This window comes from Metopolophium dirhodum, chromosome 1 (genome assembly GCF_019925205.1).
Source record: "Metopolophium dirhodum isolate CAU chromosome 1, ASM1992520v1, whole genome shotgun sequence".
Lineage (NCBI taxonomy): Eukaryota > Metazoa > Arthropoda > Insecta > Hemiptera > Aphididae > Metopolophium > Metopolophium dirhodum.
Window position 1 is genome coordinate 32,498,151 of NC_083560.1, and position 72,089 is coordinate 32,570,239.

The window sequence follows — 72,089 nt, forward strand, 5'->3', positions numbered from 1 at the left end:
TGCATTCTATTATTCGATTTTAACACATGTTGTCTGAAACAACTTACGTATACCATGTCTCCCCGGACTAATGAATGTGTGCACTAGTTAATAACACATTTTTTAATTCACTAATAAAATCGATCGCTATTGTAGTGTTAGTGAGTATTCCAAAGATACTGGTTTGTTTTCACCCATGTTTATAAGTTTAAATTTATTGGTTATATATATATTTTATTTTGACATTTCCACTTGTTTATTTTCTGAAACATAATTTATATAGTTTCGTTTACATCGTTATTTATAAATAACGCGTACTTATATTATGCGTTCCCCGTTTTTCTTTAAATTATTTATCTAACGTTATTCTTTATTATATTAGGTACTATAAATTATTTATTTTTTTATCAATTTACTTATGACTATTATCATTTTTTTTGATTAATATTTTATACTAATTACCTGTTTTATTAATATTACCTTTTTTAAAATCAAATTAAATGAAATGAAATTCGTCATTATTCTTATCACTATATATGCTGTTATATTTAAAAATGCTAAAATACCCCTTATCTTTAACCGTCTTATAATTGTTAGATCTATTGTTGCATTCCAGAATATTATTATTAGCAGATATAGACGTACTTTTTAGATAAAATTGTATTAGGGTTAGTCTTGTTTAAATGGAATGAACTTAAATTTATCCTAGTTATAATTTGGACCATGGTTGAATAATAGTGGCCCAAGTTGAACTAAAAAGGTAAAACGTAATTTACAGAAATGCATACAGGATTATAATAATTTATAATATAGAGTACCTTCAAAGGCCAAACTTGGAGCAGTTTATTGTAAATAGTCTATTGTAAACAACTTTAAGATTAATTAGTCCATACATATTATTTTCAATGTAACATTTTTTTTTTTTTAGTTAAGGTTTGATTTATTGATTTCTGTTGCATTTTAACCATACAAATTATTCTTTCTAAGGTTTTTTTTTTTATTTTACAGCTTAATGAATTTCAACAACATGGGGCATTCATGTTTTTCTTATGAACAACTTCTTAATCTATTACTCAAACTAACTTGGGGCACTATGTTAAATTTTTAAAAAAATACCTACTAGACTATTTTCTGTTTTAACAAATATATTTTATACCAGGTGAGTATATAATATTAACATATTATAAAAAAAAATAAAAAAATTCTTGATGACCAATTAAATAAGTATTATGTAGATATCATTAAAAAATAAAAATAACAATTATACATTCTTGTTAGGTATTAAATAATAGGTTCTCTACCTTCAACCATAGAACATTATGAAACTTTAATATTCTAAGCTTTAATACAAGCTTGTCTTATACCTTTATAGAAGGTAGATAATTAATTGTATATATTAAATAATAAGAACTTATACACTAAAAAATTAATATCTGAAAAAAAACTACTAACAATAATATTGAATAAATATCTTAAAATATATACTATCCGTGATCCATCCATCCATTATACATTCATATCGTACAAAATTAAAAACAAAAAAAATTGAATTTAATATTATAATTTATATTTTATAATACTTTTGTCGCACCATTATCAACAAGAATTATGTTGTAAGCTTGGCGGTAAGACACGGAGTTACGAACAATTTCAAGGCCATGAACAATTCTAGACTCATTAACATTGGACGCCCTAGAGTGTCTAGATTCTATAATATTCTATAGTGCCACTTCTATAATATCATAATATTCTGTGGTTATATAGTTCCACTTATCGCTAGTCGGTTGTCTTATGTTTTCGTATTTTTCGGGATAGAATATTATTTTTTTTAATTATTACCGTGTGTCTGGCTAAATAATAAAAAGGTTATTTTCAAACATTAATTTTTAATATTACAAATAATATCTCATCAAATTTGTGACTGTGAAATCAAAAAGTTATGTTTTTCTTGGTTTTGTTCGTGTGCTTTGTACAGTACTCGGCGAGAGTGCAGTAGACATATTATATTATATGTACTATACTTGAAGCATACTATACCTTTGAAAAATACGACACGTGATACCTAACCACTCTACTATTCCATGGGAATTAATTACCACGAGAAAACTTACTCCTCGAAACACAATCATCGGTCTATAGGAGACAGGAATACAGTGTGTCGTATACATTCCAAAACTGAGTGATCGAGGCTACCCACGTCCATTGATCGAATTCTCTTTTCTGAGTTCCAACTGCATACAATACAGATAACTATCTACTGATAAGGCTAACTTCAATATCCAACTTGTCAAATTGGTCTTGGCGGTTGCACTTTTATATTAATTATTTTTAATTTATTTTTGATAATAATATATAACACTCTGCGTTTTAAAAATGCATAAGTGTATAGTGTGCGATAATACACCAAAGTCAATCGTCCAGTAATTCTTTACCATGAATATCAATTGGTACTAGAAATTTACTAGCTCAAAGCTGATTTTTTTATAATATTATTTACATGGTTCATTATCCTGGTGCGGGATATTGTAAAATAATTTTGAACCTGTTTAGCCTAATAATTTCTACTTTGTGTTTATTTTCCTAATCTGACATTAGCAATTTATTGTTTTCATTGATATTATATGTTATAGAGAAAGGCTTAAAGTTTTAGGAATTGATCGTTGTCATGAATGGCAACGTATATGTAGTGATCATTTTTTAAAAGAACACTATAAACCAGGAAAAAGGTGATTTTTATTATATAATGCTATTCCCCAACCTTATGATCGAAATGGATTTCCTTCTGAGTAACACTTCTTGATCACTATAATTTAATTTTTCATTTTCAATATTTTTTTTATTTTTATATAGTTATGCTGCTCAAAGTAATGATGTTGAAACTGGAAATAATGTTATTTTACCAATGGAACAAAATATTATAACGTGAGTTAATGAAAATTGTATTTGACTAGTTTTGTTTTTACATTTATTTAAAAATCTAGAAAATAGGCTTATTATGATGAAAGTGATTACATAGAGTCTGTATTTTACAGAGAGGAACATATTGAAAATGCTTTTGTAAATAATTTTAAATCACCAGGACGGTCTTCTAGACATACTAAAAACAATGAAGATAATATGTCGGTCAGTAAATAAGTATTAATATTTTTAATAAACATGGTCAATACAGTCTGATATCTTTATACTTTTTATGATTTTCCATGCTTTCCTTTTTGAATATGAAGGGCCTTGGTCTTCAACATCCTGGTATATCTTTTTTAGTAATTTAGTGCTTCTAATTAGACATCAGTAATATTCTTGTCCACTTATATTTATAAAATAGTTAGTAGTTTGACCACCAATGTGTGTACTCTTTTTGGAAAACTCTCGGGATATATTATATATTTTTAGCCACTTCTAGTGTATTGTTAGGAAATATCTATTATAAATAATCGGGGATTTGTGTGATTGTAAAATGTAAAATCAAAATGTTCAACTAATAACGCCCAAACAAAGCCATGTGTATATTTACTATAAGGAAATAATCATCTTGTAGACTGTTTTTTGTATCATAATATAAGAATAAATATGTACACACAACTTGTTTTGCATCATATACTGTACAGCCAAAGAGGTACTGAGAATTATTGATTGTAAATATCAATAATTATTCTTAGCTAACACCTGAACAATATTGCAATAGTTGGGAAAGGTTAGCTGGGTTATCAAGAATTCTATAGTAGTGAGTAATATTCTGATTCTATGTTATTCCCAACCAGTACTATGTAGTTTATTGTTTTGGTTACAAAGACATAGAGGGATATATACCCTCTAGTTTCTATAAAAAATAGTCTTTAGACTATCCTAAATATATAGACTCCATACAAACTAGACTATTGAATGTTATATCACTAAAATATGTATTTAGCTCATATTATATTTTAATTTGTACTTTATAATTGGCAACCTACCTATTCCTACTATTAATATATTTTTTTTTAATATGAATAATTTGTTTAAATTTTAAAGGACAATACTTTAGGATCTGTATTACGATGTTCCGTTAAAAACTGCTTTAACAGGCATTCAGAGAATCTTAGTCTCTTTAGCTATCGTATGGATTTCAAGCTAAGAAAAAAGTGGATAGAAAAATGTTGAATAAAAAAAGATCCTACTAAAATAGTAAAACATGGTACAAGAGTTTGTAGTACTCATTTTGAATTAGAATGTTTCACGAATACTGCATTCAAAAACAGATTAAAACCAGGTGCTGTTCTATCATTATTTTTAGATTATGGTAAGAAAAAATTAATTATTTGTTATTTTATTTTGTATCAACTTTTTAATTATTGATTAACATTCTATTATTTTAGTTTAGGTAAATACAAGGTTTTATTCATTTATTTATTTTGCTATATAATGTAATAACAAAATGAAAAAATAAACAATATAATAAACTTCTTAAGATTTAATATAAGAAAGAAGGTTTTATTAATAAAATCGAAGAAGGCAAATTCATGCAGTAAAAACCCTAGTTCATAACTACAATTCCCTTTTCTTTATATTAATATATATTTATTTTGATAATGTTAAACATTTTGATTTTAATTCGTTCCATATTACTTTTCAATAATCTATCCTTAATGACCGCGGAAAATATAAAACTTACTAATTTTGTTGGATAAACATGCTTAAAATAGTTATTTTTCCTCTTAAATCAGATAATCCAAGATAATGATTTGGGAATGTCCTTTTAAATAATCTTTCTCTGATGTCATATATCTTTTTTATAATAAAATTGTATTTGAAATCTATATAATTATTTAAAATTTAAATTCATTTTTTCAAATCATTAGCACCTGATTCTTCGCCAGTATCAATTAATGAAGTGCAGGGTATTGAGTACATGTGATGATCAATTCATAAGTCCAATAGATAATGAAGCTGCTGAACAGTCGTCGTCAGAAAAAAAATAATACAGCTTAAACTTCCATGAGAATTGAAGATTTTACAATGGATATACACGGTTTTATTTTTGAAATGTCCAAGGAAGTTGTACTTCAGAGTTTATATTGGAAGAGTGAACATCTTCATACACAAAATGCAACAGGGTTTTATCAACAAGACACTAATAATGTATCTGTGAAGAAAGTTAATTTTTATAATAATCTTGTGCCAACTTTACAAATATATGGCAAGAAATACGAACATAAAACGTCTATAACAACAAAGAAAGAGTCAGGTGATCTTTTAGAAAAATTCATAGTATTGAAAAATGTTATGTTAAGGGTTGGTTAGGTTAGGTTAGGTTGACAATTAATGTTTATTAATATTGTGCTGTACAATAGTTTAAATTTTATACAGCGGCGGTGGCGGAAAACCGAAACAAGCGGCTGCTACGCTTTCTGGACTGGAATTCGGTTGATACCACGTCGCGTACGTGGCCGTGTTCACGTGGCTTTCCAGGAGGAGCGGCGGTTGCAAAGACGTGATCCCTGGGAAATCCACTTTACGTGACGCGTCCTTCCCGACGGATCTGGCCAGGGCCTCCAAAGTCCTGTTACGTGCTGCCCCTTCAGGGATTCACTATGTTGATGATTTGAAAATAATAGTAGTCAAATTAGATTTATAAATACAATGTTTTATTTGAACAAAATGAAATGTATAGTATCGTCGTGGTAATAGTAGTAGTAGTAGTCGTCATCCTGTATATGGCTAGTGGCGTGAAGTCGCTTCTGCGTTGCTGGTCCAGGTACATCTGTCTTTACTGTGTTCCCAGCCCTCCTATATATGATGTCGGTTCCTTTGATGGATCCTGCGCATGGACAGGGCGTCCTTGAGGTGGATGTAGCTGGTTCAATAAGTTGTTATTCTCGCAACCGCCGCTTCGTAACTTGTTGTTGGCCGCTCCCCTTGATTAGCTTGCCAAAATAGAATGTGATTTCTAACTATGAGGTTACGCCTAATAGACCGTAACAACACAAGGAGAACTGCCTCTCCGAGTAGAATGATACTTATATACTAATACGTGAATTGAGTACGTAAAGCTATTCCTTTACACCTCCCTGCCAAAAAAAAGATTATTAGCCTGTAAGGATAAGAATCTTTAACAATAATATTTAAGTTCAATAGTCAACAGTAGTTGATTTTACAATTTGGTATTCATTTACATTTACAATTTGTTATAATATTTACATTTCATTACAATCTTGTTTATAACAAGTCACAATAATTGATAGATATATATGTTTTACATTACATTTTTGTTATAATAGGTTAAAATTTGTTATACATATTCTTTGACATTTTACAATTATAATGTAATTTACAATATTTATTTAATTACATTTGTGTTTTTTTTTTTTTTACAATAAGATAAAATTTGAATACATAATAATATAAAATTTTGATTACCTGAAATTATAATATTAGAAGTGTTAAAATGTTAGTTTATTACATAATATAAGTTTATATTTCCCCTTTTGAATACAATATTTGTTAGTGATAGAAAATCTTCCACCAATTGATAAGTTATGTGAATAATATAATAAACTGTTACACATATATGTCAACATAATTTGCATTAACTTAGGATATTCGAGTATATAGCTTGGATTTCTTGTTTTTTCTATTAATTTAAGTAATTCCTTATATCTCCATTACAATGGTCATTCATAAAGAGTTCAATATTTCTGGTTATCTTATTTAATTTTTTGAAATCATAACGTTCGTTTAATCTTTTGTTTGCTTTTAATATGTGCCAGTTAAAGCATACCGATTCCATCTTATTTTTCTTAACTTTATAAATATGTACTTCGGTGGTTAATATTTTTTTTAATTCTTCGATAAATCTAAAATAATATAATTGTGTTAAGTCTACGTAATTACCTTCACCGTGAAATTATCCTAAAAATCTCTATATATATTTTTATTTTTTCCTATATTTCCTACCTAGTCTATACAAATATATCGGTCCTATTGATCATAGTGAATTCGAAATCCATTATGAAAAAACGGATTTGAGAGCTAGAATATATATAAAATATTAAATTCATGCATATTATTATGACTATAGTTACATATTACTACTATATTTAATTTTCCTGTGTTTGTTGTTACTATGTTTTACTCTTCGAATAGATGGTCCGTTGATAATATACGTCGTGTTATTAGTTGCTCTAAAAACATTCCGACTTCTACACAGATTGAACTATCCGCCCTAGGGTTACTAATTATTGCGTGTATAAATGCAGTTACTGGTACCATAGCTTGATTTAAAACACGTTGTGTAAACGGCATAGTCATTTTCCTATTAGCCTCTATAACATGTCACTTAAAAGTTAAAACATCCTACACAAATCATATCCCTCCGGACGAACTGGTTGTGCTGCCCGTTTAATAATTCGTTTTTCAGCTCTCGGAAAAAATCTATTGCTTGTAGTGTCAATGGTAGTTCTGCCGACAATGGTATGTTTTCGTTCATGTTTGTGTTGTTAAAATCTTTTATATACTAAATTTTTACGTGTATTTATATTTCGTTTCTTCTTACACTCTGAAATAATTAAAATTTCATTATTTATTACGATAGTTACGTTAATATTACTACTATTCTAATTATTGATGTTAATATTACTTATGAAATATTATTTTTACGTATTATTTTTTTTTATTTGTACGTATTTAAAATTTATATTATTATTTATTTATTTATTTTTTTTTATTTATTCTTATTTATTTATTTATTATTATTATTTTTTATTTATTTTATTTTATTTTTTTATTATTTTTTTTTACAAGGGTCTATCTATAAAAAGAAATCGGTGGTAAAAATACGTCTATTAATTAATTGATTTAATACTGCACCTCTAATTAAACAAATTGATCTATTCGGACGTGTAAGGTTACAAAATGGATGAAGATAAGTGGTCAAAGGAATCATCACTAAATTTAATTCTTCTTCTGATAGTGGTATGGGCATTCTATTGTTTGCTTCTAGTACATGGTGTTCAAAACAGCTTACGTATACTATGTTTCTTCGTACTAATTGAATATGCGCACTAGTTAATAATACTTCCTTTAATTCTTTAATAAAATCGATTGCATGTAGTGTAAATGAATATTCTAAAGGTATTGGTGCATTTCCGCCCATGTTTATAATTTATATTTTATTGGTTAACGTATATTTTATTTTGACCTTCTCTTGTTTATTTTCTGAAAAATAATTTATATTATTTTATTGCATCACTATTATATAATTATTATTAATATTAATTAATTAGCTTATTATTTATTATTTTTTTATTTATATATTTTTTTTCTACTATTATCTTGGTGAGGGTGGTGGAGTGAATGGTGTCTCTGCAAACCCCCTTATGTAGTCACTTCTGTTTGATGGTCTATATTTAACTATCCTTCTGGGTATATCTATTACTTGTTCATCACTAATATATTTGCATTTAATTAATATATATATTGCTATTATGAGTACGAGAGATAGTGCTGCTAATACTATTGTTACATATAGTAGGTTACTGTGTATAAACTGGTGTTTTTGGCTTTGTTCTCTTAAAACTTCTTGGTCTATCATTTGTTGTACTTTATCCAAGGACTTGGATACGCCGTGTAGATCCGTTAATTGTATATTTGGATTGTCTCCCCATTCTTTATTTACTTCGAATCTATGTATGTGTTCAGGTATCTTCTCTAAAATGTTTTTTATGTTAGTTGTAGGTATGAAATCCTTATAATTCGTGTTGGTAATTTCTTCTGTGGCGGTTAGTACTGCATTTTGTGTAAATACTTGACATTTATTGTTCACGATAGTTATTTCTCCAATTTTATTTGTATCTAGCGTAAATGGCTCGACTAAATCTTTACAACTTATGGTCAGTGCTTCACTTCCCACATGTAACCAGGTGTTTTTGTTTCGTAATTTATAGTATATGTTTCTTTGTAGATTAAACTTTTCGATTGCACAGTTCTGTTGATTAGAAGTAGTATCAGGTCCTTTGAATAATTGTAATTCGCATGGTTGACGTTCGCTGTTTTCTTGAATTGGCTGTGGTGTTCTACATATTATTCTATATATTGCAGTCTCTGTACAGTCGTCCAATTGTTTTTCTGTATATGTAGTAAATCGTTTTCTATCTTTAGTTATTGCAATATTGTTATAAGTAACTGTTGGAAGATACCACCCTTCAGTATTATTTTGAACATGGATTATTGGTATAGGTATTAAATGGTATAATGTATGTACATTCTTACGTATAAATGTTGTTCCTTAGTCGAAATGTTTCTATATAATTGTTCGGTTTGATCTAACGTATTTCCTATATTTTTTATTATTGTTTTTACTACTGTTGTTTGAGTCTTTATTATGTGTAGTATATTAGCCCCCGATTCTTCTGTTTGCTTTATAGCTTCCCGTGTTTTCTTAGTGCATTTATCATCGCATACGCCAAATAACGTGTACATAGTGTTATTTTCCGTTGCTTATTATCAAATAGATCCATACCAGTTCCTAATGACAAATACATACGTTCTTTTTGGTATCTGGTATTTCCCGCATAAATCGATATGTTTTTGATCGGTACATATTTTTGTAATATTTTTCATTTTTTCCCCCAATAAATCATATTTTGTATTGTACTCCTTTAACGAAAAATATGTTACAAGTTTATATTCAGCCCCTATAATCCTAATAGGTCCTAAATTTTCGTAATATAATCCCTTGCCATTTCCATAAGGCGTATATTTAAAGTGTTCTGATGTATTTATTTCGTCAGATTTGACTAGACAACCAATCATCATCACCAATCTAAAAGTATAAAATTATATTTATATTAAACTAACTACCTTATTTTTTATTATCTTATATATATATTTTTTTTTAAAACCCCTATCATAATCTATTATACCTATCCCTTGGATCGTATAAAAGTTTCATATAATTTGTTAGTCGTTTACATAATGTATCTACTGACGTCACTGAATTTGGTGACAAATCATACATGATATTAGTAATAATTTCTATTATTTTAGTTATTTCGAGAGTTGTGAAAGGTTCTTCAACGTTATTATTTGCAGTATTGATATGACCTATAAAACAACTCGGTGTGTTTTCCGGCCCTATAGTATATGTTTCATGTAATTCTTGTTGGAGTACGATTTCAAGTTCCAAAATGAATTCCCTTTGTCTGTCCCTAAAATTAAAATTTGTCTATAATTTTTATTATAATATATTTTTTTTTTTTTAGAATATTTAGAAAAAAATGTTTGGTTCTACATTGCTTGTATTACGCTTCCTATTTAGTTTTATTCTTAAAATTAAATTAATAATTTACACGTTAATTAAATATATATTACTATATATATATATTTTTTTTTTTTTTAATCGGATTGTGCATCATTATAATATTTTTTAACATTGTTTCTATAAACAGTGATGCTACGCCACCCACGCTGAATAACTACATTTTCATTTCCCACTATTGTTATGACTTCGTATGGTCCTAACCATAATGGATCGATTTTTGTTCTATGATTATTATCATTTAGGAGTATTAAATCCTTAACATGTATTTCTTGTGGGTTTTCGTTTCTATCGTATCTTTCTTTACTTTTTATTTTATTTTTAACTAATTTTTCCCTAGCTATCTTATGTGACACTTGCATGTTTTCCTTTAGATCAAATAAATAATCGTCGTAATTGTATCGTGGTTCTGGCTCGGTTTTTAATGTAATCGGTACCTCCAATGTGCGTCCGTAAACTAGTGCGTATGGCTGGAAGTTAGTAGATGAATGTAGGTACTGTCGAATTATATACAAAAAATGCAAAGGGTAATAAATGATCCCAATCATTTAAATTCTTGTCTACATAATGTCGTAAGTACTCAGCTAAGGTCCTATGAGCACGTTCAACAGGATTACCCTGTGGCCTAAAAGGACTAGTGTTAACTTTTTCTATCTTTAATAACTTGCAAACTTCAGCAAACGTTTTACTAAGGAAATTGGTGCCCTGATCAGTTAATATCGTTCCCGGTATGCCATGTACACAAACGAAGTGTATAACAAAGGCTTCCGCGACTGTGTTCGCTTTTTGGTCAGGAATTGGAACCCCCAAAGTATAATGCGTTAGATCATCTTCCATAGTTAAAATATAAATATTATTAGATAATGTTGTCGGCAAAGGCCCTACTATATCCATAAATATCTTTTCAAATGGTTTTGAACTTGTAGACGTAATAGCCATTGGTTGTTTGATATGCCGATTTGATACCTTATTCACCTGACACGATGTACAATTCTTTATATATTTCTTAACGTCCCCTTTCATATTTCTCCATATAAACTGTTTTTGAATTCTTTTAATAGTTTTGCTTACGCCTAAATGACCTCCGAGTTATGAGTCATGAAACTGTTTTAAAATATAATCGCTTTTTCTTCCTCAGTATATTCTATACCTGCACATATAATGATTTCTATACCTGTTTTACGAAAAATGTATCGTATCATTGACCTTATTTTTTCCCATTCTAAATCGTCATGTTCACCTAATTTATTCATAGCTAGTTTTTTTAATTCGTTTTCTTCGCAAAGTAGTTTCAAATTTACTAATGATATATACATGTTTTTGTAAGTGGTTTTCTGTCGATCTCTATTTTTTGTTACTAGGAATATTATGAATCTATTTTCCTGTTTGTAATAAGGCGTATCCCCTCCCACACAACACATACACATCTAATATTTATCCATTAGATATAATGGACGGATATCCATGATATCTAATGGATGGTTATGGACGACTCATAGATATTTAAGAGATATCCAAATGATCGTTTTTTTTTTTATATTGGATATCCATGCTAAATATCTTATGGTTATCCATACTAATATATTTAATGGTTATCCATATTATATTTATTTTGATATCTAATTGACATTCTGTAGATATCTTTTAGTCGTTGAAATAGCCGTGGTTTAGTGGCATTTGGTCATACCCCCCCACCCTCCCACCGCACCTATTATCTGTAATGTTTTTACAACTAGGATAAATAACAATTTTAGACTTTTGATAATACTTCTGATTATATATTAAAGTAGGTAACACAATACAAAACATGTTATATAATATATTAAAAAAAAAAACAAAATATTATATTAATAAAAAATAACTTGACTCTTTGTGCTTCAAAAAGCAGTCTTATAAAACAAAATAACATTATATACTTCATATGCTATTTAATACTAATACAATATACATCTTGTTATATGTATACAGTAGGTAGAACAATAAAAAATATGTAATTATAATATATTTAAAAAAAACATGATGATAAAATAATAAAAATAACTTGAAACTTTTTGCTTCAAAAAGCTGTCTTATAAAACAAAATAACATTATATACTTCATATACTACTAAATACTAATACAATATACATTTTATTATATATAGTAGGTAGCACAATAAAAAACAAGTAATTATAATAAAAAGAAAACATGATGTTAAATGAATAAAATAGCTTGAAACATTATGTTTCCAAAAACAGTCAAATAAAATCTTATTATATATAGTAGGTGGCATAATAAAAAAACAAGTAATTATAATAAAAAAAAACATGATGTCAAAATAATAAAAAAGTAGTATAGTACCTGGTAGGAATTTTGTCACTCCTATAAGCTGTAAAAAAAAAAAAAAATGATTGAAATAATATGTTATATAATATTATGTATTTGGAAATTCAGAAAAAAAATACCACTACAGCACAAAAATACATGTAACTAGTAAATTTTAATACAAATTAAAGCACAAATAAACCTAATATATATAATATAATATATTAGGTGTATAATAATAATTATTTTTTTTTAATAAACAATTAACAATAAAATGCATATAATATCTAACTTTAAAATAAAAAATTTATTTATTATAGTCAAAAAGTACAGTGGAACCTCCATAGCTCGAACGTTTTTAATTCAAGTTTTAGATAATTCAAATGAATTTCTTGAACTTATACATACAATTTTCTCTATAACTGACATTTTAATAAGTCAAATTTTTTTTTTTGTCCCTGACCGATTTGAGTTATTGAGGTTTCACTGTAATAAGTATACTAGTAATAAATGTGTGTATATTATACCTATTTTCATGTCTTTTTGTAGCATGTCTCAGCCAGTTCTTAACTGACAAAATAATTTCAGCTTCGGTACACAAAGGAATCAATTTAAGAACAGTTTCTGTAATGAATAAAAAATATTTGTTATGATGACTCGATTAAACTAAAGACATGTACAAAATATCCAAAAACACATTTCATAGATTTAATTTTATTAAGAAATATGCATTTTATTTACCCAGAATTATTTTAGACAGCAATAAGTTGGAAAAAATTAATTTTCCCTTTCCTCCTAACCAACTATATTTCATGGCTAATTTGTTAGAAAATATTCTTCTTAAAATTAATTTAGTGGCCTCGTCTACTTTTGTTCCTCCAATTCTACTTAATGCTCTCATCTGAATGAAAAAAACATAAATTAAATGATTACAAATGTCTTAGTTTAATTATAAGGAACCATAATTCGGCAATATTTGGTAGATAAAGTAACTTACCAGACTGGATCTATACGATTTATCAGCAATACGTTTATTTTCTATAGTTTTTAATTGATCTCCATCAGATAGAGGAAATCCACTGACTATCAATGTATCTGCTTCACAATCGTCACTATTATCAGACCATTTTTGGTTATTTTTTTCTTCTATTTTTTTTATTCGTAATTTAATAATAGACAGATCTCTAATGACTCTTTCCTTTAAATCTGAAATAAAATAATTAAAATATGTAGATTATATATTTTATACATATTGTAACTAATTAAATACCTTTGTCTGACATTTCTGGCAGTTTAGATCTTGTTTAATTATAGCTAGCTGACTTAATAAAAGGAGAATTATTTTCTGATGCATTCAGTAAAGCCATATTATCACAAGTTGGTTAAGAAACTTGTATAAAAGATTGATGGTCATCTAATTTCACAGCATTAGTATCTGCTATGATAAATGAACTACCCCAGTCTATATTATTTGCATTGCCACCAAATTCATTTTCAAAAGAACATTGCAATGAAGATTCATTTAAATATAAACTTTGTGGCAATGATGTACTTGGTTGTGGTTGTGGTTTAGGAAATGGCTTTATTTTAATTTCGGACGTTACTTCAGGTTCAGAATTGTCACCAGAACTAACATTTGTTTTTTTCTTCCGCTTTTTTCGGCTTTTTTTTCTTTTTCCACATCTGTGGTAAGGTCTGTATGGACTTCGGATTTTTTCTGTTTACGTTTGGCTTTTTCAAAATCATCTAAAATGCATTTGATTAAAGTATTAAAACATAAGAAATTAAATATTCTTACCAACAATAATTACAATTGCAAGTATAAATATGATGATTTGAACAAATGTTTATTGAGTTTAGCATAGTATTTTAAATGTTATTTACTTTTAAGCGATTAATAATAGTGCCATGTAATTTATAGCTATACAAGTATTTAACTGAATTGTGTAGTATACAATATAGTTAATATATTGTTTAAAATAAAACAAGTACTTATTACTTATAAGTACCATGAGGAAATCCAATAAATATTTTTATTAGTAATATATTTGTATATAATATTTTAAACGCTTTAAAAATATATTAATATTGCATTGTGTTAAGTGTAAGAATTATCATTTATCAGCTATACTTTCAACTATACTAAATAAAACTAATAATACTATACTATACTATTAATTTAATACTATATTTAATACTGTCATATACAAAATAAAGTATTTATAAAGTTTAAAATTACCATAGGATCCCAATATAGATGCATTATAAACTGGCCAAGTTATTCCAGGGCTTGTGTTATGTTTCACTGCCTTAAGGTATTGTAGATCTGAATTAAAAACTCCTCGTTGAGGCCAATAGCTGGTTCCTGGTAATCCAGTATCTGTCCAACTTTTAGGTACAATTTGTACACCACCATCATCATACTCAATAACACACCAAATAGGTGTATCGGCCATTTATTTTTATACAGTTTAACCTATGGACAATATTATAAAATATTTATAAGAATATTTTTTTTATAATTTTAAATAACAATAAATTAATGTTAATTCAATTGATGTTAAATATTTACATACATTTACTATGCTTATTTAGTTTATACACAGTTTATATAGATACATTTATTAATTAGTCTTAGTGCAATCGCTATGCAATAGTGGGAAGACAGCTAGGCTGTTACTGCTATCATGCTTCCATGGTAAAGCTATACATATGCACATTATATCAGATACTAGCCAACTTTGAATATTTTCGGAAATACTACTAACTAAATAACAATCAAGTAAGCTAGACTGACAAGGAGTGTCATATATTTCTCCTTTAGTTAAGAAAGTTTTACCTAAAACTACCATGCATTTCAGATGTTTGTCATATACAAAGTTATGAACAACAACTATTTCACGGTGTTGAGTAATACAAATATTATTTGGACATTCCGAGGATAAGATAGAATTTTTTATTTTTGCATCCTTAAATTGCTTATTGACATCAGTTGTATTTAAAATTGGTCCATTCCAGTGATTTCTTAAAAAGGCCCCGAGGCTATTATTTTTTATCTTCGGTGTTTGTGAATTCAATAAAGCTTTTTCTTTGTATCTCCTAAGGATTTGTTGAAGGGGCTTGTCGGATTTTCTTAGCTGCATTTTAAAAATCCTAAGGTAATTTTCAAATTGAAATGTACTGAATTCATGAATTGGTCCCAATAATTTAGCATCATTGACAATATGTAGTAAACCATGTACGTTATGTGATACATAAGGTTTACCATATAAAATTATAAATGTATCCACAAAATGTTCCTAACATAAACCTAACAAACACTTCATAACATATAATATGTTCAAACTAAAAAAAATAGTCCCAAAACAAACAATGAGATTAGTTTATTTTGCTCTATACCAATCCAATTTCCAGTACGGTTTATTAGTATGGGGTGGCCTTCGAGACAATATTATAAATCACCTAATAATAAATCAGAATAACATTGTTAGAATCTGCCTAAATAAGCTTTCACTAAAAGGATCAACAATTGAAAATTATAAGGAATTAGGGGTCTTGCCAGTAAGACAATTATATAAAAAACAGCAATTATGTTCATTATTAAACAACTTGATATTGATCAGTTACATAGTGATAATAGTCATATAAGAGAAATTAGGAAATATGATTGTCCAGTTAAATATACCTATAAATCTTTTGGTCAAACATTTGTAGATTATCTAGGCCCAACTTATTACAACTCTATGCCTCAGGACTTTAAAAGAAATATTATTACAAGTAAAAAAATTAATAATAAAGGATTTTTATATAAATATATATTTTTAGAATTGAATAATAATGTGTATTAATTTAATTCTTTATTGTAAATTATTGCTAAATTGTATGTTATTTATATATATAACAGTATATTTTGATTGCTATAATGCTGTATCAACTAAATGTATTACTAATTTATTTATGTTAAACTTTACATCACTTTGTCTTTTCTTCTCTATTATTATATTATATTTTTAAAGTTTTCATATTCATAAGTCAATGTACGTAATATTATAAGAAATTACCTAATTATTTTATTATTTATCTTATTTTATTGGTGAATGTAATAACTCCCTACCTCCATCACAAGCTATTAGCTTACAGGAGGTAGGTAATCAAAACTGTACCTATTTGTTAAAAATGTTTAATTTGTAACCATTTATTTTGATTTCTAATAAAAAAAAAAAAAAATTAATTATGTTTCAGAAAATAAACAAGTGGTTGCAAATTTTTTAATAAATTGTATTTTAGTTTTTTTATTTAAATTTCGTAAGGTATAATACATCTATGAGTAAAAATAAATATTTATACCAAACATTCATGAGCTTATAATTCCATACCCCTATTTTATGTTCCTATAAATATAAAGTAAATAAAATTAATTTTAATTGAAAATTCTAAAAACCTATTTGTAAATATTTGTAAATTATTTGCAAAATAATGGTATTATCTTAAAACCAATAGCTACATATAGGGGGAGCTGCATGAAATGCCCCCACCCCTGTCTTATATTTTTTATACTAGACAGGGAATTTATTTGCAAATATTAGCGAATTTTATTTTTACTGGCGTGAAAAATATTTTGCATATTTTTCAATTAGTTTTGCAAATTGTTGCAATTAATTTGAAAAAAAGATGGCACTAGTTTGGAGACAATATGTCAAAGTCGGAGTACAAAGTGAACTTGGCACCCCGAACTATCTTCATTGTGGGGTTTGTAAAATTATGTTGCAAATTTTTTTTTCAGTGTTGCAAATTGTTGCTATTATTTGCAAAAATATAGTATTAGTTCACGCTCGTGGAATAAAATTAGAGCAGTTGATGAATAATATATAATATCCGCGAAATGTCAAATATCATACAATTTTAAACATATTATTTAAACTATGTCACTGCATGTATTCATTAATGAATTATATTTCGTCCTCTGGATTTATTACAGAACGAGATATATTAATAGATTTATTAGTTTTTATTTTTTTTAAGAACTGAAAAATTAATTTTAGTTTTTCTAGGGACCGAACTGTAAAAATTATCAAGGTTCTAGTCCCTGTATTTAATCCATCTATTTAACCAAGAATAACAGCCAACTTTCCATCAATGTGAAGTGTCACTGACAATAGAACACCTCAAACTCCACTGCCCCGTGTAGGATAAATAACGACACATCCTAAGCTTCCCCCACCAACATGAAGGAAGCACTAAGTGAAGTCAACAAAAATGATATTTTGAATTTCTTTAATTTCACCAATCTCATAAATCTATTGTAAAAAAAAAATGAAAACGATTAAAAAAAAATATATTATATAATAAACCTCTTAAATCTTATAAATAATGTAAAACAATTTGTAAAATAGATGAGATTGTAAAACTTTTAAGCTAATAACCTTTGCAATCAAAGACCTTCAATCACGATAAAAAAGAAGGCATGACAATTACACAAAACAAATATACAACTTTGACTTCACGAAGTCAATACAGTCACAACAGTTTTAAAATAAATACAAAATAATATGGCAGTACAGTACAACCGTATATAATACATATAATATATATTATAAATGTATAATAATGAGTCTTTTTTGTACCTATGCATAAGTATAACAAAGACACAAATTATTAAGCGCGTCATCGCATACACGTCTAGTCTGAAGATAATTTCCTGATTGAATAACTGAAGAATAATCTTGAAAGTGTAGACGTATGTGTTGCTGGAATTGAATAATGGAGGACTATTGTCTTAAAAGTGAATGAACTGATAAATCTACACGTGATGCCAGAATAAAGTCATGTGATGATAATTATTACTAAACCGTATCCGTCATACAGACGAATTCCGGTGGTTTACAAGAAAAAGAAAACCAAACAACATTCGATACATTTTGTAAACCTATAGGTATAATATGAGTAGTTGACATAATAACAACGATTACAGACAAAAAACACAAAAACCGATGGCGACCCTATAATACTAATAAAGAATCAAAACGTGGGTAATAAACGATCTAAGGGTGGTTTTCGAATTCAAACCTCATGAAAAACGACCACTGGGACGCTCCAGAAAGAGATAGATTGACGGAGTGCAGAAAATCTGAACGCAATGGGTATAGAAAATTGGCACGAATTTGTGACTTATACAAACGCTCTCGGTTATTTCATTTATACACAGTCACACACACACACTAATAATCACTAATAATAATAAACAACAATAAGTAAACTCATCGAGAGTATAATCTAAGTCGGAAAGTTGGAAAAATTCATAACAAAATACTCTAAAAATAAACCCTAAATCACCCCTGATTATAATATGTTGTGTTTATATTACAATAGGTATTATACTTTGAATATCATTAGGTATATAATTTACCTATATCATCTTGATTTTTTATCAAACCTTACGTGACTACCTATATATATATATATATGCAATATACGTAATGTTTACGAGTATACCTATTTATATATTGCTAAAAAAATTAATTTCTGATCGTTATTAGATAAACATTAACTTACCCTTAAATTTCACTTAATGTTTGTATTAGCATTTTCTATACACGATAAATTCTTGAAAATAATTTGAGTCTTTTTGAGCTGTCTTTTTGAGCTGACATTGTCAGTTTTCAATTTTTTTAGTTTTTTTTTTTTCTATAAATATTAATAAATTGTATTTCTGGGTAAAAAAGCGTGAAAATTTAATGCAAGGCTTCTGATATATCCTTACAATAGTAGTTGAAAAATATTAAAAATACATTAGCACAGTTTTTTTTTATAAGCATTTAAAGTTCAAATTTCGACAAAATGTATGAAATTTAAAATTTTATAAAATATTTTGTAGTTAATAATTTATAAGATGTTTAACTTTTATAGCTAAGGATTGAAAATTTAAAACAAGGTTCCACGTAAATAGGTTATATATAAATTACATTATTCCCAATTATATCATCAATTATACATGGTAATATCATAGGCTGACTGACCGTTTTCGCTCAGAATCGTTTTTCTTATACAATGATATTATATTATCATTGAATTCAAATTGAACACCATCCATTACAGTGTCCCACTTGTAACCTACCGTAGAGCAGAGCGACATCCACTTATCCACCTTTCTTAAGCTTAAAATTACTCATATTATTTGTATCTATTTAACTAATTATATTGTATTGTAAAGTAAACACGAATTAAAATAATTAAAATAATATTATAATCCGCATATTAATTTTATGAGCGTTCCGGTTCATAAAATTTTCCATTTCGAGCACTGATAGTAATTTAGATTTGGTCGTATCAGAATCAGACAGTACCTACCGATAAATCATCAGGAGAACTTCAAACATCTAAAAGATGATTAGCAGTGTTGAGAATAGATAACGAAAAATTCATCTAGATAAGATACAGATAATTTTATGGAAATTTATCTAGATACAGATAAAGATAACTACATTTTACATTCATCTAGATAAGATGAAGATAATCTAAGTTTTATCTAGATAATATTATAGATAAAAAGAATAATTATTACATTAATATAATTAAATAATAGATGTACCTACTTCCTTTTTACCTACGTGAACATAAACTAACTTATAGTTAGTAGTCACAAGTCAATAGGTGTCTGGTACATAGTTACAATTAATGTTTTTGTAGCTAGTACCTAAGTATTTTTATTTTTACCTTAGTTTATTTGTTTAATTTATTGGAACAAAGTTTTACTTATTTTATATTTTATAGTAGACATTTTATTGAGAATAATTGTTGACTATTATGTTTCTTCAAAAACAATGAATAGAAAAAAAAAACAATATTATCTTTATTAAAATAAAAAAACAAAATAATTATAATTATAATTTATTACATAATATTATGTAGCTAACCAAATATATTATTCTAAAGGTTACATCTACAACAGAGCAGCTTTTCAAATGTAGTATCTTTTAGCCGATTTCGCCGTGGTGTTAAGACTTGTATAGCTCCGCTGAACAATCTTTCTACGGGAGCAGATGATGGCAATGATGTGTTATATTTTAAAAATACATTCTTTACAATAAAGAAAGAATCTAACATGATTAAATTTTTATTTTTTGAGTTTAAAAATGATGAACTTTGAATACCAGCTAAATTGGTGTTTCTTTTTTCGGTGGTGCATTGAGATTCGTTTAAATTTTCATCAATACAATTTTCTAGTAAATTGTTATAAAAGTTGTCATCATCACTCTCGTTATTTTCTTCACTAGATGAACCAGAATTTGGAGTTGAACTAATAACAGCACTTAATGTATTACATTCACTGACAAATAAATTTCTGCACAAATTTTTATATCTTATTGGTACCCAGTTCATTTTAAATTTTGGGTGGCTTATTGATGCAATAATAAATGCCTTACTCTTGGAACTGTTTAAGTTAAATAAATAATCAAATCGTTTTTCAAGATTTTGAATTATGCATAGACTTAATGGTTTACAATATACTCTATTTGTTGACTTTAATAACAAAAGTCTTATGGATAATATTGTTGGTGCCACATATCCTAAATAACTTCTTTTTTCTCCTTGTAATTTGTCTAGCGCTGAGGCTAATGGCTCCATAACTTCACAATACTCATTGAGAAATAGCCACTCAGTCATTTTTAACTTATTTAATTTCAGTTCATCAAATACTGGAATCAATTTTTCTTTATAATATAATATTTTTTTTGCCGCATCATACATTGAGTTCCACCTTGTAATAACCGGCACTGGAAATTTACAATTACATTTATCACTTACTGTATCTGAAGCTGCAGTACTACGACTGACCAGATTCCAAAACTTAAACAGTTTTTCAAACGTAGCTTTTGAAATTTGTAAATAAGATCTGTCAGTTATTTTTGCAATGTCTGTTGTAGCAATCAAATTCAGGGTATGAGCACAACATTTCATATGGTCAGGCAGGCAAATACTAATATCTTCAGAATGTTCATTTGATTCTTCAGAAAGTAAAGGATATAAATCAACATATTGAATTTCACAACCTTCGTCATCTTCACTTTCCGAATTTTCACCAATAGTATTAGAATCTGAATCACTGGATAAATTACCTACATCGTAAGTATTTGATTTTTCACACAATGTGGTTGAGAATGTTCGAAATGCTTTACCAAAGTTACTTGCGTTGTCAGTTATAGTATGTGTTATTTTTGAAGTACTTATTTGATAAGTTTGAGTTATTTCATTGATTAACTCAGCAATATTTAAATAATTATGTCCACCTTTGATTCTTCTGCAGCCCAAAACATAGGAATGACGGGTATAAGAAATTTCTTCAATGAAGTGACATGTCATGCCAAGATAGCTTTTATTGTTAGTACTCCATATATCTGCAGTAGTACAAATATACTGTTGTTTATTGAGCAAAGAAGTCAACATTGAAATATAATTTGTATAGCTTGAATTGAGTTTCTTTGATATATAATTTCGGTCTGGGAGTAAAACAGAATCTGCAGATGTTAAACCAGTAAGGCCAAAGATTAACTGTCGAAATACTGGTTTCTCGCATGTAATTAAAGGTCTCATTTCTTGAATAATGTAGTTGAACACCAAATTACCAATCTATAGAGTATAAAATATTAATATTACTTTTTTATGTTTTAGATTACAATATACTATTATATAGGATGTGATTCGTCAAGTATGTTAATCCCCTTTTTCTTTTTTAATACTGAAGTTACTTTAATTCTGATTTTTGAAATTTTAAATATAGGTACTTTAAGACCTATATTTTTAAATTCTTGAGATTTGTTGTAATACTGAAATAATGACCAACAGACATAAATTTATTTTTTTCAAATGAGAACCTGCTTTCAACAGTAAATTATTTAGTGTAACTTTTCTGAAAATGTTAACGTACCAGAATCAAAATTTGTACGAGTGGTTTTTGAGTTATTTAACTTTGTGTACTAAAGATAATAAGTCCACAATAATGGATATATAAGAATGGCTATGGTGATTTGAACATTTTAGTGATTAATATTAATTGTTTGATATTAATAATTTGTACGCAAATATGGCTCAAGTATAAATACTAGATTCACTTAGAGTTTTTTTGTAAAACCTTTTTTAAGGATTATTATCCTTAGTACAAACAATTTAATAACTGAAAAATTACTCATTCATATTTCATATCATGTTGGCATCATCTTCAAATAATCTACATGATTGCAATTTATTATTAACCATATACATTGATAAGGTCAAAATAAATTGTATTTGTAATTTATATTATTTTATAATTTGTATTCTAGAATTTTTGTAATTTGTAAAAAAAACTTTGTTTGTAACTTGGTAGTAGCTAGGTAGCATAATTATATCTATAAATGCAATTTATTGAAAAGTACTTGTCTTATTTAATAACTAGTAAGTTGAATTACCTTATCTTTAGACCATTTTTTAGTTGGACCACTAAACAGTTTTGTTTGAATCTCTGTTGTTTTGGATACATCATGTCTTTTCCTTGCTTGGTTTACTTTTTGCATCAATGAGTTATGTTTGAGCTGTAAATGTATGGGTAATTTCTTTATAAAATGTATAATAAAGCAGACTACACATGGCATTAACTACTTTATATTAACAATCAGCATGTAATAACTTATAATAAGACATCATTTTAGAAAAACAACTTAAAAATATTCGAACAGAATAGGTGCATATTTTGCAGCTATCAAGCATTTTTATAATAATTTACTTAGATGTTTTATCTACATTGTTCCTAGCCTGATCAAACTAGAGAAACTATATTTAAATTGTTTAAGCCATAAACTTCACATAAGACGTAACATATTGAAAATTAAATATACTTGGTAATCAGTACTCAGTTTACATAGTACAAGTCTAATACTTTGTAGTTACTAGTTTAATACAAGTAAGTTAATGTAATATTTTTCTACAATTCTGCAGTTCAGTACTACTAATATTATTAATTATTATGTATATGATATCATAATATAGGTAGGCACCTAGTAGCCACTAGCCACTAGCCAGTAAAAATATTACTATAGTAAATTAGTAACTACAAAATCATAAAAGTAATTTAAATAACATGCATAGGTATTTTTTTTATTTTTGTCGATCAACGTGTTAACCTGATAAATTATATAATAATCCTAAAATAACAATGTATACAATTTAGTAATAAATACAAAAACTTACTTTAATGTGGCTTAAAAAGTTTCCACTCGAATTAGTTGATCCGTTTACTACTTTTTGGCAGTTTTGACATATAACTGACAATTTTTTACCTTCCACAGTTAATACTTTATAAAAATCATTAAATAAGTATTTAAAACTAGGAGGTTCAAGAGGAGCTTGGTTAGATTTGTCTAAATGTGGGTCGTCAGCATTTTCTTCTTGTGCCCCCGTTGCCAGATCAAGACGAATTTTTTTCGTAACAAAACGGTCCATAATGTTGTAAACTTCAATGCTTGAAATATTAAGTACATAATATATTAGATAATGGCTAATATTAATAGGCATTCTATTAATAAAAGTTATTACTTCGTACTTACTTATTGTGAATATGTTATCTAATATATTGTTAACGAATAACGATGAATAATACTAACAGCAAAGCTTACACAACCATTGTAGTCACTAGTCAACACTCAACACTCAGTGGTCAGAAAACTGAAGACCGCCGATTACATACGCAGGGGCACTAGGTAATACCATTAATTATAAATACTAGTATTTATAATCAATGGTAATACAGACAATACGGTCTTATCTTTTCGTTAAGAAGGCTATTTTTAGTGTTTGAGTTTTTCCAAATATAATATTATAGCCTACGCGAATTGTTGAAATCGTCAATCATTAATATTGTTGATACCATCATTGATTATAAATAGGTTCTAATGTACTATAGGGCCGGATCATAATATGCGTTTTGTCGGTTGACGATAAAAACGTCACGACCAAATCGCGTGGTTTATTCCAGAACGATTTCGGACGGTTCGGAGAATCGACTAGTCTGGCCCCGATAACGCGGCTTAATGTTATACAGTCAAATTCGCTTATAACGATCTTCTAGGGACCTAGAGAATCTGATCGTTATAACCGAACTTCCTTTATATCCGGATTATAAAAAGTAACATACACATAAGACATAACGTATAAAACCAACCATATACATTGCTTGGAATCGTTTTACCCGGAATATCGTTATATACGTCATCGTTATACGCGAATTTGACTGTATTTATATATGGATGGCACGGTTGTTTACCGATCGGTGGCCGGATCCTTAGTATTTATAAATTATAATCAATGATACCATGAATAAAATTACGATAATATTATAATATTATTTTGTGTAGCGGCTAGTTAAGACTAAGACTATACATTTCACATCTATTAATTATTATCTATACCAAATTGCCAATAAGGGTTATGTTGTCGAAATCTTCATAAAATAACGTTTAAACTTAATACAATTTGCTAGTAGAACATGGGAACAATTGGAAAGAGTTCTGTGAGAACAATCTTAGTAAAAAAAAAAAATATTATTCATGAAAATGTATAATATGATTTGAATTAATTTATCTAGATACATTTATCTAGATAACTAAATTTGTCATCTAAGATAACCAATAGATAAATGGCACAATAGTTATCTAGATGAGATAATAGATGAGTAATTTTTTATCTAGATAATTATCTAGATAAATTTATCTAGATAAGTCTCAACACTGATGATTAGAGAAAAAAAAGTTTCGTGATTTCATTTCATTTTCTACTAAATTGAGTGGCACATGTTGTAATTTGGTGGGTTCGTTTAATTTATTATACACAAGATAGGTTACTATTTAATAGAAGTATTTAACTGATACACATTTTTAAATTAACATTTTAAGCAAAATCATAATTTTGTTTGTTAGGTACCTATAATACCTATATTATTATTTTGTATAAAAGTCTTAAAAATATTTAGGTATAGATTATAGTGAACAAAATAAAAAATAATTATTCATAAATTGATTTAATTCCTACAGTGTTAATATTGTAGTTTTTCTTTAATGAATTTCAATAAAAAAAGTAAAAACGTACAAATAAAATGTATGTATGTACATTCACGAATTAGGCACATGCCACATACTAACATACTGTGTATTTGACGTACCTACTTAGATACCTAATTTCATAATTTGATAATAATATACGTATCTTAAATCCACGAGTGTTGGATAAAATAAAATTAAAACTCTGAAATTTAATTTGCATAAAATAAACGGTTTCTATTATTGGGTGGTACCTATTCATTACTCGAAATTTCATAATTTGTTATTAAAATAAATTTAGGTTTTCAGATTGGATATGAACTTATTTCAAATACAATTGTTATTTTAATAATAAATTATACATTGCATGGTATGTCCACCATATTATATAGGTACTTACTATAAATGTATTGTATAATTTTTGTTTTTCGATAAATTAAAAATATGCAAGGCTGTGCATTAACGAGTTAAAAAGTTAAAGTTAAGTAAAAAAGTTAATTTAATTTTAACTTTTTAACTTAACTAGTTACTTTTGGCTTTTCATTAACTTAACAGTTAACTTACTAAATTTCTTTCCGAATTAACGTGAAATTAACGAGTTAATTTTTCATTTTAAGAAGTAAGTTAAGTTTATTTAGTTTTTAATTTTATAATATTTCACTATTTCAGTCTATTTCGTTTTCGTGTCAAAAAATATGTATCATAAATTGTTTAAAGTTAAAAATTGATATCATTCGAATCTAACTTATATGGAAATACTGTATGAAGTATTAACACTATATCCTATAATTTAGTTTTGGGTTGGAAAAAAATTAAGTACGCTAGCGTTGTACCTATAAACAAATTAACTTTTTTTTAACTTAATAAAAAGTGTGTATTAATTTTTAACTTAACTGAGTTAACCTAGAGTTAAATTAACTTTTAACTTTTAACTTTTTGTTATTGATGCATATTAACTTAACTTAACTGAGTTAAAAGAAATCATTAACTTGCCCAGCCTTGAAAATATGTCCTTATGTGTTGATAACTAGCTAGTTTCATAATATTTTTTTTTTTATTTTTATGTTAACCTTTTTTTATAAATTCCTATTTTTGATACACTTTTCAAAATATTTTGACTGTTTTCAAACTGTTTACAAACATTTACAATTTTAAATTTTTAAATTTTTTTTCTATAAATAGTATTTATTTTATTTTAACCGCGGTGTTTTTATCAAAATAAAAAATTCAAAAATTATAATAATATCAATATAGGATAGCGGTTAGTGATAACAGACGTCTAATCAACGCGTTCTGTTCACCTCCCAAACTTTCGTGGAAATCGTCTGTAATATTGATGCATTAGTCCAATTAATCTGTCGCTAGCGAAATCCGAAAAAGTCTCGTTCTCTTGTTTCAAGCACTGAAGGACGTGCGCACGGCCCTACGATGGACACACACAAGAGAACTCGAGAAGCCGTCGAGAGCTAGTGGGTCGGTCTAGACCGGTGAACTCGACCATTGATGCTCTGAGCGAGGTTAGTAATTATTAATTAGTAATGGATCGCTGATCGGTTATTTCCCTCAATAATCAGTCATCAGTGAGAATGTACTAGTAGGTACTTCAGTGGCATGTATCATAATAAAATTGGTGTTGCTCAAATAATTGTATGCGACCTACCCTTCAAAATACTGTCATACCGACCTATTTTTTTATCTATCAATACCCTCTCACCCATATTTAAGGTGTTGCCTGAGCAACACTTGGACCCTATGTTACATGCCACTGAGGTACCTAGTCACTATCAGTTTGTGATGAACACTTTTGTTTGCTGCAGCACCCGTTCCATATGATTGTTTGCTGACATCGTTGAACATGGCACTATCGATACGAACATTAAACATGACAAGCCTGCTGATGAAATGCTGTCGGATTGGATCCAGTGCATTCACGTCGTTACCTTTCACTTGGAGTTTGAGTTATTTCCTGTGCTCATTTGTCGGCTGGCTATTTTGTAATACCTATCCGTGTTTCTGTATTTTTACAAATTATATCTGTACTTTTTTTCGTTTATAGTTGGTCTACAAGAAATATCGACATCAAATCATCCGAGGAAGATAGATAAAACAAACCTCTGTTACCTGGCGTTTCCTGACTCCAATTCCAGATGTAAGGGAGTCACTCAGTTTCATGTCAAGATAAAGTGTTCTCAACATTCAGCCAACACCATATAAACAATATTGAAAAATGTCCAGTTTTCTTACAAGCTGATCATCGTTGTTTGTAATGGGTTTGTTTTCTTTCGACAAATCAAAATCCTATAGTTAAGATGTAGATAATAGTTTTATCCATACAGTATGTAATATCCTTAAAATATTTGACAACTAAAACCCTTATTGTTAAAGATGTGTGATTTCTAAAAATTATTTATTACCTATAACAATGGTACAAATTTTAAATTTGCTAAATGCATATTTATCTTTGTTTATCTTCTCCATGTTTAAATATTCAGCTAAATGTTTATAAATAACTGTCTTCATTGCCGAGTATTTTGTACGCTTGGCATCAAATGATTTAGAATCTCTTTTTAAAATCTGATACTAAATAAACAACAATTTCTTATAATATGCTTAATTTAACTAATAGAATTTAATAATTAGAAAATTACCAAAGTTTTTAATTTATCCTTGTCAGCATCAATAATTTTCAATTCATCCATAGTTGCTATAGGTATGTTCAAACTAGACCGGTTGATAGATCTTTGGTCTGTAGTGGTAACTGAATGGATTAAATGTGTGTTTATATCCAGCAAACGTTCTTAATTTTTCATTACATCCACTTAAATGATTTTTAATTCTTTTTGTAATGTGGCCATATTATTTATAGATAATATAAAATATAATTGTCGTTTAGTACGCGAAAAGAATAAAGTAAGAAATAGTACATATTACTTTTAGCTTGTTTTTTCTTACATTGTTCTTTTTATTATTATCTAATTATATGATTCTAGTTGATTCGGTTACCCTGTCAACCTAATGTGGTTACATTGCTTGAAAACTACCATAGATATTTAGAAAGTGTTTCTTTAGTGATAATAAAGCAACTAAAAAAAAAACGTCAACTTGAAGTTTTTGACAAAAAACAACTTGAAAAATGGTTACCATATATATCTTTTACTATGAAATAAATCATTACATATAACCAATTTATACCTAATTTACTGTCGTTTATAAAAAAGTATTTGGTATTTTAATTTTTAACTTCTGTTTATAATTTATAATTTAAAAAAAATTTAATTTATAAATATGTTCTTGTTTTATTTTTTTAAATTTATATAGTTACACACTTTGCATTGAAGTATTAGATGGTCTGAGGATTTGTTTTAACACTTTCTTATTCGGAATGTTGGTAGTTAACAAAGACGAACAAGCCCAATACTATGAAGCATTACAAGTGACTCTGCAACCACCTGTAAACAATATTATTTCACAGTATGATTAAGTTACTTTTTATTTTTAAAATTCAAAAATATTTTTCTTTTTTTTATTCATTAAATATTGTAATTATGTTTTAAGAAATGGTGAACAAGGCTATGATAATGTACCAAATTACGAAGAATTGGAAATCCGCGATAACAAAAATAACATTAAAGGTAAAATAATAAAATTTCCTATATTTTTAATAAAATATCTTTTTATTAAGTGACTGTTCAATTATTAGCTAAACGAAGCCGCAGACCAACCAGTCAATATGCTAGTTCTGATTGCAGGTATTTTATAGAATTTTATATTTTGTCTAAGACTTGTGTTTAATTAATGTGATATTTCAGTTTAACAAAATCTCATCGTTCAAAAATTTTAAAAGATACATTTGAAAAAACCCGTGATGAGGATGTATTAAAAGCAGACTCTTGGAAAGCCGTCCCTGACAGTGCATATGATGAAGAAATAAAACAGATAGCTATTGTATACGGTGTCTACCATCTTTTATGGCTTTTGGGTATTCATTTAAGAATTAATATTAAATTATATTTAAAACTTATTGTAGTAAAAACATATTTTTACATATTACAATAATACTATCGATTGAATGCACAAAGAATATTATCAGTTCAATAAATCATTTCTGCGTCTATCAAATTCTCAAATAAAGTTATAGATTTAGAATTTAAGCATTTGAGTTCATTGCTAATGAAAGTAATGTTACTAAAATACGTTTAGATTATTTTTTAATCTTGTTTGGAAAAATAATTAATTTTCAATTGTATATTCATACAGTAATGGACTACTAAAGTAAATATATTTAACTATTTTAACTAGGTATAGAAATCTTAAAGTTATCACTTTTTGGATGTTTTACAGTAAGATGTACACAAGTGTGCTATAGTTTCAATCCATGGATTGGTTTGCAGCTATCTTCCATTCTTCCCTTTTGTTCCTTCTATAATCGGTTTTAGCAATCTTTCATGCCACATTATATGGCCTATCCATTTGTTTCATCTTCTAACTATATTTGCCCATAGTAACTTTCTCATAGTACATAACAACTTTTTAAACTATTTTTTATATGAATTTATAATTTGTTAGACTTATAATATATACTATATTAATTAATTGACAAAAAAAAGACGAGTCTATTAAAATCAATTGGTATATATTTAGCAATATTATTTACGATTAAATCGTTGTAAGATAACATCACATTGAAATTTTTGAGTGTTTTGTAGATTATTTTTCTAGTAACGACATTGACTTATATAGTTATATGTGATATGATTGTGTTTTATACAAGGTAATTTATTTACATTTATTTGTATAGGTACCTCTCAACTCAAACGTATTTGTTTGGGATGCAGTAAATTGTGAAAAACAAGATTGGCGATACAGAAAAATCAAGTGCTCCTATTCAAAATCGCAGAAATTATATGAATATCTAAGTTGTTTCAAGGCACCCCTATATATATAAATAAAAATGTACATAGAGTGGGTACATTAAATAACTGTAAATTATTTATGAAAATTATAAGTTAATATATTTTAACTTATCTTTTTACTACCATCAAGAATTTTAAAAACTTTCTCTTTTGTATACATACAAGACTTTTTTATTATAATAGAGTATCAAGTGCCTGGTAGAAATGCCTTTTTATAACAAATTAATAAAATTGTATTAGTTTGAAAATTAAATCTAGTTTAAATTTAAAACTGATGAATATTTAGTATACATAAACTAAACTAATTAAATGTTCTATGTAACTAATGACTATGTACCTTTAGAATTATTTGTAGCTCCACCATTGAGCTAATATAATACCTGTAATAGAAATAGAGAGATAAAATGTATTATAATATGATACATAATAATATGTGATATTTTTGTTTAAACCAACTAAAAACTACTCCTATTAAAACCACTCATTATTCTCAAAATAGTATTTCACACAAATGCCAATTAAATTTACAAAACTTGTACAACCTAACATACCTAAACTGTTAATATTTGTTTTCATTATATTGTATTTATATGTTAATTTTGTTTAATGTATCACCAAATTAACATTTATTATTTGTATAACAAAATTGTATGCTAAAAATATTGTTTTAGGCCCTTCACAATATTATACTTAATTAAAAGTTTTATATTCAAATACGACGCTATTATTAATTTATGTGTTAAAATTTGGGTTAAATATTTTTATATAAAACAAAATACTATGTATTTCTAATTATTTTGACATGTCATACAAGTTTATTAAAATATCAAGGGACCCGGTGTGGAGTGCTGGTCAACAACTTAAAATGCAATACACAAAAAAATAAAAAAATTGTATTTGGCTTAAACCATGTCATTGTTTATTATAATTAAAAGCTCAATATTAATTGAATGGTCATGAAGTTAAACTAAATGATTACAATATGTTTATTTGATAATATTTTGATTATAGGGTTCAAAATAAATCAATTAATGATTTGGGCAAAGAAAATTGTACAAAATACCTATATTTTATACTTCATAGTAAAAGCAATGAGTGTTGTTAACTTAATATTAGACATTAGAGTAAATTTCGACACAATATTATAAAATTTAAAGATATTAATATAAAATTGTGTATTATATTTGTCCATACCTCGAGGAGTGCTGACAAACCCTCTTGTATAATAGATGCTGTACATGCTGCATGGTAGCGCTTTGTGGACAAATATTATACTCATAAGAGGAAACATCAAAACGCATTTTTATGTAACATGTTTAGAATTTGGTGGTTTTTTTTTTTATTATAATCAGAATTCTAATAGATTATTATAATATTGAATGATTTTATTGACTAGATTATAGGTAATTAAATACAGTATTCTACATGAAAATAATGTGGGATCATAAAATTGTACACAATAACATTTAATTTATTATCAATTACCATCTCTTTAGTACCTATTCTCTTTATTTTGATATCTAACTAAAAGTTATTTGTACTTGTTAGTTTTCATTGTTTACTAGTATTATTTAAAAATCATTATGAACTACGAAAAAAATAAATTAGTAAAAAATGTGTGATGTAGTGTTGTGTAGTGTCATAACACTGTATGAACACCTATCAAATGGGGAATAAATTATTCAACTTACCAAATAGAAACAATAGAAACTATTGTAACGGATGATATCCGTATACTCCTACATATATCAAATAATAAGCATAGATAGTTAACAGACAGATATGATGAATAATAGAAATTGTAAGGAATAAGAAATAATGTTATGTATATGTATATACCTATATGTATATCAATTACCAAATACTCAAATACACGATTAAAATGATGAAGGGGGTCAACTGCCAAAAGTGTTATTGTAAACCGACAATTACGTTATTTCGTGAGTAGTATTTGAAAGAACCATATCATATTATGTTACAGTGGTAGTTGAAAATATTAAAAATACACAGTCACATATTTTTTTATGACCATTTATAGATCGAATTTTGACAAAATACGAAAGAAAACACGAAAATAGGCATTTTATTTTTATTTAGAAATTCATAAAAAATTTTCTTCTTAAATCTAAGATTTGAAAATTTAATACAAGATTCCTCATAAGTTTGTCCACCTACAAAAACAATTTTATGAGCATTTGAAGTTTGGATTTCACTCGATTTGTTATGTATTAATTTTATTATTTTGTTGTAATTTAAAAACAAATAACTGTTGATACTTGAATTTTACACCAAATGTTTTTCGATGCGATATTTTCAATAAATGTTAAAATGTATTTCATTTGTCAATGTCTTTCTAACTTAAATTGTTTACTTACTACTTTATTTATTTATAATGAACAATTTATGAATAACAACAATTTAAAAAAAAATTTTAAAAATTTATAATTGCAATTTCTTTTTCAGAAGTTCTTTCTCTAACTTAAATTAATTTACCTCTTCGAAAATAATGTTCCTTATTTTTACTTCATTGATTTCAACATCCTGCTCTAAGAATTTTATCTGCAAAGCCATAACCTGGTCTTCATGTTGCAATAAATTTGTTGCCTCGGCAGTAGGACTGGATAACATTGAATTGAGTCCCGCAAATACTTTTGGGTTATCGGAGTTGAGTCCGACCAATATTTTTAGGTTGTTCGAGTTGAGTCCCTTCAGCCTATTAGCGTTACCCAGGAGACACCGCGTGGAGGTTGGCTGAGTAGTCTCCCAAAAAATGTGTGTGATTGTATTTTTTAATCATAATAATAATAAGTATAGAGTTAATTAATTAAAAAATATTAAAAATAATAATTATTATGTATGATTGCATAGGTACACTGTTTTTTTTAATCATATAATAAATAATAATAAGTAGGTATAATGAGTCAATTAAAAATAATAATATTTATGTGTAATGTAATAATGTTTATAATTAAATAGTTGCTGGTAAAAATTTAAATGATACAGATTTTAAAAAGTCAAATCTGCCAATTTGCATATTTATGTATTTGTTTGTCTGCTCTCGTAAAAAATTTTCTTTTTCTAATGTTTTTTTACATGGTCTTTTTGCTTTGCTTCTTAGTTTTATATATGTATCGGACTGTATTCCCAGAAGAGTGTCCACAAGAATAAAAATATTTAGATGTCCCGAATGAAAAAAGGCATTTAATTTTGCATGAAAACTTTCACAACTGTTAGTGGTCCGATTAGTGGTTGCTGAAAAATCACTCCAAACTTTGGGGGGAAACTGTGCAACATCATTGTCAACGTAGTTATTTAAAATGTAATCTGTAAAACTATCAATTTTTTCGTCATCACATGGTTTTATTGCCATCAAATCTCCCGTGAAACATTGGACTACGTCATTTTCATTTAAAAATGGCAATCCAAAAAAATACTTGAGATATCTACTTTTCTCAGAATCAGACTTGTATTCTTTAGACTGACCTAACTTCTGAATTGTACGCCACCAACTTTGACCCAAATGGAATCGACACCCTTTAATTCTAACATCGGTCCAGACTTCTTTAATTGCATTATGGATTCCAATTTCGAAATCTACATAAATTTCTGAAGGGCTAAATGTTAAACTTAGCGATGTACAATAGTTAATAATATGTTGAAATGCTTTTACATAAATATTCGACTCTTTCGTGGGCAACAACAAAAACACAAGAGGAACATATGAATCTTTATAGTAACCATGAATCGTAAAAATTTGGGTAAAGTATTTAGGACAGCTCTTAAACGTCCCGTCAATATATATATTTTTTACATCACACAAAACATCTAAATTAATTTTTGTTGAAAATCCTATTATCGAATTTTCGAAATCATTCAAAAACATAAAGTTCTCGTCATTATTTGTTATAATATTCATTGATTTTAATGCATTTTGAGTCTCATGGGTACTTTTAGGTAATTTTGGATGAAGCAGCGAACGAGCATGGTGAATGTTTTGTTTGATTAAAATAACGTCGTTTGTCGTGAGAGTTGAAATGTCACCATTTTTAAACTCATTATGTAAAATCTTCGATGGCCGGACAGAAATATCATCCACAGCTTTCCTTTTAACAGCGTTGCTGATTTTCTGTCTAGTAAGTACATTTTCGTCACACTTATCATGTCTGTGTTCATTGAAGATTTCTGACATAACATTATCAGAGGTTAATTTAAAAAAACACTTACACGAGTTTTTACAACATGTCCACCGTTGAACCTCGCCTTGCAACATTTTATGGAATCGAAACTTAAAACCTTTAATAATTTTTAATGTTTTTTGTTTTTCACTTAACATACACTCCATTTTTCACTCGTTATAATTTGATAATTATTGTGTAAGTATTAACTAATTGTGTGTTCACGAAGTATTCGGCACGACTGATTGATTTTGAACGAGTAACTTTATACCACCGTTGATGAATATCCGTTATCGTTACGTATCCGGTATAATATGATGTGCAAGGTTCAAGGTCACCGGCTTAACAAGTAGTTATGACATTTTATCTATACGGACTCAATTCAAAGATATTAAGATAATACCCTGGACTCAATTCAAACACATAAAAGTAGCATGGACTCAATTCAATATCACCGGTAGGACTGTACGTCGTTTTAGTCACGCCGTCTTTGTTCCTAGGCAATGGCCGCGTCTATTGCATCAAACATTGGGTTGTCTTGATCCGGTTCCAATAGATCGTCATTTGGATTGGGTAGACCGTAGTCGTCGAGTGATTTTCCGCGTGCACGAAGTATGTTTGCTTTGAGACACACCACCCTTGTGCGGTGGACGTTTTGGAAATACTACTGATCATAACCTAATTAAAATAAAAACCTAACCTATTTAAAAAAATCAATTATTATCAATATTTATCTAAGATTATGACTTATCAGTTTAATTAACTAACTGACGTCAAAAAAATAATATTTAAAAAAAAATAATTCACTTTTTTATCAGAAAAGTTACTGTTGAAGAAAATCCAAGCACTTTTACTGTCCTAAAAAGGTGATGACAGACACAAAAAAAAATTTTTAAAAAAACACACTGCATTGTAAAATCAACACATTCATCGCTTCGCTCAGAATCTAAAAAGTGTGCCCCATCGTTCCATCCACGTGTTACGGATAGTAATAATATTTTTTTCAGGATAAAAATTTGTAAGGCGATATTACGATCTGTTGCAAATAGTATAATGTGTTAATATTATTGGTAGTTGCGAGGGACCTTAATAATAAATTTAAAGTGTATTTTTGTTTAATTTTAATATAACATGGCATTATGACAAAGGGTATACTACCAAAAAGTCCGAGTTAAAAACGTCCTAGAAAAAAAAGTCGTGGTTAAAATGTCCGAGGTATAAAAAGTCAACGGTGAAAAAGTCTGAAACATAATAAGCCCGGTACATATAATTAGGTAAAAGGAAAAATACCATGTGATGCACAATCAAACTTCCAACTAGTACCTATTTATATAAATTTTATTGTAACTAAATTATTAACCTACCTAACAAAATTAATTTTTTTTTTAAATATTATTTTATTGACGTCAGTTAGTTAATTAAACTGATAAGTCATAATCCTAAATAAATATTGATAATTATTGATTTTTTTTTGTTAAATATAATATAATATTTTATATGAAGATAGTTAATAGGTACTCAATTTAATTAAGAAATCATTATAATATATTATGTATATTTAAATATTTTGTTTGTATGTAATAATTATTTAGATTTTTTTTTATAGGTTTAATTGGGTTATGGTCAGTAGCGGCTCGTGAGTAATTAATATTCTGAGGAGACTTAAATTATACAACATAAATTCCATATAACGAACAAGAAAAACCTTTTTATTGAAAAAAATAATTATATTAATACTTCAATTAATATTTAGTTAATATTTTTAACTTAATTTAATACTAAATTTGTTTATAAACTAATCCAATTCTGCGATCTTTTTTATCTGCAAACTCATCAATAACACTGTCTACAAAAGTTGGATCCTTTGCCTAGTAATTCGTTTATCACAACCAGTGAGCCATGGAAATTTATTATACCAACACTTTTGAAATTTTCTAATATATTTACCGTCTTGACATGTTAATAATAAATGAGGAGTTGGGAGATTTTAAGGCGAGTTTAATTTGATTTTTTTGTACGTATGTTAATCCATTGGCGCAACTAGACATTTGAACTAGGGGGTGCTTAAACTCCAGGTTTTTTTGTGACTCAATGGGACCTAACGCCCAACAATTTTTTAGGAGGTGCTAATTTTGATTTAGAGGCACTAAGGACCCAAAGCACCCCCCCCCCCCTAGTTGCACCAATGGTTAAAGCATTAAAACTACTGGTTTGTAAAAATTATATTATATTTTCTTTTAGCATTTTAAAATAAGAACAAATGTTGAAATGCTTATAAAAATTTAAAAAATAATAAAAATTAGACGGAGATACGTATAAAAATTATTAAATAATTAATAAACCGTGAATAAAACTAGTAAAACTAATTAAACACGGCGCAGCGGCACGGCAATTACTGCAGTCGTGAACCCGGGTTCAATAGCGTCTACGATACGCAGCTTATTCTCCCCGACTCCCTCCGACCAACCAGCCATGCCATTACAATATGTTACGATTGCAACTGACGGGCTTCAGTTTCACTGAACCGGCGACCGTCGTAATGAACCGTAATGACCCGCAGAAATGACTAAAATAGTATTTCTATCGAGATAACTATTAATAGGTTTTCGATTTTGTAACTCAATTTATAAGAAAAATCAACGAAAACGATATAGGTAATACCTATATTTTCAATTCAAATAAAAATATTTTTATACATAATTATTTTTAATTATATTATTTACAAGTTGCTAGTTAGCAGTCTCAAAGTTTCCCCTGACGAGCCACCCCTGGTTACGATACTAAGTACATAATTATAATCATTGAATTTTTTTTTTAATAAATTATTTTAAATTTTGTTATGTACATAATATAATATACCGGACTTTTTTTTCTAGGTCTTTTTACTTCGGACTTTTTTACTTTTGACTTTTTTTACCACGATTCATTACAAAGACACCTACATAATCAATAAGTATACCTACATACCTATATATTTTATTATATAATCAATAATAATAATTACTCATCCAATAATTTTGCTCTCTCTGAAATCGATCATTTGAGGGAAAATGTTCAGTTTTTAACCTTGTTTTTTTCCGTTTTTCGGCTAAGATTTTATTTTTTTCTCGTAAATTATGATTTTTAAAATCCGTACGTGTGCTGTTTGTATTCGTATTCCGTTCTTAGCGGTAGAAATCTCGATCGCAAAAAGTGCGCCGGTCGGTCGTTGGTAGCACGGTTTTCTCGATTTTTCTAGATCCATTTCGTTTTTTTAATAGCCGTTTGTGCTTTATTCGGTCAGTAGACGTCCTTTAAAAGCCGAAGACATTCGGTATGTTCACTTTTTCGGTTTGTAGCCTTTGCGGTCGCGTTTACAAGTCGACGAAGCAGAAATAAATACATCTTTTGGATTTTTGTAAGTACCTATGTAATTCATTTATTTATTTCATTATTTATTTGTTTTGTTCATTTATTAATTTCGTTTACATATCGCAGGTCGGTCTTCGTAGAGCGGTGTTGTACGTTTTGTAGCTGAACACGGATTTCTTAATTAATGCGTACTATGCAAAAATACATGGTTTTTTTTTACTTAATAAAATGTTACATTATATTACATCGTGTTTAATGTTTTGTCCTCGGTAGGTAGTCATGATACGACCTTTAGTCATAATATTTTTAAGCTCAAGTCTACGTCGGATGTCACGGAAACGTTTATCGATGGCGCTTGAATACTTCTAAATATAGTATATTATATTATATAACAATACACCTATTTTTTTATATCACAATACATAGGTAAGGTTATTAAGCAAATATTTACTTGGTCGCACCGTAGGTTGCTTATATTGATATTTATATATTTAATTTGGTACACAAATTGAGTAAAATATATACATGATATAGCCTCACAACCGTATATCGACAATTTTATTTTTATTTTATAATAATATCATATTTTTTTTTTGTATACCTACCTAATAAGATTTTAATATGATTTACACATATATTTTTGTTATGTATATTTAATTTAAATATATTAATCACACAAATCGTATAATAATTAGGAGAATTAATATATAAAACATATTAATTGATATTTTTAAACCCTAACCTACATTTAATAAGCAACATTAACGTTCAACTGTACTTATATAGTTTAACATATTATGCTCTATTATGTGGTTCTTTTATGTAATATACTTAAAAATATCTTTTAAAAGATATAAAAGACAATATTCGAGTATACTTACATAAATAAATTATATTAGACAAACAAACAATATAATATAATGCTATACTATGCATGAATGTACTAGTATATGCCTATAGTAATAAACTTTTATTTTCAAACAAATCATCTGTTGCGTAGAGTCCTATGCACGACGGCGTTATATAACGTAACGCACGTATATCGTAGCCGTGACTCTACGCCACGGCCAACCAGTCGTCGCCCGGACAGCCACATTGTCACACATCGTCGTGACGTCCTCAAAGGGAATAAATCCGTCGTATATTGTACTATTATACACATATTATCAATATTCAACGACAAAGTGATTATATTATATCCTTGTGGTGCCAGCGTCACCATGCGCCTTGTCACGTGTGATGCAGTGACTATTTATTGGTAATACACGTCCTATGTGCACACCAATCTAAATACGATCTACAGACGTCAAAATTGTCCATCACCATCACTTCACACATCTCAACTCATCAACCATTTTGGAGCTATTGCCAGGCCATCGCGCATACGGTTGTCGTGAGTCGGCTATACGCCATATTATTGTAACTGTACCTACTTATATCTATTATTGTACTTGCTATAATTTATTTATTATTGTATTTTACTACTTGCTATTATTCTTATTATTATTATTATTGCCATATTACTAACACCGTTTATATATGTAATGTGATTATTCGTATCAGCCTCAAAATTATTATTTATTTATTCTACACTAAACACCAGCAGTGGCGGCTCGCCAGGGGAGGCAAGTGAGGCTGAGCCTCACCTAACTATTGTACAGAAAAAGGAGGTTTATATATTATAGTTATAGTTATTTCCATTCGATTTTAAGAATATTATTTTCAAGAATATAATGTACATTTTAAAATACAAAAGCTTTTTGTTATTATGTATTATTTTAATGACAAAAATACAAAATAAATTTATTTTGTCGTAAATAATATGAATTATCATAGTACACATGATTACATACTACATACTTCGTCAGTACGAATGTTATCAAAAATCACGACGAAGACGTTCGTTGAGCGATATAACGATCTCGACGAAAGCCGAAGAGTGCCGAGAGGCTAGTAATATTTAGCCGCAGACGAGATGGACGGCCGTACAATAAAAAAAATAAATAATGGTAGTGGGGGAAGTCGGAATTTTATTATGAAATGAGGCTGAACGATTCGGGCCTCAGAGTTTGTCAACATTTTCCATTAGTCATTTGTCGAAGCGACGTAACTTCCACTAATTTAAACTGAGAGGTTGTCATAGTGGACATAATGTCGTGTAGTGTAAGTGTATACCTACTTACAATACTTTTATCACAAATTAAAGAGTTCATATCAAAATACATCTCGATGGCCGATGCAATCAAATAACAATTAACATTATTATTATTATTATTCTATTTGCAATTTTATACTGCCTTACTCCCTTGTAGAAAGATTATCTTCCTTAGCTACAATCTCTACTGAGAAGGAGTTAATAAACACTTTATCAAAAAATGATGAACAATTCTATGAAAAAATAATTGACAAATTTGCATTACTCAAAGACAGAATAATAGATTTAGTTTACAAAACATAATATAAAAAAAGATTTATTTTTGTTTTTGTTTTAGTAAATAAGATTTATGTGATAAGTATTTTTTTTTTATGTATATGACATTTGAAATAAATATTATATGGTTTATTATTTATATGTTTTTAAAGGTTATAGAATTGAATATTAATTGAGATATATTAAAAGTTAACTAGAAACTCATTGTTATATTTTAACAGCATTTTTTCTCCAATACATTTTGAAAATATCTGCCTCACCCCTCATACGGTTCACGAGCCGCCACTGAACACCAGCGTTGTTATTCTTTCAACCACCTCTCGTCAAACACAGTAGAACTCTATGAGGTTCACCATCACCGGTAAATTTATATTCATAGCGTGGCCAACAATCCTATTACCTATTAACGAGACTTGGTACGCAACATCATCAGAAATTCTAATGCATTTGCATATAAGTATGCTATTGACATCTCTATAGTTACTCTATAGATACTTAGTCTCATTCAAAAGCTAATAAGCTTCCATAAAAAAATAAATAGATAATTAATTTTAGTATTTCTGCATTATCACAATCTATCCAGGCCACTATTAAAAAGGTTGGATTCTCTATTGATTGAACCTATTACCTAATCCACATATTATATAGTGATAAATAAAACATAATTTTTATATAGTATCAAAAGTTTTTAATAGACTTAAAGAAATAAAAAACTAGTATTAATAAAACCAACAAAAAAAACTAACAACTTTGATAGCAAGAAGTGAATTGTTTACATATAATATTATGTTAGTTAAAGAATAAACTTTGCTTAATTATAATAATACGTTTTCTTTTTTTACACAAAATCTTTAATGAAATTGTGTTTATTTAAATTAATTTTAAACTGGTGTATTGGTGTCTTTTTTAATGGCATGTCGAATATAGTTGTCAGTAACCTTGTGGTATGTTTGCTTTTCAAGTGGAGATGTTTGGAAACCAGTAAAGCTTCTGAAATATAATAAACACTTAAATTAGTTGAAAAAGTTATTTTCAGTTTTTAATTTCTAATGATATTGCAGAATACAAAAATTAAAATTGTCATTTTGCGACAGCATCTATATGAAAATTAACTAGGAAAGTATAAATAAGAATAATTAAATAAACATTGCTTAACTCACCATAAAAACTGAATATAATTTTAGCTCTATAAATGAACGTTAAGTTTTCACTTAATAACTGAATAAAGCTAAAATATGGTATTCAAAACAAAAATCAACTATCTGCCTTATCACAGCTCTAGATGAAGATGTGTTTGAGGCTTTTATACAAAGATATGATTTCTGTAAACATACAAATCAAAACATAATTATTGTTAATTTATGTTTGAAAATATTCAGTTTCATATAAAATTAAACCTTTATATTAAATATAAATAAGTACAGTATAATATCAGTTTTATATTATCTATATATATAGCATTTAAATAATATATATATTATATATGTCCAAATATAAGATGACCACTATAGGATTTAGACATAACCCATAGTGGAGCATGTGCTAACCGGACAAAACTGGATTTTTGTTATCATACCTAGACACCTAGTATTTACTAAAAAAATTATTAAAAATCAATAGATCAAAAGAAAAAAATAAACTTTTTAAAATTATACTTTCAATTTGTCTGCAACAATTAAAACAAATTAAAATATGAAATATTTGTAGTACTTTTCAATGAATCTTTTAAAAAAAACTAAAATGTGATATCTTCATCATCTCAGGAGTTATCACAATAAGTAAATCCTGATTTAACATTCTGTATACCTATATATATATATATATATTTAGTCTATTAGGTATATAAATTAAACATACAATTAATATATAGTGAAAATGAATAATAAATATAATATATTACTATACATAAAAATATTTATATACCTGTAATTCAAGTACAGATATTATAATCTATATTAAATATTAGATGTATCTTATAATTTATATAGCATTTTATGATTGTTATTTTTACTCACCAATTCCTCTTAGTTTTTTTAACCCATCTTTGTTAACCGCCAAAAGTGCTTCTACTGCATTCACCTCATCAATTGATTTGGTTGGTAATATACCGACTAAAGATGAGGGTAATACGGGTATAGGTAGCGCCAAGGATCTTGTTTTATCATTTGACTTCATAATCATTTTAATTCTTTGGTCCATGGTTTTAAAAGCGTTACAAATACCAGGATTTGAGTTATTCAGTATGACAATTTGAGTCATCAGTTGCTTAAGTGTAGATTCTACAGACCTGTTGTTTAATTTTAAAATAGAATTAAGCTCAGAAATATTTTTTGAAAATAAAATTATAGTTCTCTATACATAATAATGCATATTAAAAATTTAAATGTTCAGACCAACCATTTTCTGTGTTTTCAACAAGACTTAAATAAATAAATTGAAAATCCCGGTGCAATAACCAGATACGTCCAACAAATAGTATTGAAATAAAAACGATAAAACCGATTTTTAAATTTCTGTTGAGTGCAATAACCAGGTATAAAGACTTGGTTTTTTTTTTTATGTAGTATAAAATTAAAAATATATTATAATGACATTTTTACTAGTATTACTAGTAATAATGGATTCATATGATAAAATATTATAATAATGCATACTCTTATTTTGACATTTTGTAGATACCTACTAGGTGCATTAAGGGAGAGTATGTTTAATAACCTAATAGGTGGTTTATATTATTCCTATGACATAATTTCTAGTTAACTATTAAATTAAAAAATAACTTGATAGCATTAAAATATATATTTTCATATAAAAAATCAATTTATCATTAAAAGTAATAATATGATTATTATTTAATAATACATAATAATATTTTATAATAGAGGACTTATTGACCAGAATAAAATATTTTGTTGGCTGTAATAATCAGTTTCGTCTAAGAACAATATTGGACGTATCTGGTTATTGCAACCATTATAAATATTATCATGAATATAAAATGTAAACCATAGGAAATGAGGTTGAGTGATGTATATTATTCTTACAAAAAAAATAACACCACGTTTTTAATTTTTGGTTAATTTACCAATTTTATAGATTATTTTTTATGTTTCCTGGATAATTTTTAAAATGGACATATTTGGTTATTGCACCGTCATCTTCCGTGCACCTGGTATTATTACAGTTATGAGAACCTTCCATAAAAAAATCATCATTTTGAGCATCTAAAATGAACTTTATGAAAGTTCTATTGTTATTAATTCTTCATCTTAATTTGAATTTTTGGCCAAATAATTCTAAATAAGTTTCAATTAAAATTAGGTACTATTAATAATAATTAATAAAAAATACATAAAAATAATTGGGTTACACATATATAAATATATTAAGTAACTTGCCTTTTCTAATGCTATTAGAGCTTATTTTGTCATCCATATTAATATTGAATTCAATTGGTACAGCAGTATTATATTCAATTTTCTTAGAATCGGTCTTACAGGAATTATTTGCTGTAAAAATTAATTTATATAATTAAATTATATCATGTCATTCAACAATAAAATACAGTTATAACAGATTATTAATGTTTTACTCTCTACACTAACTTCTTAATGGTTTTTACTACATTAAAATATTCAGGATCATATTATAAGCAAGATGCAGTAGGTACTACAGTTTATTATAACACTAATAATAAAATGTATTATATTATTTCACAATAACAATTTAAGATTATAATTTGAATTAAATTATATACACCTGAATTTATCTTGTCTTTAATTGAGTTACTGGATGATTACTGAGCTGATTGGGCACAAACATCATTGGTTTGAAATTTGTCTGTCTGACAGCAGGTAACCATTTTTTTAACCTTTCATTATCATTGAGTGGAAACCTTAACGATAAAAATACAGAGTTAAATTATTTACATAATTATAATATAGGTACCTATAATTTAACCTATAATTTAACCTATAATTTAAAATAAGAGTGCAATAATTACAATTACGAAAATCAACGAAAATTAACATTAATACTAACTTATGAAATATTAATTAATTGTTGACATCACTTGAACCGGAGTACAGTATAATAATATAGTTCAATGGGTATATCGCTTAGAATCTGATACATACGTATAACGTATTAATATGATTATGATATTTTGATACGACGGACTAAGTATATAGTCCGTGTTTGATACTGTTCATAAATCATAATCAATGGTATTATATTAACATCTATGCGACTATCGTCGGCGGAGCTGCGTAGCGAGTGCTCGGCCCGCGGACTCAGTGTGCCCGGGTCGAAGTCGGATGTGTATGTCAGGCTAGAGGAGCACCTTAGGGAAAGCGGACTAGTTCCCGAGAACGTGAGGTTCGAACCAGTGCAGCCCCCAATCACAGGATTAGGGGACGGTACTGGACAACAACCACACGTTCGATCAACGCTGTTAAGCACGGACGTCAGTCAGATTTTCGGACCATCGGCTAGAGGTATCTCGACAAGCCATACGGCAAGTCAAGGACCAACGGACGATCGGCCAGAGGACTGCGACAACCAGCTGACCATGCAACAGGGCCAGTCCGCACACCCATTCAATACCGACACTTTCAAAACCGCAGCGGAACAACTGCAAAAGTTAAAACTGGCGTTGCCACAAACGAACGACAAAACGTCGTTCGAGGCACGCCTAATGGCACTCGAGGCAAGCATGACGCGGTTCTTTACGGAATCGCGCACGACCGCCACGCAGCAGCCACACGACTTTGCAGTCCCGCGGTACACCAACCACCCGTCACCCGTACACATAACAACTCGTACACACGATAGTTACCAGTCGGGTAGGTCGTATGAGCGCAACGAAGGCGGCGCTCAGCCGAGCGCCAGCCACACTGCCGCCACGAACAACCGACCGTTCTTCACGCGCGACGGTCAACACGACTATACGGGTCACACCACACACGCGTCACAACACGCGTCATACGAAGCACGCGTACAGGAACGTTCGGTACTAATACCGTACGAGGACTTGCGTACAGCAAGAGCCTCGTTACCCGAGTTCACAGGAACTAGGGCCGAGGACCCCGTACGGTTTATAGACAATACCGAGTCGATTTTGACGCAAGCGCGTATACACCCATCGGGTTGGTGCAGGGCGGTCGAGCCGCAATTAAAAGGAACGGCGAGTACATGGTACAATTCTATCAGGGCACTCGACCTATCCTGGACAGAATTTAGGGAGGAATTTTATGAAAATTTCAATAACGCCGAAATTCAGTCTCGATTGCGCGCCGACATCGTGTCAACACGTCAAACGCCCAGACAGTCGTTAACGGAATTTGTGCTGATTAAAAACCAGCTGGCGCGCCGCGTAAATACCGGCCTATCCGAATCGGAGTTGGTAGGTATTATCGCCGGACTAACGCGTGACACTTTCCGTACACACATACGTCTACACCGGCCATTGACGTTCAGCGAGCTGCGACGCATCGCAGGCGTTTTGGACCCGGTAACGGACAACACCAACCCGCCCCCACAACAATGGGCCCCTAAAACTAAGAAAGGGGTGGAAACCCCACAAACAGCCCCCCCGGTCAAAAAAAAATTTTTTACGAAAGCAACTGTTAATACACCACCGGGGCCGTGCAGATATTGTGGGGAACTCCATTGGAACAGTAAATGTCCAAACAGACCGACCACGTCGGGAAACGGCGGGGGAGTCGACGAGGACTAGTCCCCCTCATCGACTCATCACCACCCCCCCACTCATCACCACCCACTCTCGGTAGTACACACGGAAAAAATAAGCGTAATCGAAAAGCGCGTAGTTCGGTAATTCAACACACAGAACAACCAACTACAAACATTTTTTCCGTCCAATCACCACTCGGCACCCGTTCACAGACCCCCAAACCTACACCACCCCACCATTGAACACACTCACCTCACCGGTGACACGTGTGTTCAACAACAACCGGCTCATGGGGTAGCCACAGGTGTAGGGACAAAGGCAACAGAGACACGGGTGTTCACCCGCACGGGTGACGGGGACACAAGCACACACACCGCGCTTATCCCCGCATTAGGTCAGTCTGCGCACGTAAGGCAACAGGCGAGCAACGAGGCAACCGATGTTGACAGTATGGTCATGGCGGTTAACACCACCGACCAGACAGTCTCCATCGCGGTTCAGAACCAGTTGTCCCGCTCGACCAATTGCAATACGACTAATAACGGTACGCGAACATGCCAAGACAAAATTCCGACCCCCGCGGTCGAACTCGAATTTCCGTCAGGTTTCGTAACAGCCCTATTAGATTCACAGGCACAAAAATCATACGTAAACCCGACAGTAGCCCGTAAATACGGCAAAACACCCACCCACGGACCAACAAACACAGTCCGGATGGCGGACGGTCGCACTGCAACAACCAGTGGCACCTCCTCATTCGAAGCTAGGATAGGTACACTCGATATAAAATTCGAAGCGACCATCCTAGACAATTTGTATTGCGACGCGTTACTAGGACACGACTTTCTTGTTAACAACGAAGTCTCTTGGGATTACGCCGCGTGCACAATTCACATGGGTAAGCAAATTCGTACGTCGACATGTTGGAAAGGGAAATCTCAACCACCCGCCACTCGTCCCGACCTGTCACAATTAGAATTTGGAAACGACCCCGAAACACGCGCGAAACTAACCAAGATTTTAAATAAATACGCGGTAGTATTCAGCGAAAAAGTAGGACGTACCAAATTGATTGAACACGAAATTCTGCTAAAAGACCCGTCCCCAATCGCGCTCAAACCATACCCATATCCGCAGCAGAAGCAAACTGCTATCGACGATATGGTACGCGATATGGAACTCCAGGGGCTCGTAGAACCAAGCACCTCACCATGGGCCGCACCAGTAGTAATGGCAAAGAAAAAAGACGGAACTTTTCGTCTCTGTGTCGACTACAGGAGGCTTTAGAACGACGTTACGGAATCCGACGCGTACCCTATGCCAGATCTCAACAAAATGATTAGGCAAATGCGGGGCGCGAACATTTTCAGCATTTTCGACCTTAAGTCGGGGTACTGGCAAGTGCCGCTACACGAAAATGCACGAAAATACACGGCATTCCGAACACGTAGAGGTCTATTTCAGTTCAGAGTCCTCCCCTTCGGTCTAAAGAATAGTCCAATGACTTTCGTGAGACTCATGAACGAGGTCATGAGGGGGTACCAGGATGATTTCGTACAAGTTTACCTGGATGATATTGTAGTATTTTCAAGGGACGAGTACGAACACCAGGCCCACTTAGACAAGGTTCTCGAGCGGCTAAAGAGGTTTGGACTAACGTGCAACACGAAAAAATGTAAAATCGGTCTACGCGAAATTTCATTTTTAGGGCACATCGTAGACTCGGAGGGCATACAAAAACAACCGGAAAAATTGGTATGCATTGACAATTTTCCGGTTCCCAAAAAGGTTAGGGACGTACGAATTTTTTGGGCGTGTGCAACTGGTACAACCAGTTCGTAGATAATTACGCGGATACCATAGCACCACTCACTAATTTATTAAAACAGGGAGTACGGTGGAAATGGACAGAGGTAGAACAACGCGCGTTCGAAACAATAAAAAACGCGCTAGTCACATCACCAAAAATTGTCGCCACCCGATTATAGCAATCCGTTTTGTCTGCAAACAGATGCAAGCGAAATAGGAGCCGGTGCGGTACTTTTCCAACGGGGTGACAGACCGGAGGAAAGACGCATAGTGTGCTACGCAAGCAAAAAGTTTAGCGAAACGCAAACAAGGTACGCCGCGGTCGAACGCGAGTGCCTAGCGATAATCTGGGCGACAGACAAATTCCGTCCATACCTAGAAACCCGACGTTTCGAACTCCTAACCGACAACTCGGCACTAACATGGTTACACAGGGCTAAAGACAAAAATTCAAAATTAACACGTTGGTCACTACAACTAGCTAATTTAGATTTTAGTACGGTACACGTCCCGGGAATACAAAACGAAGCACCAGATTTGTTATCTCGTGACCCGGCACCGGGCACACCTGTAGACGAAGATCGACTTGAGGAAAAATTGGTAGGGGCGCCCACAGCGCCGACAACCAGTGTTGACCTCGAATCTGATCGAATATTTTCCATGTTCGATAACCACGTTAGTGACGACCACACCACTCACCACTCGAAAAGTGGCAGTCCGAAGACGCCACAATCCGCGAAGTAGTCGCCGGTCACAGGTGGGACGGACCAGCGCGGAACACTAGGAGCACAAAATCGGTAACAAACGCATACGTTTTTTCCGAAGGTCTCTTACGAGTAAACGTAGGCACCCACACACCCGTCGTGATACCAAAAACCAAAGCACAACATGCAATTTGGAGGTGTCACGATCACGTCTTATCCAACCACCCGGGTTGGAAAGAGACGTACCGGGCGGTTCGACAACGGTACTATTGGAAAGGTCAAAAAAACGACGTCAGGTTATATGTCGGTGCGTGCCACGTATGTGCGTGCACGAAACCACTAAACTCATGTCCAAACGACCCAATGCAACCAAGAACCCCCCGTGAACCATGGGAAGTTATCAGTGTCGATCTCATGGGCCCATACCCACGTTCTGGTAAGGGAAAATCGTACATACTGGTTGCAACCGACTGTTTTAGTAGGTGGACCGAGGCTTACCTTAGGAACAGCAACCTCTAAAACAATAATCGAAACGTTAGAACGCGAGTTCTTTTCGCGTTTCGGTTACCCCCGCGTGTGTCTCAGTGATAACGGCCCACAGTTTGTGTCAAACGAAATGATGAACGCGCTAGAACGCTGGGGGGCACAGGGTTGGACGACCCCAATCTACCACCCGAGGGCCAACCCAGTCAAACGCCGTAATCAAGATTTAAAAAAAGGGTTACACGCACAACTAGTAACGGGCAAACATAAATCTTGGGACACGAAACTACCCTCAATCCTATTTTCGATACGGAACAGGTGCAACGAACAGACATGCTACCCACCCGCGGTCCTAGTCCTCGGCAGAGAGTGCAAGAGACCCGGAGATTGGGCGCTGTCTAAAGCGGCGCCGGTACACATCGAAAAAACACAGGAAGAGAGGGTAGAGCGGGAGAAACGTATTTTAGGCAAAAAGGTAGTGGTAAAACCAAGCACGAACACCGGCACACCGGTGAAGTTCGGCAAGGGCGACGTAGTCTACTACAAAGCACACCACTTATCTAAGGCACACAAAGATTTTCACGCCGGTTTCGCACCAAAGTGGTGGGGACCGGTAAGACTGGCGAAACAGGTCGGGAAAGGAGTCTTCCAAACCGACCAACAACCACCGCGGAAAATACATGTGTCATGCTTAAAACGGGCACCGATAGGCCAACATTAAATAAACAATTGTCTGTAATAATAATCATTTACAGACAACATGACCGGCCAACAGCAGGAGAAGTGGCAGCAGGTTGCCGAGCTCATCCAACGGCTGGGGCTGGTATCCGGTGGCCAGGATGAGCCACGAACAGCCGCCCAGGTCGCGAGGATGACAACCCGCCAACTCCTGCAGGACCCAGTGCGGGCGGCCATCTACAACCGGGGCTGGGCGGACCGTACGACGGACATTCAGCGGAGGTTGCGGCCACACCGACCACCATCAACATCAACGCCCGGCAGCCGCACACCGTCCCTGACAAGGCCACCACCCCCAGCAACGACACCTGCCCCCGTAACACCTGCGGAGCCGGCACCGGTACCCAGGCCAACGGGGGTACTCCCCGGCCCAACGGGAAGGGTGAGGACGGAGGCGCAGCAGGCAAGGAACCGCCGGAAATTCCAACAGCTGAAGGAGAAGAGGAAGGCCAGGGAAAGCGAGGCAAGCCAACAACGTCGGCTTGCCAAGCAACCCGCGCCAACCTCAGAACCGGAAGCAGCCGGCACGCCTCCGACCAACCCTACACCGATGGAGGTTGACAAACCGGCATCCAAGGACGGCAAGTCCGAGGAGCCGGGACAACCAACCAGCCACGAGTCGCCAGACCAATCGGAGGACACGGTAGAAATTACCGAATCAGATTGGCTGGTGGCGTTCGAGGGAATGCCGGAGTTGGACGAGCACCACTCGTACTACACTCCGGTAGGGTCCCCCAAAACACCCCCAATAACACTCACGGGCGCGGGCAAGTCTACCTCAAGCGAAAGCAAGAGATAGTACAAGCCACCCCGTCCTGAAATGACACACGGACACCGGTACAAGTGTACCCCGTGTGACGGTTTGGCGGGGGAGTATGACGCGGTACGCAGCGGCCACCAGTACAAAGTACAGGTACCGCAGCGACCAGTCTACACTTTTCGTCAACCGCCACTACGGGCTACAGCGTGACAACGCCAACTCCCCCACCGCGCCACAAAGGCACAAGGTGGAACGGGAAGGCGAGTCGCGTAGAACGAGTACCGGCCGTCGTAAACTCGTCAGTTAGAGAAAAACCGTTCATCTCTGAAAACCACACACACACGTCGTGAGCACGTACCACGACCACAACCAGAGATATATATATTTTCATATAGCCCGCCGTCATTTGTTCTTTTTTTTTTGATATATTTCTTTGGTACATATATTTATATATCTACGTATACCCGGTACGGGGTAAAATAAACCCAATCATCGACACCCGAAATTGTGTTTGTTTTTTTTTACGCTCGAGTGTGCCACCCAATATACCACACCAACGACCGGCTCTCCGCGGACCATCCACCACCACCGTCGTAGCCGCGTCAGCCGTCAATCGGCAAGGTTCGCGGTGGTTTGGAGGCACGCCGTCAGCAACATTGAATCTTCCACCCGGCGACGTCTGCCCGCCAATGACCATAGAAGTTAATAAAAGTCAGTAAAGTCAGACATAATCAGTCTTTTATTATCTATGCGTACAGATATGACGTGTAGGGCAAGGTGGATTAGGTGAATACGCCGGCTTGGTGTAGGGTTTACCACTTACCACGATTTAAGAATCTAAGATAGTACTATCTTCAATCGTATTGCTTACCGCCGACGCACACCTGTTATTCCGTTATCAATAGTATTTGTCACTCCCGGTGTGTGCCGATAACGCCGATAACAATATCGTCTTCGTAGTTCGTCACAGATTTCTATATAGTATACGTCATGATAAAGAAAAGTACCAGCAACTTGTAGGTGAAATCGTCAGTGAGTATAATATGACTGTCGGCCAATAATGTTTACACGACTGAAGAAAAACGCGCACTCGTATTGCCTGAACGCCGAACGGTTAGTCGTTGCGACGGCAAAAGGGACGTACACTCGTATGGTCGTACAGGATGAATATCGCGTCGCGATAGTCTGAAGGGAACGTACTTGCAGTACTTGCACGACGGTAAAAAAGGCACGGATAAACACATACAAGGCGTTATAATAACGTAAGGCGTATGTATAATAAATATTGTAATATAGGTACCTAGTTATAAGTATAAATGTATAATGAACATTTAAAACGAGATTTTAAATTAATATTTAAAGTAATTTGGCTGTCATTTTCGTTTTAGAAAATTGTGGTATTAATATTTATTATTAAGGATGCCTTTATGTATTTTTGAGGGTTGTAGAAGTGGCAGTAGAAGTAAAAAGTACGTTAAGAACAATACTATTCATTTGCATAAATTCCCCAAAGATGTAAACTTATGTGCTAAGTGGGTTTCACAAATAAAAATGGATCAAATGTTCAAAAAGTAAATTGTGATACAGGTATAATTAAAAATATATTAAAGTTAACTAACATTGAACATGTATTCTGTTTAAATTATATTTAAGCAAACGCTATATGTTTTTTTTTATTATTTATATATTTTTGCTATTAGAAAACGTTAAGTCGTGTTAATTTTTACCTAAAAAAATTTGTTATGAATTAATAAAAATGTAAAGTATTAAGCGCCTTTATACTTTTTAGCTGTTGTATGTACAAAACACTTTGCCAAAAGTGATGTTATTGAAAAAACAGAGTTACAAAAAGCGGCTGGATATTCACCTCAGCGCGCTAGAAGATTAAATGAACATGCAATACCCTTGAGGTAGGTAATTATGATATACTAATTAATATTTATTTATTTCCTCTTTCGGTTTGTTTTCTCTCAAGTATATTTGAATTACCATATTCATGTTCACCTGATTCGGTAAGTAAAACACCAGTTGAGGTTTTAACTCCAAATGGTGCATTTACAATTACTGAAGATGTCAATGGAGAAAGGTAATACAATAATTTGACAGTATTAAGATATTTTACTAAAATAATAAAAGTATAAAAAGAGGTATTGTGAACTTATACAATACATTTTAAATTCAACAGCCAACCTGGGTCAAATCGAGAATGCTGCAAAAATGTATTTAATGTATCTAATAATATACCAAGTACTACTGATATTGTAACTCTTTCTGATGCAGATATTTCTGTTGAGAAGTAAACTTGTGTTATTATTTACTATTTGTGTTTGCATGCAATTGTTATGTTTAGATTCAATGTTGAGATAGTCAATGTCAAATGCAAAAACATTTCAATGGGACTGTGAAAATTTTCTACTTTTCTATTACAGTAACAGGACTACAGGAGGAATTTAATATTGGTTTTATAATCTACATTTAATGCAGAATATTTGTTGATTTTCATACAGGAGTGTATAAATACTGGCTATCCATCAGTCATATTTATATCATATAACATCCTGTTTGATATACAACTTATTTTTGGCATTAACACTAACAACCAATAGCTAAAACAATAACATTTTTTTATTATTAAATTTATTTTTTAATGGTATGTAGATTTTTTAAATGAGCTGTGTTAATATCTAGTTTTAGATAACTTTATTATAATTTATAATACTCATAATGTAATTATTAGATATAATTAGATATAGATAAAATTATAAATCTTTTTGTGTTGTATATAATTAGAATATCTATTTGTGGAATTTTTTTAGTACCTATATTAAATTATTAGTATGTGTTTGTAATATTAAAAATTTAAATAATATTGAAATTGTTTTTTTTATTCTTAAGAATATTTATTAGATTGAAATATGAGTTAGAGATTTTGAAAAAAGAAAATAATGAATTGAAGTTAACAAATATTGACGTAACAAATGTAGTTATTAGTCAAAAAAACTGGTCTGGTCAAGAAAAAGGACGATTTGAATGTCGTTTTACAAAAATAGTGTCACATTTATTCACTGAGACTCAAATAGATTTTAAACCCTAAAAAAAAGGTATACAAATGGCAACCTGAAGATATTTCTTCTGCAATTACATTGAGATGTATATCACCTAAAGCATATAGATACTTACGTGAAGAAAAACATTTTCCTTTAGTTGGTTTGTATTTTTATTTATATAAATTAATTTAATACATGGTAAAATTAGTAAAAAATTAGGATTATCAACACTACGAACAAGAGCAGTTCAATTTCCAATGGAACCAGGCATTCTTTCAGGTGTAATGACGTTAATGAAAGCAAAAGGTATCTATTTTTAAAATATATTATTTATTTTGTAATTAAATTCAATATCATATATGAATTAAAATTTAAAAACAAATCTAAGGAGAAACACTGGATATAAAAGATGAATTCACAGTTGTATCATTCGATGAGACATATGTGTCAAGAAGAATTTGTTTTGATAACAAGTATGAACAAATGATTGGACTATATAAATGTGTTCAGACTGTTGTTGTTCGAGGTATAAAAAAACAAAATTAATTATGTATTGGAAACTTCAAGTAAAATTTTTTTAGGGCTTGTTGCTTCCTGGAAACAACCAGTTTACTATAACTATGATACATCAATGACCAAGCAAATCCTAAGCAATATAATTTGCAATTTATATGAAGTTGGATATAATGTAGTGGCTATTGTAGTGACATGGGCCCATCAAATGTTGGATTATGGCGTGATTTATGTATTTCGATGGACAGAACATACTTTGAACATCCTGTAACACAACAAAATATTTATGCTTTTGCAGATGCACCTCATTTACTTAAACTAGCTAGGAATCATTTTCTGGATAGGTAATTATTTTAATAATTTCAAATAATTTATAAATTAGTTTATTTTATGGTACAAATACTACAATTTTTACAGAGGATTTGTTTTATCTAATGGTAAATATATTGGTAAAAATATTTTACACAAACTGTTACAGGTAAACTCTAACAAAGAATACAGATTTGCTCATAAACTATCAGAACGACATTTATTAGTAGAAGGTGCAAATAGGATGAATGTTAAATTGGCAGCTCATATATTTTCAAATAGTGTTGCCAAATCAATCAGCTATTTAGGAAATAAAAATAAAATAAACAATCATAATTGGAAAGAAGTGTGTATATGCTTATAACAATACTATAAGTTTATGAACTATAACTATATAAGCTAAACAAAACAATACAATTAAAATGTATATTATAAAAATAAGCTTTGGTATTCTATTTTTAGGCTTCAGAAGTTATTCAACTTTTTAATGATTGGTTTGATCTGTTAAACATACAGCAAAAGTATGACAAAAATGCAGCTGCTTATGGACTATTTGAAGAATGTACATGAAGTTGGCCCCCCACTTTGTCCGAATGACTTCAAAATACCACCACATAATTGCAAATTAATTGCAAATAATTGCAAATCGAGTTTCATTAATTGCAAATCACCCAGTTTTGAGTAAACTCAAATTCAAAATTGGGGGGGCCAACTTCATGTAGCCCCCCACTTTGCCCGATTCATTTCAAAATGCCGCCAAATAATTGCAAATTCATTGCAACTAATTGCAAATCGAGTTTGGCTAATTGCAAATCATTTTTTATATTTTTTACGAATTTTTCAATTTTTTAGCCAGGCCATTTGTTATCTTAGAAGACATACTTCCTTACCTAGATACATTTTATTTAAATCATATTAATATTTTTTTTTACTAAAATTGCTCTATCAGAACACTATCCAATTAGTACATAATATTACTAAATCACTGTATGCACCTATTAACTATTAGTTACTTTATGTTCAAGTAGGTAAAGAAATATATTTGTTATTTAAGTATAATACAAATTAGTTTTTTCTACCTACCATATTATCTAGATAAGAGTTAGGTAATCTAATCTAATCTAGATAAATGTCAAATTTATTTATCTTTATCGTATATATTAAATAGTATATCATCTTTAATGTATATACAATTATCTGTATCGTATCTAGATATAGGTTTTCGTTATTTATTCTCAACACTGTATGTAACCACATAGATTATTCTTTTCCATTCAATTAGTGGCTGTTAATTTTTAATATTACCATATTAAGTTGTTTTTTTCTATAATATAAAATTAGTTAGAAGCAGGATTAGGTAAATTAAAAAATAAATATTTGTAATATTACATTTTGCATTAAAACATTTTAAATTGTATTTGTGTTAAATTGAATGTGATATTACTCTTCCAGAATGTATAAAAGAAGATGCGGGTTTTCTCTTGTTTTTTCTGCGTTGATATTTTAGCCCCCCCCCCCACTATGCCCGATTCATTTCAAAATGCTGCCAAATAATTGCAAATGAATTGCAACTAATTGCAAATTATAAGATGCGTTTTAATTCTGACAATGGTTTGAAATCTGTCTGTTTCAAATCAAACTGATTTCATGGACCAAATTTTAGTTTTCATATCGATGAGATAATAAGAATTCCATATTTTACTATCTTAATAATTAATTTGAGTATTTCCTCTTTTCTTATTATTTTATAGTATAACGACAAGAGTTAATATGTTAAACCACTATTTATTAATTTAAAAGTTAACGTTATAACAATATAACTAAAAAAATGTTTGTATCTAATCGAAAATAATCGAACCCGGACATTTCGCCACGACCGTTTCGCCGCGACCGATTCGCCGCAGACCATTTCGCCGCAGACCGTTTCGCCGCTGTACCATTTCGCCGCAGACCGTTTCGCCGCCGCACCGTTTCGCCGCGGACTTTTTCGCCGCCGGACATTTCGCCGCGGACCGTTTCGCCGCAACCGAATCGCCGCTGGACATTTGGCCGCGACCGTTTCGCCGCGAAGGGTTAACCTCCCCACGAAATATCAATAATACCAATGATGTACCCAGAAGCGTCATTTGGGGGGGGGGGGGCTTAAATTTGCACCAACTTTTTTTTAAAACGCCTTCTTTAGCCTGCCAACAATAAATAAAAGCGCCGATTTACCCAAGTGTTTTATATTACATATATTTTATATTTTTTCAGTATTAAAAAAAAAAAAAAATGTATTGTACTAATTTTTAATTTCCAAGAATGTTTGATGTGGCTTTCTGGTCCATCAATATTATAATTGATAAAATTATAACACAAATATTGTGAAGAAGGGTATTCATAAAATATATTTATGGTTTTATTAAGCTAGGTAGCTATATTATATTTTTTGAGTATGCAGGGAGAAAAAAATGTGTAGGTTGGGTTCGGTTAGGTATTTTATTATAAAGGTGTTTTATACCCATACATTTATTTACCGAGTGTAGAACACTGTACACTGTTATCTACAATATAAAATAAATACATTAAAAGTACCTACACAGTGCACATAGTTTTTCAAAAATAGTAACAATGGTGTGATATTTTCATACTAATATAAGTGACATATTAAATTAATTATACAAAAATTCTAGTTTTTGCCCCCCCTCCAAAAAAAAAAAAAAATGTTTATGTGGCCTGGTAATGATTTGAATGGCCTGCCAACATTTTGGCACCAACAAAAAAAAAGTTGAAATGACGCCCCTGGATGTACCTACCTATTACCTATCATTTAATATAGGTATAGCAATAGGTATTAGGTACAAAGATTATACAATTTTTTCAAACCTCACCACCCCAATATTTCATGCGTTTATCCCCGATTATCACATTTTTGATTTTGAAACATAAATTTCGATATGTTTCTCAATTCAAATCATATATATTTAATCACCCCTCCTACTGGAATTCGCAGCTTTAATTTCAGTTTGTGCATAAATGCGCAGCCCATAGGCATGCTCACGGGGGTGGAGCCATTCGCTTTCAGTTCTTGCACTCTGTTGGGCCGGGGGCAAACGCTTTTATTTTAGAATCCATAGTAAATAATAGTGTAACAAAGTCCCACAAAACAATACTTTTTAGAAAGAAAAAATAACAACATATTTTGTAGGCTTAATGGCACGTGACAAGAATTTCGAAATTATTATCTAGATTTATTATTTTTAATAAACATGCAAATGATAAATGTACCTACAATTAATACAATAATGCCTGACTGTTTAATGTAATTATTAGTTCGTAATATTTAGTCTATATTGCTTTGTTTGGCACTACAGATATTTGATAACCTCTTATGTACTTCGCACGGGCCACGTTCAAATCCAAAATTGAACTTTATTCATATTTGTTACATAATACATAGGTACCATGTAAGAAAAGGCACTATATTAACTATTTAAATAAGTAAGATTAAAAAAAAAGTTTGTTTCAAAATAAAAATTATACAATTATTAGAAAATTATTTTATCGTGAATTGAGCTAACCCATTATATATGCTACAAAGTCAAATTAGAGGATTCAGCCGTATTAACTATTAACATATTAGAACAATTAATTAGGTCAGGATTGGTAGGTATACTCTGGAATTCTCAAAATAACATTGTTAAATCATTGATTGTTATTATTTAATATGGGTAATATTTACGTAATACAACTCGCATAACAGTGTACCTATAATAGGTACCTGCATCATATAACATAGGTAAGTGATAAGTGTATCTATGATTTATTTGGTGACCCATTCACCATTGACCATTGTATCAAATATCTAATATACATTATACAATGTTCATAATATATCACTCTGTAATGATTTTTATCTGTCTCAACAATGGAAAACAACTCAAAACATAAAAAAAACGTAAAAAAATGTAAAAGTTAGTGACTAACAATAAAATAATCACATGGAAATATCGAACTATTATAATATAACAGGAACCAGTGTTTTTTTCACTTACAAAAATTTTAAGTATAATATATTATTATTCGTATAGCATAGGCGCAAATAGCCCAATATTTTGATGGGACACTAAAACCCCATGATCTTCCTATATTATTTTCTAAAAATTATATATGCTTATAGTACTAAGTACGGAACTTTGAATTGTGAGATTAAGTCCTCTCCCCCCCCCCCCTATTTGTGCCAATGATTTGTAGCTTATAAGTTATAGTCGTTATAGGTACCAATATCATGTACCTACCTACCACAATATTAAATATTGTTATTAATATTTTTAGATTTATAAATCTATTTGCTTGTAGCGGATATACATCAGACAATATAATAAATTATATACATCCTTCAAACAGAATATTAGCATATTCTAATTATTAATCATGCAGCCACGCCTAATTATTTTGTTACCATAAAAAAATTATATTTATTAACATTTATGTGAATAATTTTTGATAATGTTCAACAATTTTAACACAGTTTACTGTGTACAACTTTTTATTTTTTCCATGCAGAAGGGTGCTTAACATTTTCAAGTACCTACCTAGCTCAATTGGTCATTGGAAATCACAAATTACATTAATATTATTTTAATGTAGGTAAGTATACTATATTTTCATTTTCATTTTGTTTTTTATTTTTTATTTAAGAAGATTTACCTAATAAGATGTAATAATAATATATTATAATAGATTATTTTAATTTTGTATTCACAATTTAGATGCTGCAGTTGGTCCCAAATATTCTAATATGGTTTTGCTTTTTTAAAGAATATTTTATAATCACAATTGTATAATTTAATAAGTGTTTTTTTTAAAAAATACTTTTGTGTCTGCTATTACCTTTAAGAACAGTAAAAACGCATAGATTTCTTCAACAGTATCTTTTCTGATAGGAAAGTAAATCTACTAGGTGCCTACTCGGGGGGTCAAAAGTAAAGTAAGTTTTCAAAAGCGCCACGAAAAACAAAATAAAAAGCAAGGAAAAACGGGAATTTTTATGCAAAATATGTTTTTCACAAAATTGAATTTGGTTTTTGGTGTACCTAACTCTAAAACAAATGATCGTAAATACATGACATTTTTTACTCAATATTCATAAATTTTAAAATGTATTTGAAATTAAAAATGTATAAAATATTCTACTTTCATAGCCAAGAATTGGAAATGTAGGTAGAACAAGGGTTAAGTAAGTTATTCTTGAACAAAAAATCTCAAAAATCTCAAAAATATAAAAGCACAGTTTTTATTATAGTCATTTTATGTTCAAATTTGGTGGAGGAAATTACATATTAAATAACCAAGAATAACGATTTTAGCCATTTTGTATTGTAATATTACAATATATTGATTTAATATACCATACCTAATTTACGCTCAAAAATTCAAGTTGATGCCGTTAGCTTAAAAATTAGAGTGAATCGACCTATTATCAAACTTGATGGTAAGAACATTATCTGTGTTTTGTTGGAAGTATTTTTCGTTAATTTAGTTTTTAAGTGAGTTATGAGCGTTTTTAATTTACATTTATTATACACTCTATAACTCACTTAAAAACTGAATTATCGTAAAAAACTTCCAACAAAACATAGATAATGTTCTTACCATCGAATTTTATAATAGCTCGATTCACTCTAGACTCTAGACTCAAACTTGAATTTCTGTGCGTAAATTTGGTATGTTACCCGGAGAAAACACATGCGGGTGTGGCGTCCTCTTAATAATAACTAATAAGTAATACAAATATAAATATAATATAAAATATCCACACTGACAAACCGTCACCGCTCAGAATCGTTTTTCGTATACAATGATATTATATCATTGAATTCAAATTTAACACAATCCATTACAGTGACCCACTTGTAACCTACAGTACAGCAGAGCACCTTTTTTTCTTTTGTTTTTCCTTGCTCTTTTGAAAACTATTGAGAAACCTCCCGTTGTCAAGAATTCACCAACTAGATTCACTTTCTCATCGAACGAGATACTGTTGAAAAAAATCAAAGCAATGTTACTGCCCCAAATGGTGATGATAGACACAAACAATTTTTTAAAAAAAAAACCAAACATCATTGTAATATCAATACCTACGCTCCGCTCAGAATCTAAAATTTAAGTTTTTTAATGTTTGTTATATGGACATTCAAATGACAGAACAAGTTCTGTTGATGACGGTTTAGTTATCCACGAAATATAATCCGTGTAATTACGTGAAGTGGAGAAACCGCGGTTCCATAAGGTACGTGAAATGGATGCAAACGTTGTTGTTCATTTCGTGAAACGTACAATAACACGATGCGCAACATATACATTTATTTAATATACAATTAAACAATTTAAAACAAATAAATTATGTACTGACTACTTATGACTCATTGTGTCCATCGAGATATAAATATATAAAATTAGCAAGAATTCGGATACAGGATTTACCCCACTGGGTGTATATTATAGTGTATGTCTATATGTCCTGTCGCGGCTGTCGGTATCATCAAAGGATCTTAAAGGTACCTTAATTATTATAAATAGATCACTGCGATATATTTTATTTTATTTAATGAAATAATTTCAACCTCTGAAGCCTATTGTGTTAGACCACTTGTGTTCAAGCTGTGGACTTATATGCATCTCCTGTTTTAAGCCAACGTTTCCATTTAAACAAGGCAATTTTATTTAAATTTACGTTTCGCATTGAAAATGGACGTTATTGTCACTAATAGGTCGAAAGACGTTTATGCCCATGAAGGATTTCAATATATATTCGATAGGATGAGCGCAGACAATATCACAAAATATTATAGATGTCGCAGAAGGGATATTAATTGTAAAGGACGAATCCACGTAAATAACCGACATGTTTTAGTTAAGGGAACCCACGGTGGTCATGACGAATCTCCTGTGGATGTAGAGGTAAGTTAAATTATAATCAATATTGAAAGGATAGACGTTTTATTTAATAGTTAAATTGTAATGTTGTATGCTTGATTAATTAACAGTAAATATTCATTGTCATTAAATAATTAAATACTACATTTTTTAATTTTTTTACATGTGCACGTAATGCAATTAAAAAAATTGTAAACATTTTGTTTTGTAATGATTTAAAAAATTTATATTTTCAGACTTGGGTAGTATTCCGATTACAGTATTCGGAATACTTTTTAAATACTTTTTTTTGAAAGTATTCTATACGGTATTTTGAATACTTTTTACGATTATTCTGAGTACAGTATTCGGAATACTTATCTTCTTATATATGTATACTCTAATAGTCTAATATATTACTAATTATTACTTATTAACTATATTAATTTGAATATAATTTATAAATTATAACTCATAAATAGCCAGATAGGTGTATATTATCGAGATTATAATAGTGTTCATTTATAAACATAGAATTGAAAAAATAATATTTTTGCTATTGAAATCTAAATTTACTAAAAAAAAGTATTCGAAAAATATTTGGAATACTTTTTGTGAAATATTCCAAATACTTAGGAATGTTATTATCATAAAGTATTCGAATACATATTCTGAATACTTTTTTTAAGTATTCGGAAACTGTATTTGAAATACTTTTAAAAAGTATTTTACCCAAGTCTGTATTTTATTTTCTATAACATAAATGTTTTCAGAGGATAGGATTGTTTACTAAAAAAATGTTCAATTAATCTAATCTAAATTTTAATTAGATGGCTTCGACAATATGTAGGATAAAAAGAAGAGCTGCTGATACATTGGAAGCCCCAGCCGTAGCAATTAACCAGTGTATAGGTAAAATAAATATTATAACATATTACTTACGTCTTACAAAACATTAGTTTATTCACTAAAACATAGTATAAAAAACACTTTTCATTTGAGCCAATATTATTATGTCAAATATGAATACAATAGTTAATTCAGATTTTATTAATTTACTTTAGTTGAATGTACAATGCAATTAATTATTGCGGGGTCTAGGACATTTCGCCGCGACCGATTCGCCGCGACCGTTTCGCCGCGACCGATTCGCCGCAGACCATTTCGCCGCAGACCATTTCGCCGCAGACCGTTTCGCCGCTGTACCATTTCGCCGCAGACCGTTTCGCCGCCGCACCGTTTCGCCGCGGACTTTTTCGCCACCGGACATTTCGCCGCGGACCGTTTCGCCGCAACCGAATCGCCGCTGGACATTTCGCCGCGACCGTTTCGCCGCCGGACCATTCGCCGCGACCGTTTCGCCGCGAAGGGTTAACCTCCCCACGAAATATCAATAATACCAATGATGTACCCAGAAGCGTCATTTGGTGGGGGGGCTTAAATTTGCACCAACTTTTTTTTAAAACGCCTTCTTTAGCCTGCCAACAATAAATAAAAGCGCCGATATACCCAAGTGTTTTATATTACATGGGCGAAATGGTACAGCGGCGAAACGGTCTGCGGCGAAATGGTCTGCGGCGAATCGGTCGCGGCGAAATGTCCTAGACCCCGCTGGTGGGTACTGGCGTCTGGCTGGGTAGTTAATGTTCTTACTTTTCATTTTTATAGTTGGTACTGATTACTGTTGTCTCATGTCTGTTACTACTCAGCACGCATCATCTATCTACTACCTACCTATTGATTGACACATAGTCCGCGGCGAAATGTCCGGCGGCGAAAAAGTCCGCGGCGAAACGGTCTGCGGCGAAATGGTACAGCGGCGAAACGGTCTGCGGCGAAATGGTCTGCAGCGAATCGGTCGCGGCGAAACGGTCGCGGCGAATCGGTCGCGGCGAAATGTCCGGGTTCGTGGACCACGTACTGCTGGTCTGCTGCGGCACGTCCGCGGTCACTGGCGGTGCGCTGTTTCGAATGGCCCGGTAGTAGTACATTATCGAGTCCTGTAGTGACGACTGCGGCGATTCCTGGTCCCTCGAAGAGCCCACAGGTCCGGCCGGACACCTGGATGTGCCCGCGGGTGTTCGGCGACCGCATTCATTGGCGTCTCCGCCGCCATCGCTACTGTCGCTCGGCGATGATGGACGTACCAGTAATCGTCGTCTCGGGGGTGGCGCGCGGCATTCGTCTTCGGTGTTGGTGTCGGGCGACGGCGGCTGGTAGCTCAATTTACGCAGCTGGCGGGGCTGCGTCGACGTGGAGACGCAGGGCGATTCTCGGTTTCGATCAGGCGACGGCGTCGGGCATCGGGTCGGCGAATCCAACGGTATCTCGTACGTTCCGCTCGTGGTCGCGGCGCATCGTTCGTTCTGCTGACGCGGGCGTCGCTGGAACTCGGCCAGTTTCCGTTTCTCCTCGTCGATCAACTGTTGGAGCCGTTCGCGGTCGTCGCAGGACGGCTGCTGCTGCAGCTGCGCGGAGGCGCGTTTCAGTTGCTTGTATTCGCGCATCATCTCGATGATTTTCATTTCCCTTTCCAAGCATTCCACCAGGTGCGACCGCTGCTCGTTCAGCCGTTCCAATTCCCGCTGCATGTTTTGCCGGCGACCGTCATTTTCGTCCTGCAGCGCGGGCTGTATGGCTGCGCCTGGCATGCCCTGCACTGCAGCCGGGGAATACGACTCGTTGTCTACATAAGGTTCGAATGCCAAACACTTGGGTCTCGGTGGTGGAGACGACGGACGTACTCGTGACGCGTCGTGCTGGCTACGGTCCCGGTGCTGTTGCCAGTTAATCATGTCCACCGGGTCGTCGAAGAAATCGGGTTGGTAGCCGTGGTGTTTGGCCGTGGACGGTCTCGCGCTGCGTTCCTGTGCGCTCGGGCCCCGTGGCCGACTGCTACTGGAGCAAGACGATCGCCGCCGGCAGCTCTTCTTCTTCTGCTGCATTAGTCCTTCGTTGATGATCTGATCGACCGGGTCGACGAAAGCTGCAGCGGGATTAGCGTTCGGTTTGGCGCAGCTCCTCGGCGCGGCAGGACGACGCCGGCAACAAGTGTTCGTGCCCTCTGTGACCAAGCAGGGTGTAGGTATACAAAATATAAATATTATTAATAATTGTATATTTGTTTAGGTAGTATAAGGTACCTGCATTTTGCTCAAGCATAAAGTGTTGGCTGGCGTATTGTATAGGCAAAATAGGTCCAATAACTAATGGATTTTTAATCTAATTTTGACTTAATTTTGTTTCTACTACAAATATTAGGGGGGGAATCTGTTGATAACAATTATAATGTTGCTCTCCCAGGGTCTTGTGCACTACACTGACATCATCCCAACCATCTATGTGTTATCCTAGTACAGTAGGTAGTATATGTAGGTTCTATCCCAGTTTTTACAATTACAGGGAGATTTAAAAACGGTTATCCACGACTTTCCCCCTTGAACGATCAGATTTGTGGGTGCTTACTACCCCAGTTTTTTACTGTTCCAGGGTGATTTAAAAACGGTTATCCACGACTTTCCCCCTTGGATGAACAGATTTTTGGCTGCTTTCTATCCCAGTTTATACTGTTTAATTTTTTCATCACTGCTAGATATCGCTTTTTGCTTAAAGCAGACTATGGTGTACCAGGAGAACATGTGAATTAAATTTTCATTGATGTATTTGTTCATTCACAGACTGTTTTTCCGGAGAAACTTAAATTTTACTTTTGTTGGTTGCACTGTATTTTTTATCAAAATTTGGTAAACAAATTATTAATAATTTTTAAATATATTCAGTTGCTTGCGATTAGCTGTTTTACCAAGTTGTGTTTTGTAGTTTCTAATTTCCTCGTCGTTTCTTTAATTTTTTTAAAAAAAATGAATTTCCAAAAATGTACAAATGATATCCGGTCATTGGTTAGTCAAATACGATTCAATTCAACACCGGCTTATCCAGAATTCACCGCATTTTCATCAAGGCTAAGATCATTTCAAACATACCCATCAAATACGGGCCAGAACAAATATAAATTGGCCCAGTGTGGTTTCCAGTATCTAAACATCGGGGATGCAGTTCAATGTCACTGGTGTGGGATAATTCTACATAATTTTGAAATTTTTGACGATTGTTTTATAGAACATACTCGTTATTCACCAAAATGTGTATTTCTATTATTAATGAAGGGAAATCAGTATATACAAAAAGTCTTAAGTAATTATTGTAAAACCGATGTTATTTGTAATTGTGAAACCGATCCGGACGACACCATTTGTTAAATCATGTGTTTTTGCTTATAATATATATTTTTTTTACATTTTTTGTATTTTTTATCCATGATTTTAGTATATAATATGTTTACAAACGATAAAAACTCACAGTTCAACGTAGGACTTCTAGCAGTTATATTTCACTTTATATTTATGCTTATAGTGGTCAAAATATTTTTAACTTATAAAAAAATTAACAAAATTATTTAACAATGGATTCACCAATAATTGTCTGTAAGTCTACTTTTGATATCCGTGCTTTTAGCAAGAAAAATATTACAGTGGGGTTATTAATTAATAATCAGATTTCTATTATTTTGCTATTGGAGTGTAAACTTTCAAAGAAAATTATTACATTAAGTTTGGAAGAATGGTTTACACTTATGTCTGAATCTAATTACAATTCAATTATGAATAATTTACATATCAGATGTAGACGTGTAAAAATAACAGATAACTTTTCATATTCAACCAATGTTAAACATAGTTTAATTACCTTGCATATAAACGACAATTACATTAGTTTGACGAACATTGACTTCGCCCGTCTCAAGCAAATACAAAATTTGATCGATTTGTATATTGTAGAAAAACAGAAACGTTTGTCAAGTTATCAGGTTACATTTGACACAGCTTACGAACTGATTAAAAACGATGTCCGCGGTCTTCCCATCACTTGCCAGAGGAATGAATTTACAAACCAATATATTCAAAACTATGACTTTAGTTATTATTCGCATCTACAAAACGATGACACATCATTTTTACATGAAATATTGCAATTTCATTTTAACACAATGTCTGATATGATATTACAAGACCTATTAGTATAATAAATTATTGTTTTTTTATAAATAAAACTTTTTTGTATACAATAATCAATCTTTTTTTATTTCAGGAGATAACCTATGTAAATAATTAATTTGCCTTGATAAAAAACTTTTATATTTTTTATTATAAAAACTAAAAAGTATAACATATAAAATATCTTTATTTTAAAATATCTGATGATGTTATCCATGAATTTTGGCTCGAATCAAAGCCTAACCATTTGACAAACATTTTATTCCCAACTTTTTTTATGATACGTTCAACGAGGAAAGTGTCTGGATAATCCGTTAACTTAATTTCCTGTTCGTAAAAACCACCTAAGATTTTATTGCCTGTTCCATCTTTTAGTCGATAAGTTACTGGGTTTGTCTGTAAGACTTTTGAAATTGTAAATATTTCCGTTGTCCAATTTGGGGTGTATCCTTTACTAAATGCATGTTTATACTTAGATATTCTTACTTTATCATTAACTTTAAATTTCGGTTTATATAATGTTTTATCATTTATATGGGTATTAAATTTAATTTTGTTTGCGTCCAACCGAGCATCATTGGGTGTACATTTGATTGTTCTATGTTTTGTATTATTATAGTTTTGTATAATTTTTGATATTTTATCATACCAATTCCATGTACCTGTTGCAGTGAAATGTCTATATATATTATTTTTAAGGGTTTGTATAACACGTTCACAAATTGAACACTTGATAACACTGTATGAACTAAAATGTTTAATTTTATATTTTTTCATTAAATTTTGAAATTGAATATTATAAAATTCTGTGCCATTATCTGTCTGTAACAATTTTGGATTAGCTTTTTTCAATATATTAGACATGGCTTTTGTACAATTTTCACCGGACTTATTTTTCAGTGACTCAACCCAAATATATTTTGAATACGTGTCTATAACAACTAAAATATATCTAAAGCCGTGATTTTTTTTAGAATGAGATTGCATATCCATTAAATCAGCTTGCCAGAGGTCATCAATAAACCGTGTTACTACGCATCGTCTAGGAAATATTTTTCTGGCTGGCCGATGTAGTTCATTAGCTATACTATCTAAGGTTACCATTATACTATAATATTTCTCTCACGTAGCTCTTCTAAAATAGATATAATTTCATTATTAACACCAGTATTACCCGCACTTTGTGATGATGCTAAAAGATTTAATCTAGTCACTAGCTCATTTGGGTCGTCATAATAAACTAACTGGGTTTGAGGTATTACATCTTTATATAAACCAGCACCTTTATTATTAGTCTGCGGTGTTGAAGTAAAACTAAACATATTTTCAACAACAGGTTCTGAAATCATAGAACTGTTAGCTGTTGGTTGAAATTCAAACGGCGCATTTCCCATGGTTGTATTATTATGAATATTACTACGTTTAGCGCTCAACCTAGATATATGTTCGTTAAATGGTAATAAGTTAATTTGAGGAGTTTTAGGGGTATTAATTTTAGTTATTTCTTTGTTTAACTGATGATCCTCATTTTTCATTCGTTCGTACAGAGGTTTTACAACATTAATCCATTTAAAGTATCTTGAGGTTTTGGGTTTCCCATCGGGTTTTAAATGAACATGTGTTGTTCTTAAAATATCATAATAAGATTCCATATCTTCTATAGTGTGATTTTTTGGTTCCTTCTCGCATAATAACGACCATAGCCCTTTAGTCCATTTATAGTATTTATTAACCAACTGTAAGTTACCATGACAAAAAGTTATTGTGTGATCTCCTATTTTGTACGAATCACTAGCTTTATCATAATACATACCATAGGATTTATCATAACGTTGTATTGTCTGTCGATTATTAAAAAAATTTGAAAATGTTGAATTTAATACATCGTCATCTTCGTCACTAATATGCGAGGTTTCCGTATTTTTTTGATCAGCTGGGTGCGAGTTGCATTGATTATTTTTTTCTATACTTGTACTCAATGGTTTAAATGCTTCACGGAAATAGTTTTCAGAATCTATAACGCCCCGTTTCATTTCCATTATTTTTCGTTTAATATTTTTTTTTGATGTTATTAAATTTTCCAGCAAAACTTTTTCTTTATCCATTGTAAATAATAAATACAATTTAACTGTATCGTATTACTACTGATATCACTATGTGGTTAATAACTGCGTACTATGGTATATATATATATTTATAAAGTATTTTATTAAAATAATATTAAGGTTTACAATAATTTTTACAAAGTTCATCATTAAATGGCTTGTAAATTATAATATCAGAAAATTAATGATATGTATGTTAACATAATACAATACTAATTTATCTTATTTTAATAAACGTATGAAAACCACATCTATATCTTCCTTCATTCATTTCTCGAGTCTTATCGATAACCAGAAACCCGTAATCACTGTGGTTCCAACATAAATGGGAAATTTCCCGAAATTTTGAGAAATCCATATCTGCTGACGTATGATCGTTGAATATATGTCGTAAATTTGTATCATCTTGTTTCAGCAGCATTAAAAAGTTTGAGTTATCTCTTACTAATTGTTTTGATATTTTAGAATATGTTTGTGCTAAATAAAATACAGAGCTAGCACCTGAATGTCTTCCAATGCTGAAGTATTCTCTGATTACAGATTGTGGACCACATATTACATCATCAAAAATTATAATAGAATTTTTTTTAGTCAAGTTCGGTTTTATAACCTTATCAGCGCTTGTAAATATGAAAAAATTAGCACCTTGTATATCATCTATAATTTTTTTTAATAAAACATATTTTTCTTGATTGGAGGTTTTCGAGTATAAATAAATATTTTCAAATCTTAACCCGTTTGCGTGTGTGATCAGATTATACATTATATTTGTTTTTCCTGAACCGCTGGGACCAACTAGTATAGCACGTATAGTATCAGGAAATAACGAACCGTGTCTTGATGGTTTTTTAACTGTCCGAACATCCACATTTATAACATCCAATTTATCTTTCTGTTCAATCAAATCCATTTTTTCTTATAAATACGCTAGAATTTTCCAATTTGTAATCAGTTATCGATGACACGTTCAACTCGTAAGTGTAAGTCAGTCAAGACTGGAAAAGGATTTGTAAACTCCCTTATAAATAGTCTCCCGTTTGAAGCCCATGTACCAGGATATCAGTATTGCGGTCCAGGTACGAAATTAAAAAAGAGGTTAGATCGTGGTGATAAAGGAATAAACCCATTGGATGCTGCTTGTCGCGATCACGATATTGTGTATGCAGCGAGTAAAAATTTAGACGATAGACATAGAGCTGATAAAGTGTTAGAAAATCGTGCTTGGGAAAGATTTAAAGCAAAAGATACTCCTAAAAAAGAGAAACTAGTTGCGTATGCAGTAACAAATGCGATGAAAGCTAAAAGAAAAATAGGTATGGGTTGTAAACGGAAACGTGCTATAAAAACAAATGGTATATTAGCAGCGAAGAAAAAAAGAATCTCAAAGAAAAAGAATGGTGGTAAAAGGCTGATTTTAGCACCGAGACAGTCAGGAGGTGTAATTCCTTTAATACCTATATTTGCAGGATTGTCAGCACTTGGTAGTTTGATGTCTGGAGGTGCTAGTGTGTATAATGCGGTTCAAAATAGAAAAAGAAAAAAAGGAAGTGGTTTGAATTCAAACAAGAATAGATCAAGAAAAAAAAAAAAACTGATGATTACGCTACCTGACAGACCGCTTTCGTCTCAGGATATTATAAAATACGTCGGGAAGTTGAAAATCAATCATTTCCGTGGTGTCTTTTCACGTGATAACTTACCTAAAAAACCGCATATGATTGAATGTGGTATATTAAACTTGGATATATCTTCAGGCGACGGAAGCCATTGGGTAGCGTTTTATAAAAATAAGGACAAAGTTGTATATTTTGATAGCTTTGGTGATTTACCACCACCAATTGAATTACAACATTATTTCAGACAGTTCAAAATAGTATACAACTATTCCAACTATCAAGACTTCAATACATTTAACTGTGGTCATTTATGTCTTGAATTTTTACAATGTATGAATCTGTTACATTAAGTTTAACTGGAAATACAACTATATTATCCACGAATTATTTTCCATCTCTAAACGTTTACGAGGATTCAGAAATAGCTTTGTTATCTTTGCAAACATACAATTCATTTCCAAATATTATAAATCTAACTAATAACCGGCTGAGAATAAAATCAATTCCTCCAGATAGAAAAGTAAATATTCAATTTTTTGTGCCAGTCGAATGCTGTGACATAGAAGATATTAACAAGTATATGGTAGAAGAGTTACCTCAAGCTAATAAAGTCTACGGAACAAAGCTAACATTCAATGTACGTATTGATCCTATCGATTTTAGAACGTATATAAAATGTAATGGAATACTACGCTTTGAGCATCCGTATAGTATAGCACCTGTTTTTGGGTATAGAAAGAAAGATTGTGGACCGTTAATTTTTTTAATGCGGTTAAATTTTGGCATTTTTAACAATTAATTCAAAACCGCATTAAAATAAAATATATAATAACGTATTAAAATAAAATATCACTTATGTAGTTATGTATGAACTGTTGATTGAAGTAGATTGACGGTGCAATTGGTTATTGGAAATACTTGTATTACATAATCCTCTTCGGGTTCAGCATATAAATTGCGATTGTCACAGACAGTGACGTATTTTTGGCATGCCAAACACCTTCGTCTTTGACAATACATTTGTAGCACATTTATATCCTTAAACATAACATGGTACGCTTTTAAACTTAAATTTACAAGATTCGACTCAAAATACGCCTGATTGATATAATTGGCACATTCGAATGAGCAAAATATATCGATAATATTATCATCAAATGAATATCGAACTTCCCTCACGACAAAAGCTGAATGCAACTGGCGAAAATATTCATAAACTTCACGTTCACTGTGAGTAAATGGATATTTTGCAATATGTTGTATTGTGATCGGTGGTATATGACTAATTACATTATCGAGGTTGTCGTCAGGTATCATATCTTTGCTAAAAATGAATAAAATGATTATATTTTAAAAATTAAAATGTTATAATTAATTAACTTACAATGAAATATTCTGCTCGCTGCATGCGGCGTTCTTGCATACCAGCTTGTTGAGTATTATTATTATTGATCTAATGAACCCCACTATTTAAGTAACATGGAAAAGCAGATTATAAACTGTATGCCAAAAATCGTTTGATATATCCATCACTTATTCGCACGGCACTATTTTTATTATTAGCACCTTATATGTTAATGTAAACATGAAATGCGATCAAATTTAAATTATAATCATTGATGTACAAAATACTAAAAATAAAAAATAGTGCAGTGCGAATAAGTGATGGATATATCAAACGATTTTTGGCATACAGTTTATAATCTGCTTTTCCACACATTAGCCAATGTCAAATATCTTTTAATTCCTCTGTTAATCGTTAAAAACAATGTGTATATCAGTTTTTATTTATTACCAACACGGCACCTTATATCTTAATGTAAACATAAAATGCGATCAAATTTTAAT

At 31.2% G+C, this 72,089-nt stretch overlaps 3 protein-coding genes, 1 long non-coding RNA gene and 2 pseudogenes across 6 annotated transcripts in view; 3 read left to right on the plus strand and 3 right to left on the minus strand.

Annotated features, from left to right (window-relative positions):
* The first annotated feature begins 2,352 nt into the window (after nt 1-2,352).
* On the plus strand, nt 2,353-5,243 carry LOC132937330 (uncharacterized; annotated as a pseudogene).
* A 6,876-nt stretch (nt 5,244-12,119) lies between these two features.
* LOC132935296 (uncharacterized) lies at nt 12,120-15,871 on the minus strand. The gene is made up of 5 exons (XR_009663204.1): nt 14,814-15,871; nt 13,572-14,320; nt 13,316-13,475; nt 13,102-13,198; nt 12,120-12,638 (listed from the first exon to the last, which is right to left on the minus strand). It is a non-coding gene; the product is annotated as an uncharacterized LOC132935296 (long non-coding RNA).
* Nucleotides 15,872-20,500: 4,629 nt separating this feature from the next.
* On the minus strand, nt 20,501-24,107 carry LOC132936563 (uncharacterized). Its single transcript, XM_061003307.1, has 4 exons — nt 23,798-24,107; nt 23,020-23,142; nt 21,916-22,201; nt 20,501-20,676 (listed from the first exon to the last, which is right to left on the minus strand). Exons 1-4 carry the CDS (start codon nt 24,047-24,049, stop codon nt 20,501-20,503), a joined length of 837 nt encoding a protein of 278 aa, XP_060859290.1. The 5' UTR covers nt 24,050-24,107.
* Nucleotides 24,108-27,496: 3,389 nt separating this feature from the next.
* LOC132936571 (male-specific lethal 3 homolog) lies at nt 27,497-30,589 on the plus strand. Its single transcript, XM_061003316.1, has 9 exons — nt 27,497-27,635; nt 27,698-27,790; nt 28,535-28,551; nt 28,632-28,777; nt 28,960-29,112; nt 29,197-29,273; nt 29,342-29,390; nt 29,451-29,620; nt 30,440-30,589. Exons 1-9 carry the CDS (start codon nt 27,497-27,499, stop codon nt 30,484-30,486), a joined length of 891 nt encoding a protein of 296 aa, XP_060859299.1. The 3' UTR covers nt 30,487-30,589.
* A 10,803-nt stretch (nt 30,590-41,392) lies between these two features.
* LOC132936068 (uncharacterized) lies at nt 41,393-44,686 on the minus strand (annotated as a pseudogene).
* Nucleotides 44,687-71,961: 27,275 nt separating this feature from the next.
* LOC132936272 (uncharacterized) overlaps nt 71,962-72,089 on the plus strand; it is a 1,907-nt gene continuing 1,779 nt past the window's right edge. For 2 of the 3 annotated variants that reach the window (XM_061002963.1, XM_061002962.1), the window contains exon 1: nt 71,963-72,089. This exon is cut by the window's right edge and continues 358 nt beyond it. The gene's annotated coding sequence lies outside the window, so the exon portion shown is untranslated. The other variant, XM_061002961.1, reaches the window with a different exon arrangement.

Coding starts and splice junctions, on each gene's coding strand:
- LOC132936571 (XM_061003316.1), top strand. CDS start 27,497: ATGGCACTATCGATACGAACATTAAACATGACAAGCCTGCTGATGAAA. Junction 27,636..27,697: donor ATTTGTCGGCTGGCTATTTT/GTAATACCTATC, acceptor TTTCGTTTATAG/TTGGTCTACAAGAAATATCG. Junction 29,113..29,196: donor GTAAACAATATTATTTCACA/GTATGATTAAGT, acceptor TTATGTTTTAAG/AAATGGTGAACAAGGCTATG.
- LOC132936563 (XM_061003307.1), bottom strand. CDS start 24,049: ATGGACCGTTTTGTTACGAAAAAAATTCGTCTTGATCTGGCAACGGGG. Junction 22,202..23,019: donor AAAAATGGTCTAAAGATAAG/GTAATTCAACTT, acceptor TATACTCTATAG/ATTGGTAATTTGGTGTTCAA. Junction 20,677..21,915: donor CATGACATGTCACTTCATTG/AAGAAATTTCTT, acceptor AAAATTTAATCA/TGTTAGATTCTTTCTTTATT.